General features: G+C 43.2%; 6 protein-coding genes and 1 long non-coding RNA gene across 9 annotated transcripts; 3 read left to right on the top strand and 4 right to left on the bottom strand.

Annotated features, from left to right (window-relative positions):
• Nucleotides 1-9,548: 9,548 nt before the first annotated feature.
• LOC101786898 (starch synthase 3, chloroplastic/amyloplastic) lies at nt 9,549-19,304 on the bottom strand. The gene is made up of 16 exons (XM_022827580.1): nt 19,209-19,304; nt 19,032-19,122; nt 15,867-18,287; nt 15,377-15,591; nt 14,599-14,869; nt 13,916-14,091; nt 13,691-13,798; nt 13,146-13,255; nt 12,060-12,162; nt 11,525-11,695; nt 11,224-11,352; nt 10,723-10,905; nt 10,479-10,610; nt 10,291-10,402; nt 10,059-10,182; nt 9,549-9,979 (listed from the first exon to the last, which is right to left on the bottom strand). Exons 1-16 carry the CDS (start codon nt 19,302-19,304, stop codon nt 9,847-9,849), a joined length of 4,575 nt encoding a protein of 1,524 aa, XP_022683315.1. The 3' UTR covers nt 9,549-9,846.
• A 5,023-nt stretch (nt 19,305-24,327) lies between these two features.
• On the bottom strand, nt 24,328-33,680 carry LOC101752753 (starch synthase 3, chloroplastic/amyloplastic). Of its 2 annotated transcripts, XM_022827356.1 has the most exons (15): nt 33,066-33,680; nt 32,481-32,544; nt 30,288-32,402; nt 29,828-30,045; nt 29,064-29,334; nt 28,379-28,554; nt 28,151-28,258; nt 27,358-27,467; nt 26,376-26,478; nt 25,961-26,131; nt 25,709-25,837; nt 25,275-25,457; nt 25,027-25,158; nt 24,824-24,935; nt 24,328-24,717 (listed from the first exon to the last, which is right to left on the bottom strand). In XM_022827356.1, the coding sequence occupies exons 1-15, from the start codon at nt 33,159-33,161 to the stop codon at nt 24,566-24,568; spliced, it is 4,140 nt and encodes a 1,379-aa protein (XP_022683091.1). In that variant the 5' UTR covers nt 33,162-33,680; the 3' UTR covers nt 24,328-24,565. The 2 variants fall into 2 exon arrangements, with proteins under 2 accessions (XP_022683091.1, XP_022683090.1); XM_022827355.1 differs by having other exon boundaries at nt 30,288-32,544.
• Nucleotides 33,681-40,076: 6,396 nt separating this feature from the next.
• On the top strand, nt 40,077-47,421 carry LOC101753164 (putative aconitate hydratase, cytoplasmic). The gene is made up of 20 exons (XM_022827423.1): nt 40,077-40,408; nt 41,754-41,858; nt 42,347-42,507; nt 42,585-42,677; nt 42,772-42,957; nt 43,047-43,208; nt 43,526-43,670; nt 43,763-43,905; nt 44,270-44,326; nt 44,412-44,491; nt 44,586-44,661; nt 44,749-44,934; nt 45,018-45,085; nt 45,183-45,301; nt 45,392-45,513; nt 45,618-45,716; nt 45,878-46,357; nt 46,436-46,534; nt 46,622-46,864; nt 46,990-47,421. Exons 1-20 carry the CDS (start codon nt 40,150-40,152, stop codon nt 47,056-47,058), a joined length of 2,952 nt encoding a protein of 983 aa, XP_022683158.1. The 5' UTR covers nt 40,077-40,149; the 3' UTR covers nt 47,059-47,421.
• A 1,389-nt stretch (nt 47,422-48,810) lies between these two features.
• On the bottom strand, nt 48,811-52,128 carry LOC111257601. Its single transcript, XR_002678126.1, has 3 exons — nt 51,834-52,128; nt 50,708-51,658; nt 48,811-50,510 (listed from the first exon to the last, which is right to left on the bottom strand). It is a non-coding gene; the product is annotated as an uncharacterized LOC111257601 (long non-coding RNA).
• Nucleotides 52,129-53,014: 886 nt separating this feature from the next.
• On the top strand, nt 53,015-55,272 carry LOC101781391 (cysteine-rich PDZ-binding protein). Its single transcript, XM_004972614.2, has 4 exons — nt 53,015-53,174; nt 53,322-53,439; nt 54,849-54,940; nt 55,031-55,272. Exons 1-4 carry the CDS (start codon nt 53,159-53,161, stop codon nt 55,093-55,095), a joined length of 291 nt encoding a protein of 96 aa, XP_004972671.1. The 5' UTR covers nt 53,015-53,158; the 3' UTR covers nt 55,096-55,272.
• A 175-nt stretch (nt 55,273-55,447) lies between these two features.
• On the bottom strand, nt 55,448-59,011 carry LOC101781793. Of its 2 annotated transcripts, none has more exons than XM_004972615.2 (3): nt 58,613-59,011; nt 57,419-57,544; nt 55,448-57,338 (listed from the first exon to the last, which is right to left on the bottom strand). In XM_004972615.2, the coding sequence occupies exons 1-3, from the start codon at nt 58,940-58,942 to the stop codon at nt 55,782-55,784; spliced, it is 2,013 nt and encodes a 670-aa protein (XP_004972672.1). In that variant the 5' UTR covers nt 58,943-59,011; the 3' UTR covers nt 55,448-55,781. The 2 variants fall into 2 exon arrangements, with proteins under 2 accessions (XP_004972672.1, XP_022683367.1); XM_022827632.1 differs by lacking the exon at nt 58,613-59,011 and adding an exon at nt 57,902-58,032.
• A 5,991-nt stretch (nt 59,012-65,002) lies between these two features.
• LOC101753572 (tryptamine benzoyltransferase 1-like) lies at nt 65,003-68,423 on the top strand. Its single transcript, XM_022827581.1, is given in 9 exon segments — nt 65,003-65,051; nt 66,597-66,658; nt 66,660-66,896; nt 66,992-67,283; nt 67,286-67,315; nt 67,318-67,643; nt 67,645-67,726; nt 67,729-67,919; nt 68,364-68,423. Coding segments are annotated over 9 exon segments (1,329 nt in total).
• The last annotated feature ends 1,219 nt before the right edge of the window (nt 68,424-69,642 follow it).

Below are 69,642 nucleotides of genomic sequence, written 5' to 3' on the forward strand. Positions count from 1 at the left end.
ACAATGCATTTTTTAATAGTTGATCCAGTCTTATCTGTCCCTCCAGATATATGCTAATTTTGGTGGATTTATATGCTATTGATATTATCCCATTGTTTTTTTGATATTGTCAAATATACCAAATATAAATTATAGCCTGGTTTGCTGCTGGTGCAGCTATTGTAAAATAATGGATGGCCAAAGCATCTGGGGTGCAGTGGCAAGGATATGTGTTATTCCATTATTTTGAAAAAGATTATAGCCTGGTCCTTTTCCTTCTTTTAGATCTTGCAATAGAGTTTCATGATTGTGCTTTGAATGCTTGATGACTGGGATTGAAATAACATTGTCAGTTTGGCTTTGGCACCAAAAACCTTAATAATATTGTTTTCTAACTTTTTAATAGTGGGGTTTCTACCCTTTTGCAGTATGCAAATTTGGAACTTGAAAATGAGCGCAGTCTTTTATCCACCAGAAAAGTTGTTAGATATTTGAATCCAAATCTATTTCTTAATAATGTGTGTGTGTGTTTCTAATATGAAGTTACTGCCAGACATGCCAATTAAAGGGGATATTAAGTCATCCTTTGTTGTTTCCAATACAGTTGGATATACTAAATTAAGATCATAATGTGGGTCTGTTTCTGCTTCTTTTGTGTTTTGAGTTAGAGTTATAATTCTTGATGACGATGAATGAAAAAATATTTGCGGTCTGGCACCACAGTGCTCATTATGGCGTTGCAGGTTTCCTATCCTTTAATTTTTCTATTTATTGTGAGCATGTATGGTCCGTTGAATTGTGATGCTGTGACTTGCACTATTTTTTTCCTTAATACTGTTAGTGGCAAATGTGAAGTTTCTATTAATACCAGCCATGCCAATTTTAGGGGATATATCTACTCATGTCATCTTTTGTCATTTTCAATACCATTGGATATACCAAATTTGGACCATAGTGTGCTTTACTTTTCTTGTTATTTTGTATCTCACGTTAGGGTTCTGTAATTGTCCTCAATCTGTGGGTGCTTGTTTGACTGGGACTGAAAAATATAGGCAGTCTGGCACTATGCATCAGTCTGCTCATTATTACCTTGTAGGCTGGCTTAAATTCTTACCGTTCATTTTGGCTGAGGTTGTTCTACGGCAAATGAACACGTTTTTATAATGGTACCCAACAAATCTAGATGTTTGCAGTGTGTACTGGTCAATTACACGTTATCGCGGTGTCATACAGGAAATTTTGCCAAAATACTACCGTGGACCTTCAGGTACGCATCAAAAGTCCGTTAGATTTCGAATCCAAAGCCTAAGTTTGTTCTCAAAAACTCGGTTTGTTCTTAATACTGTAAGCTGCAAACATGACATTTCTATAAATACAATAATGCTGATTTTATGGAATATATATATATATATTGAATTTTCTTTTGTCATTATATTGGTACCATAGGTTTTGAACTAATGACTGTGCTAGAGAATCTCTAATGCAATTCCTCTTAGGATGCTTTGTACGAGATATACTGTGGATGATAGCATGCTCTATATAGATCATAGCAGGGTGGACCAAACATTTAATAGATTACCTTGCTTTTGTGTGCGTAGCAAATGAACAGATACAATTTGTGTGTCAAACACATTCCAAAAGGTTCCAACAAATTAGGGTCACTGGTCCTTATCCTTTTGCTTACTATACATGGGAATAACATGCAAATTCATGAGAGCAACATGTAATTTCTAGTAACATGGTAGCTCGTAATTGCTTACCTCGAACATATCTTCATCCAGTAAATTAGTAATTGTCCTAAACCAATAACAACCTTCAGTGAACCAATCAACCAGATCACCTACTTTCCAGGCTTCATTAACAATTGCTGTGCCATCACTATTTGGGAACTGCGCAGGAACTTCACGTCCATAATATATACCACTGAGGAAAAGGAGACCTTATCATGAGTTGAGTACTCTCTGGTCGGAACTTGTTGGGTTCTTTTCAAAGACCCTAACCCATTCCTTCTCTGCAAAGGAAACGGCAAGGGGAGGGGAACATAAGGTGCTTATAACTAATGACTAATGTTATCCATATTCTCTGTTCAGCAATACATGTGAAGGGGACTAGATAAGATCTTTTCAATAGTAGATGCTTATAATTTGTGTCCCAGACACATTCAGAAAGGTTCCAACAAATTAGGATCACTAATCCTAATATATACTTTTGCTTACTAGTACATCCAAAACCTCCGTTGTAGACTCTTCCATTTTCTCCTTCACCAGTTCTCCATGTCATATCCTTACACCTTCTTTGCGCTTGGACTGGTTGCCTCCACACGAGAGTACAAGGTTTTTCGAATGTTCAACCATCTTGGCTTTCTTCTCGGTACGTGGTTAGGACTTCTTTGAGTTACTTACCATCAAAGCAGTACTGGCCATTCAAGCTGGAGAGCAAAGCCCTATGCCTAATCTCTTTATCGAGACGTGCACTGACAGGGTTTCTGGTCATATGGGATCCAGTAAGCAACAATTTTGCACAAGTGGAAACGAGACTTCTTGATTATGTTACCTCAAAAGAGGTAATATGTGAAAATAGCCATCTAGTCCCCATTCATTTTTTAGTACCATGGCAAACTGTCTAAAGAACTTTCATTTTGGCTCAACACACTAGCTAGTAGTGCCACTAATCAATACACTTTTGCTCACAACATCCAACACCTCTCTATTTTTTTTAGCAAATCGACATATATAAATGTGCTTTGTGTCTGGAACACATTCAGATAGATTCCAACACATTAGGATATTAATCAGTGTACACGGTAAAAAAAAACCCTGGAAGATGTGGCCTATGCCATTCTCTAGCTAGTATTCAAGGTGATGGTCTTGTATTCAGACAACCAATTATAGATCACTTAGAAGTCTGATTTCTCCTTTCAAGATGGTGCAAGGAAGGGCTTGGATTCTATTTTTGCACATTACCATTTGGGAAGTGGGTCTTCAGGGATATTGGGATCTGGAAGTATTAGCGACACGAGGAGGTGTTACTGTTGTTGCTGAACTGGAGGGGGCACAACCATCGTGAGCGTCTTCATGCACAAACTGCTGTGGGGGTTGCACCACTCCACAAAGGAACCGATCCTACATTCAGAAAGTTGATAAAGGTCACAAACTGCTGTGGGGGTTGCACCACTCCACAAAGGAACCGATCCTACATTCAGAAAGTTGATAAAGGTCACAAACTGCTGTCGGACACACCATTATCAACTACTGTCGGACACAAACTGCTGTCAGACACATTCAGATGGGTTTAGAAACACATTCAGATGGGTTCCAACACATTAGCATCATTATTCAGTCTACATTGTAAAATGTCGAAAGATGTTGCAGTGTTGCCTCATGCCATTCTCCTGCACCTGAGGAGAAGAAGTTGATAATCTTGTGCTGAGACATCCAATTGTAGATCACCCAGAACTGCAATATCTTCTTATCGCAAGTTGGTGTGAGAAAAGGCTTAGATTCCATTTGGCACTGGACCTCTTGGGCTCTAGTAGGAATCTGATGAATGTCAGATGGTGGAACCAGCTGCAAACATAAAGTTTCTATAAATACAACTATATATTAATTTTAGGGGGTATGTATCGATGCCATCTTTTGTCATTTTTTATGCCATAGGTTAATTTTGAAGTAATAAATGGTCCTAGAGAATCTCCAATGCAATGCCTCTTTGGAAGCTTTATACTCTGGATACACTAAACTTAGATCGCAGCACAGCTTTATATTTTGTTGATCATAGCAGTGTGCTCCAAACATTTTACAGTTTTTCCTGCCTTTTTTGTGCATAGCAAATTGACATGTATAATTGTGTTTTGTGTCTGAAACACATTTAGATAGGTACCAACACATTTCGGCAATTATACAATCCACCTTCAGAGACTGAAGAGGACACGAACGTGTCGATCTTGTATACAGAAGCCAAATTGTAGATGACTAAGAACTGTGATTTCTCCTCCTCACGAACTGGTGCGAGGAAGGTCTTGGATTCCATTTTGGCACTGATCCGCTTGGGGGTAGGATTTTGCGGATGGGCAGGATCTGGATGCATCAGTGGCACAAGGGGTCGCAGGTCACAAGGTCCAAGAAGGTGATGGTGCAGTCGGTGTTGAGCTAGGAGATGGCACAACCATCGCGGCGAGTCGCAGAGACACACCAGCTACTATCAAGGTTGCACCAAGCCACCAACTACCTTCAGCGTTGGGTTCTTTGGGAAGGAAGGAGAAGGCAAAGTCTGCTGCTTGCGGTGGGGGCAAACGGGTTGGTGCGGTAGAATCCTACATCTCTCATGGACTAGAGAAATCAGAGGACAGATAGAGGGGGTGAACCAGCAGCAGCTGCTGATGATATGGTGGTAATGTGCAGTTGATGGAGGCCCAGACAAAGTCGCCCGATCGCGCCGCGTCGAGGCGGAGGAAGATGTCCTCCATGATCCCATCGGGATGACCGGCACTGCCTCTGTCGAGTCCATTGCATTGTTAGTGGCGCGGTTGTTAAGGGGGAGAAGGACTCACAAGTTGGTAGTGGAGTGGTATAAAACGGTGGGTGTCAAAAGCAAAACCTAGGCGACCCTCAGTCCTACCGTTACCAATGATTGTTAAACAGGATTGGCAAAACATTCTCAATAGTGCAGAGTTTTTTATGCTTTTGTAGTTAATTTTTGTTATTTGTTCTATGTGCATTGTTTGTTTCCTTTTTCGTCGAACAAGGAAATCTCTCTCGCGCAACTTTTTAGAAAAAAATATCCATAGAAACTTTGGGTTGAAACATTTTACATGTCCCTGCCTTTTTGTGCATTGCAAATGGTTAGGTACAAATGTGTTTTGTGTCTGAAACACATTCAGATAGGTTCCAACACATGAGGGCCACTAATAAGTCTACATCGTAATAAGAAGCTAATAGATGTTGCCTTGTGGCATTCTCCTGTGTCCCAAGAGAAGAGGAAGGTGATATGATGATCTTGTAACTATGAAAGTCAATTGTAGATCATTCATAACTACGATTAACCAGTAGATGCTGACACAGTGGTAGCTAGGATTTGCAGGTGACGGAGGCCTTAACGAGTCGTCCGCTTGAGGCGGAGGAAGATGGCGTTAGTGGCATGGTTGTTAAGAGAGGCGAACCCTATTCATTCCAACTTTCCAAGTCGATAGCGGAGTGGTATAAAATACAGTGTGTCAAAAGGCAAGGTCGTCTAGGCAGCTCTTTGTCGAACAGTTACACTTGCTGTTAGACGGGCTTGGCCACATCTTCCCAAGACGGCAATGTTTTATATTTTTTTTATGTAGATCATATCATGCTCTATCTTTATGTAGATCATAGCAGTGGTCCAAACATTTTCAGTTCGCCATGATGTTTGTGGATACCAAGTGGACATGTATGAATGTGTTTTGTGTCTGAATTTCTTGAGACAGGTACCAAGTGCAATGAAAGCTGCTCACAAGCTTGCAAACAAATAGATTTTTCCTTTCCTCTGATAGGCTCGCATTTTTTAAATATTTGAAACAATGTCAACTGATGTAGCGGTGGGAGAGGTAAAGTGTGAACAAGAGAACAACCAAGAAACAATCTTTTGATCAGAAGTTTGAGAAGATGAATGCTGCTTTGCGTATTAGTCGATTAAGGGTTCTCTCTTCAGGGTAGTGCGGAGTTTTTTTTTTCAATGTTTAGACTTTGATTTGTTAATTAGTTACGGTAGCCCCACATGATTTATTGTAATCCCATACTACATCATGTATGCGCATGTGCACATGGCACGTGTGTGCGCCTCACTTGGGAGGGTTTATTACGGTTTTAGCTTCACTTATTTTGCACAAGTCGAAGCACTATAAGGTCTTTCGTGAATTGAGAGAAACGATTTCATTAGTTTTGACTTCATCGATGAAGCCGTGTCAAGAGAAACACTCCTAAATGACACCTTAACAAATACTCCTATGATTGTGTCCGTTCCGTTCTTTTGGATACGTGTGTTTGGGTCATTCACCTCTTTTATAACACAAAGATATGTGCGCACGCACACACACGTGTGTGTTGTGTTTGGGCCATTCTTCCCTCTTATACGAATACAAAGATGTGCTTGTCAGTGTACATGTGTCCTTTCAAGCATGTGTATTTGGCCATTTCTTCTCTCTTATTAATGCAAACATACATATATAACTCTGCATGCTTGAGAAACAAAGTTCTTTAATGATATAGAAAAAGGAAAAAATATCTTTTGCAATCCTTGCACTTAAAGCTGCAATGGCATTTCTCAAATCAATGATGGCGTAGATCACTATAAAAAAGATTTTAGGCGCGAACGACGGGACGAGGATTTCCACCCGTCTAAAAGATATGGCGACACGCAGTCGGTCGACACTTACGGTGGCTAATATTTCTGTCCGCTTTAAGCAGTTCACCCCATGATCCGCACCTAGAAGGCCATTTATAGGTGTAGTTCACAGCCGTACTGCCCCTACAAAAACTGTATAAAACCCCGTCCTTGGCTTCTTCCTCCCAAAGCCGACACAGTATAGTGAAAAAAGGGAGAGGTGCTGCTGCAATTCCCAAAAATATAAAATTGAAGGATGATTTTTTTGCTCTTAATTTCTTTGGAGTTGGTAGCTATAAGAGGTAAGCCCATGCAAATGCTATATCTATTATGATATTTATTCCATATATTTAGGCTCCATGCATTAGGGTACTTTTCTACCATAGCTAGATCCACAGTGCGGCTTAGCCATTTGGATCTCAATATTTGGTCCAGCCTTTTGGATGAAGTAAGATTACTCGAGAAGGAGCATAAGATTCTCCGATCATTTTGGCTCAATTTCAAGTTTTTAGCCTAAATCATGAATGGAAAATTTCCTAGAACCACAGAGGAGAGAGAAGAATATTTGTTTTTTTCTCTCTAGATCTACACGTGCATGTTAAGTTTTTCTATTTACATAATTTTTTTGTCACAATTTTTCTAGTGGAGGGCAGTGTTTCGATGCCTAGATCCACACATGTTAATTTCTTTCCCTACATCTACACATGTCAACTTACATATAATCTATTTTCCCCCCAACGTAACTTTTTGTCCCAATTATTTTGTTTGGAAATAATACTTTTTGTCCCAATTATTGAAGTGAAGGTTTTGATGTATTTAAATTATCTGTTGAGGTTACAAGATGTGCACGAAGGACAATAATGTAGCCGTTTGTATATCATTGCACCCTTGAGCTGGAGATACGACTTTAGTGCTGCTCAACAAGATTAATGGCGTTTGATTCCATTTCTCATATTATAAATTACTCCCCTCATTTCAAATTATTTGGTCGTTTTGCTGTGCGCTTATATATAGGTTATGTCTAGATATATAATAAAATCTATATATCTAGAAAAGACTAAAATGATCTACAATATGGAATGGAGGGAGTATGAGATATTGAAATTGTTTCCTATCTCAACAGTCTAGAGTAATTTAATGATCAAGTAATCTTGGAAATGTTTCTCGCAACATTCTCTTAATAGGTCCCTCAAAGAAAAGCGTTCTTCGTATGCTCCTTAATCCGATGTGAGGTCAGGTGTGATGGAATATGCAAAATTGAGAAATTCTGGAGGAAGATTAGTATTTAGGTAAAATTCATTCTCACGTATCTCGTTCAAAATTGTGGTGCCTGGCACAGTGGCACATAGGAACTTTTTCTAGGAATTTTTCCTCCTAGAGTGACTTAAAGCTTGATATATCTATGAAAAGTGAGACATATTGGAGATGAAGGAAGATGAGCTATGATCAATACCTTTTTTATTATACCTAATTTATCTATTTTTTTAAAAGGACGACAAAAACTTTACCGTGATTTTTATTAGGAGGAGAAAATAAAGTTAAGGATCGATCCAGTTTTTTAAGTGGATCAGACCCAAAACCACACAAATTGGGACAAACCCCACAACTTCGATACCACGCCTGACCAACTACATCTTCCACACAACAACTCGCACCGCAACAAGCCAGCTTGGTCAAACGACCCAACTAAACATCTCACTCTACCTAATTTCCCTATTCAATATCACATTTTTTATCAAATGGAAAACTGGCTGCCCATCTAGCACCTAGTATTTATTTCCTCTATTTTTAAATATATGACATCTAGCTTTTTTTAGAAAATGGAAAAAAATAGCCAATCTCTGCAACCACACATAGCCAAGTTCTTACAAAAGGTTTCTATCTAAGCTGATCATAAATAAAAAGGAAAAATACGCATAGACAAAAGGAAATAATCATAAACAATGTTTATTGTTTTTTGTCCATTCTTAATGACAATCTAATTCTTTTGCTTGCCACACACACGGCATCAGGTCCCTTGTGTCCTCACGCTACAACAACGCAAAGTTGTAGCCAATATGCTCTCCTAGAGGTAACCTCCAAATTTAAGTGACCCCTACATGTAGGAAGATTCAATGTTGCCACTGCCGTCCAGTAGAAACGAGATGAGCTAGTTTTTACTTGGAGGTACCAATGGTCGTCATCACCAGGATTTAGTTTTTCGAATTTCTTCAGTCCCGATGAAAACACCGAATTTCGCAAAATTTTGGCTGAAATTTGGACTAAAAAATGAATCTTTCAACGAAGAGAATGAAATTTCGAGCAAACAGTGATTTTGGTCACCATTGAAAAGACCGAAATTTCATGAAATTCGCAAAATTTCAGATGAAATTTTGAACACTGGTCACCACAAAGACGCCTCCAAGGAATTTTCACTCAGTCAAGCATTAGCTAAACAGAGTGTTAATCTGACAAGCTACACTGCTAACTGATAAGCTTGGCCACCGATTCTGGGTTGGTTCCCATCCATGACATGAAAAGTTTCTTTCTTGAATTCCTGATGCCATGCATATATAAGAAATTAAACATGACTGAGCCTATGACGTCATCAGCAGTTTCTGGGTTCACGATTTGTTGATGCCGAGTCCTGTACGTCTATGTATCACGGATTAGTTCAGGTTTTGGTTCCTCTCGAACCTGGCCCACCTGCTATTGTCCATGACCCCCTGACAATGACATTTTTCACAATTTAGCCAATATTTTACACTCAAGGATACAATGGCGGTACTTCAACCGAGCCAGGCAAAGCCTAAGGCCCAGTTATCGAACCTAGCTACATGCAAGCAAAACTGTGGAACACATACTGCTCATGCCCATGCATACACCTACTCTTGCAGGTGTGGAAGCGACGGAGCGGTCCGCCCCTGCAAGGATATAAAAGTGGGTTATGCAGGTTTGCGGACCAGCCCACCTGACCAACTTATATGTAACTGTAACAAGGAACAGCATGCCTCTCTATCAACCATTAGAACACAAAACACATTGATCTACTTACATAATATAATATGTACATTTGAAAGGCACCATTTGCATACTAATCCTCTAGAATTCATGCAGGAATTACACCTTCCATTGTTATTTTTCATGAATACGCAGGAGAGCTGCGCACATCTTTGTATTAAGAAGGAAAAACGTTTAGAAATATTACAACGCGACAAAGATTGTTATGAGACATGCTTCTGACAGGCTGCCACGCAGGAGGCGTAGGAAGTGGAGTTGCCATGACAATCTATGCTAATTCGCTTGCGGCGGAACTGAAGACTAGAATTCCACAACATAGGAAACAAACATACATGCTCAAAGGATCATTATTCTGAAACAAACTATGCATAACTGAACTTCGAAAATGTCGGCCTCTCTTGGGTGGGTGGGGGTACTTGGGGTTGGTGGGGGCTGGGTTCTGTACAGCAATGCCCAGTCCAGGAGCCTGCAATAAACTTTAATGGTGTTGCACCCGACAACAAGCGCCCATTGGTTAGGTTATCACAATTTGGACGCTGAATGGTAGAGCTCGATGTAGTCCAGGGCAGGCCGGTTCCAGGACCAGTCCTGCTCCATGACTCTCTTGCAGAGGGAGTGGAACCAGCTCCGAGCATCGAACCAAGCAGAGATCGCCCTGAAGATGTAATATTGGGAGGCAAGATGAGTGACAATTTCGGAGTTCAGTGAACCAGGCTCTGTGAGATTGTGCTTACCTGTTAAGGGCATAGTCAACACCACGGCTGTCAGCTCCGTCAAAGCTGAACCCGTTCGGCTCAAGGCCTCGTGCCCAGGCCCGTTCCTTGTCACTATCCACGTCAAAGACAGTGTCGTATAGCCCTGAGAAACACGAAAGATCAGGTCATGTGTTCACTTCAATCCACTGCACAGTGCAGCGCAGTTTGATCGCAACGGAGAATTAACGTTTAAGAGGTTCGGCACATATACCTCCAGTTTTCCGAACAATAGGGATAGCTCCATACCGCATGGCGACCAGCTGAGTTAACCCACAAGGCTCAAATATAGATGGAACCAAAATGAAATCAGAGCCAGCATATATCTGTAGCCACGGAAATTATTAGACATGATTTGAAAGGTGCTCTGATGAGCGGTTTTCATGTGGGTTGTCAGCTCACCAGATGTGAAAGAGGCTCATCGTAGGTTAAACAGAGTCTCACTCGGCCATAGTTTACGCCATGGAGAGTATTCGCAAAGTTGACAAAATCACCTTGGATTCGAGGGTCTGGGGCCGAACCGAGCAAAACTACCTGGAAAGCAAACGTGTCATTTTCAATTTTAAGATGACAGGCAGAAACAATTACAGAAAGAACTGTGTTACAGGAAATGTTCTAAGGTTTATCTGCAATTCAAGGCAGGGACCTGTCCGTTCCATTCAAGTGTTCGTTGAATTGCATGCTTGATGAGGTGGATTCCTTTCTGGGCTGTCAAGCGAGTGACGATTCCAACAATAGGCACATCATTTTGTTGTAACCCAAGCTTCTGCTGCAGGGCCTTCTTTGCAGCACTCTTGCCTTCAACGACATTCTCAGAAGTGTAATGGACCTGAAATTGATTGAAATAAACATTTAAACAGGAAATTGTTTGCCACTGGTATGCATTAGTATTTTTGAACAATCGGTAACAGCCAAAGCATGGAAAGAGATGCAGATTAATAAGAAAATTGTCACATGGACATTACTTTAAATGATTATTCAACTTGAGAGTGTACATAAGTGGCCATATAAGCAAAAATCGGTCATTTGTAAAATAAGCAAATGTGTACTAACAGAGCTCTTGGTTTCAGTTTATTACTAAGTTCAAGCAATAGAGATGGAATAAATAGTTTACAGTAAATGCAAAATGTGTACGGACAAAGTGTACCGGGATAAAGTTGTCATTGTACGGATCCCAGATATCTGGATCAATCCCGTTGAGAATGCCATGGAATTTTCCAAGATGAGGAGCGATGGCACCGTGACCTGACACTTCCCTTGAATATGTATTAGAGACCTGCAAAGAATAGAAACATGTGAATAGATAAACATCAACAGAATATATTTATACAGAAGCACAAGATAATTGACGTCAGTGACACATGTATGTAAAACCCAAAATTAAAACGTACAAGTGTGTATCACTCACGAGTTTAAAAAAATACATTTCAAAGAAGTGTATCACTCACAGTTGTGGCTTTATCACAATATCTCATTGCTTTGCCAATATAATGTGCTCCAAATTCAAGATTATGGATGGTAAATACAACCCGTGCATTTGTCAAACTGGATTGTGCATAGTGTTCCTTGTATAGCCAGGCAACAGGAGCACTTGACCAATCATGGCAATGTAGTATATGCTGTAGAGGAAATGTCAACAGCTTTAATGAGAATTTAAAAGAAGTAAACAAATAAGGCAACTGCTTGAAAGTCAGGATACAGAAAGGTAAAAGATTTTAAAATGAAAGGCCAATGAAAGAGCAAACTATACTGCCGGTCGCTTCAAAAAAATGAAAAAGCAAACTAAGATAGTGAAGGAACAGAAAACAGAGGGACATATACAAGTTTTTGAACGTAATGAACTGCAGTGTGCCAAATAGTTTCTTTTTTAAGAAAGGTGTGCCAAATAGTAAGAAGGTACAAAAATAACAAAGACAAATAGTAGAAGGCAACACATGAGGAAACAATATAGCCCTGCTGTTGTAATTTGTAAATAACACGTACCGGAGAAGATCCACTCTGGAGGAGAAACTCAAGAGCAGAATGACAGAAGAACCCAAATCGAAGGTCATCATTCCTTCCGTACACACATCCAACTCCAAATAACCTGAAAAAATAAATGCCAAATTATTATCTTTTGAAACCTCTCATAAGATAATGTCACCAGACACTGAACCAAATGAGACAATAGATCATTAAACTGATATACACATAAGACAAAAATCACAGTATTTAGATTATAGGACAAAAGTTAAAATATAGAATATAAATTCAAACGTCTCAAAAAAGATAAGGCGCCAGAGGATTACTGAGTTTTGCTTCCAAACATTAGAAGCAAAACTGAAATTAAACAGAACTATCTCAGTGACTTGATCACCTCAAATCGGACACTAAATATCACCAAAGAAAAAACAGAAATGGAGTGGTACCAACTTCTGAAACTCTAACCAACAGACAAGTGAAGAACCTTCCCAGATATCCCAATGCCTCTAACCTATAAATGCTTTTGAATAACAGTAATCACCTTAACATTTTTTAATTATCGAAGCATTTACAATTTAGTATACAAAGTGATTGAGTCATTGTTTGTTGTTTTTCATTTCCTAATTTTGCCGAAAAATTGTCAACCCCAAAGGAGACCATGGAACTGCCAATTTCACATATACTTCCCTACAATCATTTAGCTGTGGCGACCAATAAAATTCCAACCAAGTAGCATATATATACTCTTTTTAATGATATAAGTCGCAAAAATTTACAAAAATAGATTTGTTAATCATTAGAAACTTTTCTACTCCAAAAGAGATTACATCACATATTATTATCGTAACGATCTCACACAGTGTTTATTACTGCACTAGAATTAATTATTAAACACAAAGTGTTTCAAATCCCCATGTTGATGGTAATTAAAGAACAGCTAAATTTAATGAAACACGCTTAGAAATTCTACATTGCTTACAAACAAGAATCAATTAGGCTCCAGCACTAGAATTGTTTGCTGCTTACAAACAAGAATTAATTAGGCTCCAGCACTGAGCTTTGTGAAAGATTGTCACTAAGGTGTTTATAACAGTAGCTGCTACATACCCATTTTGAGGTTCTAAGAAGTAAACACAGAGGTCTTCTACTAGTCCACACCATACTTTTATTTCAGAACCACCAAAAGAAAAACTTTGATGCATATGTAAATTCTTCACCTGCATTGAAATAGATGCATATTAATTGATAAGAGATATAAAACTTATCATATACCTGTTTCTGTCTTCTTAGTTTTTTCCTGTCACATGGTAAGATGTGTGAACTGTTTACCTCCATCATTCTTGCATATAACTCAATACTAAACAAAGGAGTCAAAATGTGTTTGCAGACTAATACAAATAAAAACAAGGAATTCTACTTTACATATTAAGCTGTAAATTGACAATTCCAAGGCACTATGCATAATTAACACAAGCTAGCCAACTATACGAGGAATGAGTGGCTGAACTATGAGGAAGCACATGCATATAGAGTAACACAGTAGACTTAGATGCTTTTAGCATAGAGATGTCAAATTCAGTTCTTGCTACAAAGCCACTACACATGTCACAAGAGAGAAGCAGCAAGGGATGCAGTAGCCAGTTTTAACTTACATTGCTTAGATTCAAGCAATCATGCTTTGGAAGAATAACCTCAACATTGTGTCCTAAATCTTGGACAGCACGTGAAAGACTAGTAACAACATCAGCAAGGCCTCCAACCTATGATAGCATTGGTTAGACAGCACACTATTAATGGAACACAACAATAAAAGCAAAAAAGGTGATGCATCTCATGTGTTGCTAATCACAGGAATTTAACTTAGAAATATGGATTACCTTTGCAATGGGAGCCATCTCAACAGCAATGTGGACTATATGGATAGGAGGTTCCTTTGCAGTCGAACCAAAAACAGGAATATGATAGTCCAACCCATTCCTGTTGTCATAAATTCCACCTTCTTCAAACTCCGAGAAAACAAAATCCATCATATAGGCATCTCGTGGCACGTTAACTGGAGAAGAAGCACTCTACTTCAGAAATAAGAAAAATAAGGGGAAAAGAAAGAGCTTTATGCATCTCTGTGCTACATTAAATAATTACAAGGGAGCTCAAGGAGCACTAATATCCCCCTGCATGGATATGAAAACAATGTTCCAAAAATATGATACACAGAAGCAGACAGGATTCAACATGAATTTGACCTAATCTGGAAGAAAAGTTGCCACATTTTTCGAATTTTTGACTGTGTAGTGTCCTAGGGACAAGTAGCAGTTTGAACTCTTCTTTCCATAAACTCAAGTAAACAGCTTACAAGCCATCCCTTATGGCATTAAATCTCCTAGCTCTAAAAAATTGAGTCATGTCATCGTTTTGTTCAGGATTCATAAGTAAACACAATATGCTATCAATACATGAAACAGAATCTACAGGACAAATATGCTACAAGTACTTAACCTACTTGACCAGTGCTCTAGTAGCTCTGAGCTATACTAATGGCATAAAAATGAGGAGCTCGAACCTGTTGCTTTTAAGTGTGAGCCATTTTCTACTTTTACCATCTTCTGAGGCGTCAACACACCACCTGGATGCATCCAACGGTTAAAGGAACATCGAAACCAAACCTCCAGCTTTCCAGTTAGCACTGTATTAGAAGGATTGTAAAGCACATCAACAGTGGTTCCAGCACGTATTTCAAGTGGTTCAGTATAAACAATGTGTTTTTGAGAAAGCAGAAACATTTTCGTAGTCTTTTTCTTCATCTCATCTTTCATTTTTGCAGTTCTCTCAGCCTGTATTAGAAAAAGGAAGCAAAAGTCAACTAAAAGACTCCTCACTATATCTGTCATTAAAATATCAGGAATTCAGTATATCGTGCAGAAAGGACTGCTCCTTTTCTTTGATAACATAAAGCACTACAATCAAAGCTCTGAAGAAATGCTAGTACTTGGTTGGGCCATCACGAGTTACTGGTTAAACAGTTAGCAATTAACTTGCAAGTTCCAAGTTATGACTATTCAAGTGTGATTTCTTCAAAGACTGGTCAGTAAAGATGAGTTTATTATACCATATATGTGAATGTGTAAAAATAAATAAATAAAGCAGAGATGAAAGCTGTTATCTGCACAAAATGACTGGTTATGGGGCCCTCAAAAAAAAGACTAGTTATGGTAGAGTTCGGTCATTGATGAAGTTGTAACACGATTTTAGATATAGAATTGGTCCAGCTACAGCAAGTGACCAGCAGGAACATGTACTAATCCGAACATGAGAAGCACAAAGGTTATGTTGCAACTGACCTTCCTTTTAATACTATCCTTCCTTTCTCTCCTCTCTTGTTGAAGCCTTCTATAGATCTGCTGTTCTTCTTCCACCCAATATTCTTCCTCGGTCATGTTATTTAAAAGGATAGCATGAAAATCCTGCCATGCATTGTTGTCATAATTCCTTGCATTCCCTGGTGGCCCATCAGCAAAAACCCAGTCCAACACAAATGTTCTTTCAGGTAAGACAACTGTACATGAAACGACAGGTGTTATTATCTTTGTAGTTAAATGAGTTAAATAGAAAACTTAAAGAATCTAAGATAGGCCTTTCATCTCATCACTCATGTACTTTAAGAAACCAACATCAGTAAGTGACTGCAGAACTTATGTGGTTTCAAGTTAGTAAACCATTTTTTCATTAAATACAGCAAGCAATGCTATATTTTTAATATTACCCTGCTAACATTAGAGTATGTTAAGATGTTACAAAATATCAAGTTCAGATAAGTGTGAAATGCCATACCATCTGCATACCACCAATCACCATCTTTGTCATCAAGATGAACAAGTCTTTCAGAAAAAGAGAGTCCATCAATCCAATTGTTGTAGCCCCCATGCATCCAAATCTCAGTACTGTGAACAAGTGGCCTCGAGCTTCTGTTATAATACAATCTGACAGCAGCCCTTTGTCTAGTTACGACAGGCTCTATGTACCACAAATTATCAATAGATGGTCGGGCTAAACCCAGTACATTGTGCAATTTTTTCTTCTTTATCTCAACCTCAACCTTCGTTTGTACCTTGTCAGCTTCATCTGCTTCCCTTTCTTCCTCCCTTCGCCACTGCTCTTCAGCTTGTCTCCTCCTTTCAGCTTCTTCAATGGCCAATCTCTCAAGTTCTCTTTTCTTATCTTCAACCAAGAAATCCTCAAACAAATGTTCATCCATGGTGCTTTTTATTTGTATCATAAAATCCTTATTTCCATTATTTTCATATACTGTGCGGCCGTTAAAGAACACAAAATCTAATCTATATGCCTGCTTGGGAATGTACAGTTTGCAGCACCACCAGTCCCCTCCCTGTTCGCTCATGTGCAATTTTTCAGTGAAAAACCTCCACTTCCACCCATTGAATGCTCCTTTAATGAGTATGTCATGCTCATTGGCTAAAGTTGATAAATCACGATTAAAATAGAGATCAATAGTTGAATCAGCTTTCAATACCTCTGGAAAAACAAAAAGCTTGCTTCCCAGTGAATAATTTTTTATGGTAAGTTCTTGAAGCATCCTCTGTAGTGCTTGTTGGTCCACGTCATGGTGAGGTAACTCCTGGATATCTTGTTCAGCAAACATAGGTATCTCATCAACTTCATACTGTTCTTCATCCTCAGTTATCTCCACTTCATCTTCAACCCATGAACTCTCTTTTTCACAAAGCAGAGGAAGAAAGTCAGCCTCGCTCATTGAGATCCCTTCTTCGGTAACAATCCATTCATCCACTCTTATGCCTTTCTTCTCTTCAATCATGTCAAGACGTTCCTCATCAATTCTCGTGCTAGTTGTCATCTCAGCTGCTTCTTCAGTAAAACCTTCCTTATATTTCTGTAACAAGTTGTCAACATCAAACTTTGCATTAAGCGTATCCCCATCAGTTTTTTGAGATGTGTAGTCTCCATCCTTAGCTTCCACTTTCTTCGTTAGCAATGAATCATGAGTCCGGACAACGGCCAGTTGCTTTGTTTGAGATTCCATGGAGCTGTCAACAATTGACAAATCTTGTATATGGAAACCAACTATGGATTGTTTTTGTTCAGGGATATGAACAATTGAGTGGTGGTGTTTGGGAAAACCAACAATAGATCGATCTGGTGTCCTGTGAGAAATAACGGGTTGGGTTTGTTCGGGCACACCAACAATTGGTTCATCTTGTTTGTGAGGAACAACAACATATTCATCTGATTTATAGTAGCCAACAATGGATTTGAAATTCTCAGGCAAACCAACAGTGTATTTATCTTGTCTATAGGAACCAACAATAGATTGATCTGATTTATGGTAGCCAAAAATGGATCGGATTTGCTCAGGCGCACCGACAATTGATTCATCTTGACTATGAGAACCATCAGCAGATCGGTCTTGTTCATGCGAACTAACAATTGATTGATCTTGTTCATAGGAGCCAACAATTGCTTGTTTTTGCTCCAATAAACCAACATCCTGCTTGGGGGAACCAACAATGGCATGGTTTTGCTCAGAAAATTGAACAATACATAGGTCTTGTTCAGGTAATCCAGAAGTTAATTGCTTTTGTTTATCACCCAGCTGTTCAGCCACCTCAGCCACATCCCCATATGTTCCACTGCTTGAAGCATTGCCTGATGAATACACAACAAATGTATCCTGCATAGCCTCAGCTTCATCTATCACTTCCCCTGCTGCAGCACAATACGGTGCAACTCTTGACAAATCTACTACAAATGTGTCTTCTTTAGCCTTAGCTTCATCCTTTGAATCCAGTGCCCAAACTGCAGCACTGCTCAATGCAATTCCTGAGAAATCCACCTCAAATTTATCCTCCTCGACCTCAGCTTCATCCAGTGCTTCCACTTCAGCTAATGATATATTAATCAATGCATTTCCTGGAAATTCTGCCTTAAACAAGTCCAACCCAACTTCTTCTATCACATCCGTTTCCCTGAATGCTGAACAGCTTGAAGCATTATGAGCCTGATCCTCTTTGGCATTTTCTGCATCTCTACCATTTGTTGACTCTGCCAAATCAGTACTTAACTGTCCATTGTATGTACCAATAGTTTCTTCATTGCAATCATGGTGTTCGCTCTTCTCCGTGCTCGATTGGATGGTAACTTTTGGAGCATAGCCTCTAAAAGCATTGACTTTTATCTTAGGATACACCAGCCTCCTTGATTTCCTATTAGAGCAATCTGCATATGCAGTACAAGAAAACATGAGGTCGGTAAAACATCCGACAGAAAAATAAGCTTTCAACAATATAGTTCCCACACCTGAACTTGCTACTGTGCATCGAATAATCCTGCTTCTGGTACATCTACTTGTCCTCAACAAAGACTGAAAATTCAAAACAACAGCGAAAATAAGTTCTGCAGCTTAACATGTTTCTCAAGATATAAAAGAATACTCTTTTCAGCTAACACTTAAGCAAGATACAAATGCAGTTACAAACAGAACATTACGGCAACTTGTCAGATTCCCTATACATACTAAATAAGTTTATCTCCACAAATCATACTGTGATTCTTAATTTCATAAATTCACAATTGGGTTATTTATGCTGTTGGATACTACATACATATTTTCCCACAAATCCATTGTGCCGCTGCATACTATGTATTCGCATTTAACAAATTCAGTTCAAGGATTTAAGTAATCTAAGTGCAGTCTTTCCTGAATCAAACTAATCATAAAGACAAAAATAAATGAACCAGAAAAACAACAACAAATGGAGCTTTTCTTATTTCATAAGCACTTTCGAAAAGGGGAATAGTTTTTTTATTGAACAAGCATAAAAGCTGTGTATCTTTGTATTAAAAAGAAAGTAAAGGGGAATAGTAAATCATATTGCTTTCACACAGCATTAATATGCATTGCTAGAAGGAGAAACAATGCCCCAAATGGAGCCAATCAAACCCTTCCATGAACCACAGGACCTGCCATCAAACAACCCCATGATGCCATATCCACCTTGATCCCAAAACCAAATGGTCCCCAAAATGAAAGAATCAAAACTGGAAGCAAATGCTACCAAATCAATAAACAGAGATATCAAGGAATCAAATAGCAAAACAGGCACACAATCCTTTTTTTAACGTGCATTAAAGCCATACCTGAACAGGGCCGCCGCCTTCAAAGGCTGGCTGGATAACGAGTGGTTGGTGGCTCCGGGAGCAAAGGAGGCTCTGGGGCCGGAGGGCAATCTCCATTGCTTAAAAGGATCTCCAAATCCCCACAAGAACCACTGCCCAGTGGCGTGCCTCTCTTGGCTTCTTAGTCTCGCTCCCCTCTCTCTCAATCTCTAACACAGTAGGAACTGAAAATGATTTGGAAACTGCAGATGAACACCACAACGCAGCTCTGAAGAGAACGCACCCTCACATTTTTATCGAACTGAATTTGATCCTTTCTTCTCACCTTGTAGCTGTGAAATGTGGTTGTATATGAAACCAAAGATGTCATCTTGCGGGTCCAAAGGTTAGTAAGGTAAATAATTTGCAAAACAAATCCACTTGGTATATATATCTCTCTCTGAGTGTCTTAAGTTTGTAAGAGAAATTTTAGTATACAGATCCTTAAATATATTTGTGCCAGTTTTCTTTACTGCAAGTTTACAATGTAAATCCTAAACTGACTTTTTGAACTAACTGAATTAAGATATTCATTGGAATCAAGTTTCAAGTAATTGATATTTTATATGTTTAATTTCACCATGCTTGAGTGCAGAAACCTATTTGTTAACTTCTAAAATTACTTTGGATTCTGCATTTGTTGGTATCCGTGTCATAGAGGTACAAATTAATGGCCAAGGATGCTACCTAAAGGCTCTGGTGATGCACGACCACCCCTAGCACTCCATCCACCACTTCCCTCAGCACCCACTCTTTCTCCCGATTCAGCAACCTCACGATGGCGATAAGGAGCTGTGAGCCCTCCTCTCTTTAGGTCTTCTAGTAGTTGTAGGTTTCGTCTAAATAAATCTTTAAGCTTTTGCCTAGGAGAAGGTATCCTGAAGTATGGTTTGACTCCACTTCTGTGGCTGTTGATCCTATTTGCACAATATCGTTGCAATCCTTGGTGGTCCTCCCATTGGCAACATTCACCCCATCAAGGGGGATCGATCTGCCCTTGGAGTTTCTCATGCCATGGCCTCTTCAGTCATCATGGCCACACCTAGATATACTTTGAGCAATCTTTGGTAAGTTCCAATAAATTCCCTCTTCCATATAGGAGATATGCTCCTTCTGTTTGTGAATGGAGGGGAGTTGTTGGTCATCCCTGTTGGGGGTTTCAATGCCGAGTTGTTTGCTTGGCTGCTTATGGTATTACCAGATCTACTAAATTGGGCGTTCCGAAGAAGGAGATGCTGGAGTTGATATTTTTGTGCTGCAATCAGCAAGGCAAATGCCAAAGCTTCTTTTTTTACGACCGTGCCTTCGCACGTTTTTCTTAGAGGAAGGTCAATGCTCGATTTTATAATGGAGTTCAATTATCTTGCGCTGTTTCCAAATTTTGGGGTTACTCGATGGTTCTAGTAAGAGGATTCTTGTGTGGCTGTGGCATTCTGTGTTGTCCCATCTACCGAGGTAACATGTATAGCAATACAGGTCACCTAAGATGAAAAAATGCATATTTTGAGAATTCTTTCCCATGTGTTGGCATTTATTTTTAGGGCTCTTTTAAAGTACTCCCTCTTTTAAGGTAAGACCAACAATAGATCCTAACCTATGATTGATAATGGCATTCCTATTATAAAAAAAAAGCACTCGTTCATTCCAGATTTATCCTTCAAAAAAATAAGCATGCACATTCTAAATATTGGACGAGAGAACACATGAAAAACCTAGGCCATTAGTTTTATTTCTTAAGGGGGAGAATAATGTTAAAGGTCAACAAAGTTCCAGGCTCTTTCCAGTTTTTTATACAAGTATTACATTGTTGACACCCTTCAAAAATATCAAGTTAATTAATACATTTATGACTTAATTTTTGTTATGTGTATTGAGTTTTTAGTAGTGTGTTGCTGATACACATGTTAACGCTGCTCTCTCTTCTCAGTGACAGCAGTTTAAAGTGGATATCTGAAGCACAAAAGAAAAACCTAATGTGTATTGAGTTTTCGTCATTACGATTACGACCGGCCTTGGAAACATTTGCCACTTGATTTCGCTCAGGACACTGTACTCCATCAGATGTTTCAAGCATCGATTCAGATACAGCTAAGCGACGGCAACCTGGCGTTGTTTTGGCAAGACAATTGGCTTGGCCAGTCTTCACCTTGTTTCCTGGCACCGGATCTTTGCAAGTTAATCATGTCACATATAAGGAAAACGAGAACTGTTGCCCAGGCGCTTCACCAGAAACAGTGGATTCTTGATTTTGCCGGACGGGCTACAGTCCCCACCCTCACCCAATACGTCCTCCTGTGGCATGCTATCGCCAATGTCCAATTACATCCTGGGGTAGAGGACAGGGTATCATGGAAATGGAACGCTTCAGGCATTTACTCCGCAAGATCGGCCTACCGTGCATTCTTCTTCGGCGCCACAAAGTTTGCTTCAGCCAAGCTGATATGGCGTTCTTAGGCGCCACTGAAAGTCAAGTTCTATATGTGACTGGCAATCAAGGAAAGATTGTGGATGACAGAGAGGAGGCACCGTCATGGTTTGCAAGGGAACACAGAGTGCACTTTCTGTGATCAGGAGCTAGAAACACCAGCTCATTTGCTTGCATTATGCCCATACGCACAGGAGGTTTGGCACATCGTTACATCAATGTTGCACATCCAGAATGCTGTGCTCCAAAATGAAACCTCCCTGATGGAATGCTGGCTGAACAAACGATGAGCCTTGCCCGGATCAAGGAGGAAAGGGATGGATTCAACGTTCCTGTTGATCTCCTGGAGGCTATGGAAGCAACGAAACGACAGAGTCTTTGCTAGAGCTCCTAGTAGAACTCCAGCGCAGCTAGCTGAAGACATCAGAGACGAGGCTGTTGTTTGGTGTGCGGCAGGTGCCAAGTATTTAGTTTTGCTTCATTGGCCGCAGCCGCAACTGGGCTCTCGGCAGCAGCAGCAGGAGCACCTCTAGTTTGCTGCCCACTATCTTAGTTGGTTGTTTTATGGTTGTTTTCGGTTGTTGTCTTACTGCCGCAGCCGCAACTGGGCTCTCGGCAGCAGCAGCAGCACCTCTAGTTTGCTGCCCACTATCTTAGTCGGTTGTTTTATGGTTGTTTACTGGTTGTTGTCTTACTGTAATGTAATCCTCAGTTTGTTGATAAAACCATGTGCATGCGCTCGGTAGACCCGTGTTGTAACTTTATTAATCTTCTTCATAATACAAAGGTGCGCAGCTCTCCTGCGTATTCTTGAAAAAAGATTACGACATTACCAAATGCCAAGTGCTTGTGTTATTAACAGAGTGGTGAAGGACTCCAGAGGACACCCGTGGTTGGAGTGGCTTTGTCGTTTGAGCTTCATGCACGGCAAGCAGAGGCAGAGCTAGGATTATTTGGGCATCAGGAACTAGGGGCAAGGTGTGGCATTCCATATGCAATCATGGATGCAACCTAGGCGCTAAGTGACATCATCAGTTAGACTTTAGAACGATTTATCCAACGTAGCTTGGATAATAGATTTCAGGATTATCATCCGCGCTCTTTCATTTCCACAGCCATGTTTTCTGGAAAGAAAAAAGAAGAGCGATGTGTGCCACGGATCAAGGTTTCTAATCATGGCTTTCTCAGAGATCACGATCGTTCATTAGTATTTTGATTAGAAGGTTTGCAAATCCGTTGAATTATTGTTTGGATTGTTAGCATTACCTAATTCATTCATTTTGGGTACGCGATTAACCTCTACTGAATCTGGAAACGAGATAGGATCTTTGGGAAATATACATATGTCATCGTAAAAAATCAATCAACTACTTGCCACAACATCTAAATACTTGCAGCTAGATGAGATATTAGGATGAGAGAGACGATTGAGTCCTGGGGGATCGGAGTACCTTGATCTGCTGGTCATTCGTGGCTCCGCGGCCGCCGGCAGCACGCAGCTCGAGCATCGCCGGCTCGCGCGGGAATGGCAGTTACTGGCGTGCGGCGGCGCGCCGTCGAGGAAGAACGACGAGGCTAGACGAGGGCGACAAACTAAACGACGCAGGATACGGCCAACGTGTGGGCTGATGGGCTCCCATTGGCCTCAAACTAGCCCAGGTTAGATTGGCAGCCCAACACTAACTTCCGAGAAAACTAACGGATACGGCCCAGCTTTGTGTGGACGATGGGTGATTGTGTATTTAGATCGTGTCCTCTCAAAAAAAAAAAAAGATGTGGTCCCCCACCCGACTGCCCCGCCCGATGATGGCGGGCGACCCCGCGGCGGCTGCGCGAGGAGGCGGGCGGCGGCGGAGGCGGAGGCGAGCCGGGCGCCGCCGCGGTGGTGCGCGTGTACGCGGAGGCGCTCCAGGAGCTCACCTTCAACTGCAAGCCGGTCATCACCGAGCTCACCATCATCGCCGACGCCGTCTGCGCCCGCGTCGCCGAGGTGCCACCTGACCAGATATTACCATCTTTGCATCTGCTAGACTAGATAGATAGTATTGTGAAGAGCATTTTTCTGCAAGGTTGCAGAAGGTATATATTTGTCGATGCATACTGTAGAGTTCATCATTCTTCTTCAGTAATTTAGACAAGGCCAAAGTGCCTATGTTTCTAAAATCCCTGGAGATGCAGAAACGGGGAAGAGTGCCCTCTCATTTGTTGTTTGGCACGACACATGAGAAGGGTCAATACTGAAAAATACACCAATAAGGAAGTTAACATTGACAAGGTAGTAAGCTGCTAAGGAATACTCCTGCAGTCGCAACATTTAGTTTTTCACCGCACACAATTGAACATCATTTCAAACCCACAATTTGAAAATTCAAATTCAGACATAAATTATGATCGAAATGCATAAAACATGGAGCATCCCACACTGCCACTGCCGCCCATCCTTGACGCTATAATTTGCGCACGCAGTGGCTCCACATACACTCTATGTGTTCTTATGACCATGATCAAGCATTCTTGCTCCGTCTTCTTCGCTTGTGCTTCCTCTCCAAAGACTATCAACTTCTCCTCTTCAATCGCCACCTTGCGTTCCTTATTTTCCACCTTGCGGTCGTCTATTGCCTTGACCTCCACCCACCTTGATTCCTTCTCGTGTTTCCTCTCAGCTACCATCTCCTTCTTTGTTGCGATCACAGATTGGCCATAAGGTTGGGTTCTCAGTTCTCACAGTTTGGATGCCGAACGGTAGAGCTCAATGTAGTCCAGGGCGGGCCGGTTCCATGACCAGTCCTGCTCCATGACCCTCTTGCAGAGGGAGTGGAACCAGTCCCGGGCGTCGAACCAAGAAGTGATCGCCCTGAAAATGGAACACCCGGAAGAAAGAGCGATAGGTAAGAATTTCCAGAGTTCACTGAAACTAGGCACTGCAGTGAGATTGTGCTTGCCTGTTCAGGGCATAGTCGACACCATTGCTGTCAGCTCCGTCGAAGCTGAACCCGTTTGGCTCAAGGCCTCGAGCCCGGGCTCGGTCCTTGTCATTGTCCACATCAAAGACAGTGTCGTAGAGCCCTGAGAAACAAGAGAGATCAGGTCTTGTGCTCACTTCAACCCACTGTGTGCATGGTGCAGCGAAGTTTGATGGCAATGGGGAATGGTTAAGAGTTGCAGAACATACCTCCAGTTTTCCGGACAATAGGGATGGCTCCATACCGCATGGCGACCAGCTGAGTTAAGCCACAAGGCTCAAATATGGATGGAACCAGAATGAAGTCAGAGCCAGCGTATATCTGCAGAGCATGACCATGGAATTATCTTAGACAGGATTTAAAAGATGCTTTGATGAGGCGTTTTCATGTCGGCCGTCGCTCGTCGGCTCACCAGATGTGAAAGAGGCTCGTCGTAGGTTAAACACAGCCTCGCTCGACCATGGTTTTGGTTCTGGAGATCATGTGCCAAGTTGGTAAAATCACCTTGGATTCGAGGGTCTGGGGCTGAACCAAGCAAAACCACCTGGAAAGCAATCGTATCATCAGTTTCAGTCCTAAGAGATGACAGGCAGAAACAACTATAGAAACAATTGTGTTGCAAGAAATGTTCAATCTGATATGCAAAGGGGCCAGGTGGACCTGTCCATTCCGTTCAAGTGTTCGTTGAATCGCATGCTTGATGAGGTGGATTCCCTTCTGGGCTGTCAGGCGACTGATGATTCCAACAATGGGCACATCGTTTTGCTGTAACCCAAACTTCTGCTGCAAGGCCCTCTTTGCAGCACGCTTGCCTTCAACAACATTCTCGGAAGTGTATTGGACCTGAAATTGATTGAAATAAACAATTAAGCAGGAAGCATATATCCACCACACTGGTATGTGTTAGCATTTTTTTTAACAATAATCAATAACAGCCAAAGCATGGAACGGATGCAGATTAACAAAAGTTTTCACATGCACATTACTTAAAATGCGAATGAATTAAGCTCTTTGTTTCAGTTTACTAAGTTCAAGAAGAAACGGAATAAATAGTTTACAATAAAAAAAGTAAAATGTATATGGATTAAGTGTACCGGAATAAAGCTGTCACTGTATGGATCCCAGATATCTTGATCAATTCCATTGAGGATGCCATAGAATTTTCCAAGATGAGGAGCGATGGCGCCATGACCTGACACTTCCCTTGAATATGTATTAGAGACCTGCAAAGAATGGAAAATGAGACTAGATAATCATATCAAAAGAACATAATTCTACAGTACACGATAAGACATTTTGTGTAGAGTTAAACACAATATTGAAATCTGTAAGACTGTATCACTCACAGTGGTGGCTTTATCACAATATTTCATTGCTTTGCCTATATGATGTGCTCCAAATTCAAGATTGTGGATCGTAAATACAACCCGTGCATTTGCCAAACTGGATTGCACATAGTTTTCCTTGTATAGCCAGGCAGTAGGAGCACTTGACCAATCATGGCAATGTATTATATTCTGAAAGGAGAATAAAATGTCAGTGGTTTTACATGAGAAATTAAAAGAAATAGATAAAAAAAAGTCAGCTTCTCTGAAAGTCAGAATATACAGGAAGTTAAAGATTTTAGAAGGGAAATCTTTATGAAACAAATTAAGGAACATAAAATTGAATGACTATACAAACTTTTTGAACACAATGAACTGCAAGTGTGCCTAACTCATGAAAAAACACTATAACCCAAAATGTGTAAATCACACTTACTGGAGAAGATCCCCTCTGGTGGAGAAATTCAAGAGCAGAATGACAGAAGAAGCCAAATCGACGGTCATCATTCCTTCCATATACACATCCGACTCCAAACATCCTAAAAAGTAAGTGGCAATTATTGTATTTTTAGCCTCTTACAAGAAAATCCCGGCGAACAGCAAAGCAAATGAGATAAATAAATCATTAAAGTGGTATACACATGTGACAAAAATCACACTATTTAGATTATAAAAAAATAAAAAGAAGCTTGGAACACAACTTCAAACATCTTAGAACAGGTAGCCCAGAAGATTACTGAGTCTTGCTTCCAAACATGAAAGATCATGGAACTGCCAATTTAGTATACAAAATGAATGATCGATTTTATTCTTTTGTTTTTACTAGTTTACCGATGATTTTGTCTACCCCAAAAGAGATCATGGAACTCCAATGTAACATAATCCCTCCAACTCAAGAAAAGTGCAATTCTGGCTATGAACCTAGACAAGTACATAGCTAGAATTGCATTCTTCTTGCAATGGAGGGAGTATCACTGTTGCAACTAGCTCCCAACTAGCATTTCCCTGTGATGACCAATGACTCCAATTTCCAACTAAGTAGTCTATCTACTCTTGCTGAAATAATATATATTACATAGTAAAAAAAATGGATTTGCTGATCAAAACATAGCAAAAGTTACTACTCCAAAAACATATTACAGAGCCACCAATCTCACATATTATTACCGTAACCAAATCCCAGCCAATCTACAGTAAAAAAATATGATCCATCACCTACTAGGATTGATGATTTAACTGAAGTGTCTCGATTCTCCATGTTGTAATTATATGAACAGCTAGATTAGATTTATCAAAAGCACCTTACCAATTCTACGTCACCATTTACAAACCAGTATAAGGCTCCAGCACACTGAGCTTTGTGGAAAAAAAAGTGACACTAAGGCTTTTATCGCTGTGAAGAATAAGCTGCTACATACCCATTTTGAGGTTCCAAGAAGTAAACACAGAGGTCTTCAACAAGTCCACGCCATACTTTTATTTCAGAACCATCCCAAGAAAAATTTTGATGTATATGTAAATTCTTCACCTGCGGGCATTAAAATAGATGCATGTCAATTGTTAAGAGAACTTTATGTATGCCTGATTTATGTCTCTTAGGTTTTTCTTATCACTAGGTAAGTTGTTTGCCTCCATCATTTTTTCATATAATTCAGTAGTCTACCACGGAATTAAAATGGATTTGCAAACTAACAAGGAATTATACTGATTTATTAAGCTGCATACTGATGATTCCAAGGCACTCCGCATAAATAAAAGCGAGACAACAACACGAGGAATGAGTGATTGAACTACGAGTAAGCACATACGTATAGAAAAGCACAGTAGGCTTAGATGTGCTTAACATAGAGATGCCAACTTCAGTTCTAGCTATAAAGTCACTACACTTTTTTTTTAATCGAACACGCAGGAGAGCTGCGCATCTTTGTATTAAGAGAGGAAAAAATGACCCAAATTACAAAGCAACATCACCCCACTTTGGGCCAGGGCAGGGTTTAACCAGACACCCTACCCATGTCTAACACTGAGAGCCCTTTGGCTCCAGCCATCTGCCATAGGTGGGACTCGTCCTTGAAGGCCTGCAGGGCTCCCTGGACATTAGGAGCAGGTCCTTCAAACACACAAGCGTTGCGATGTTTTCATAGGGTCCATGCACCCAAGAAATCACTACACTTATCACAACACATAAGCAATAAAGCACTTCTAACTTACATTGCTTAGATTCAAGCAATCATGCTTTGGAAGAATAACCTCAACATTGTGTCCTAAATCTTGAACAGCACGTGAAAGACTCGTAACAACATCACCAAGACCTCCAACCTACAATAGCATTGGTTAGACAGCATACTGTTAATGTAATGCAACACTAAGAAGAGAAAAAGGAGATGACATCTCATTTTCTGCTAATCGTAGGAATTTAACTTAAGAAATATGTATTACCTTTGCAATGGGAGCCATCTCAACAGCAATGTGGACAATATGCATAGGAGGTTCCTTTGCAATGGAACCAAAAACAGGAATATGATAGTCCAACCCATTCCTGTTGTCAAAAATTCCACCTTCTTCTGACTCCGAGAAAACAAAGTCCATTATATAGGCGTCGTGCGGAACGTTAACTGGAAAAGGAGCACTCTACTTCAGAAATAAGAAAAGTAAGGGGCAAAGAAAGAGCTTTACGTATCTATGTGCTACATTAAATAATTACAAGGGAACTCAAGGAGAAGTAATATCCCACTGCATGAATATCAAAACAGTGTTATAAAAACAGGATACACAGCAGCAGACACGAGTCAACATGAGTTTGACCTAGTCTGGTTGAAAGGTTGCCACATTTTTCCAAGGCTTGACTAGCTGTCCTATGGACAAGCAACGCTAACTCTTCTGGCTGCATTCTCTAAGTTACAGCCTTTTTCAAAACCCCTGTAAAAAAATTTATAGCACATCTTCTAAAATAATGGCATATCCGGAGTTGCCTAATATACTCTAACAACAAATACAGTAGGAGTACTTGACCTACTTGACAAGTGCTCTAGCAGACTAGCAGTAGCTGACAAAACTAATGGCATAAAAATTAACCACTGGAAGAGGTACTGATGCTAGGATCAATTATGTAGGAAGCTCGAACCTGTTGCTTTTAAGTGTGAACCATGTTCCGCTTTTACCATCTTTTGGGGTGGCAACACACCACCTGGATGCATCCAACGGTTAAAAGAACATCGAAACCACACCTCTGGTTTTCCCTTTAACACTGTATTAGAAGGATTGTAAAGCACATCAACAGTTGTTCCAGCACGTATTTCAAGTGGTTCGGTATAAACAATGTGTTTTTGAGAAACCAGAAACATTCTCATAGTCTTTTCCCTCATCTCAGCTTTCATTTTTGCCCTTCTCTCAGCCTGTGCAAGTAAAAGGAAGCAAGAGTCAACTAAATGATTCATCAGCATATATGTCACGAATATCAGGAATTCAGACTATCATGCAGAAATAACTGCTCCTTTTTTATAACAGTCAAAGCTCTGAAGAAATGCTGCTACTTGGTTAGACAATCGTGGGTTACTGGCTAAACCAGTTAACAACTACGTTAACTACATTTCAAGTTCGAAATGATTAATGTTCAAATCCTCGGGTTAACTACGTTTTCTTCAAAAGACTAGTCACTATGGATGAATTGTTTAAAAAACATAAATTAGCATGTGAAAAACACTCAAGCAGAGATGAAAGTTTTTAACTGCGCAAACATGACTCGTTATGGGCAAGTTCAGTCATTGATGAACCTGTAACTCGATTTAAGATTTAGAGTGGGTCAAGCTACAGCAAGTGACCATCAGCAGGAATATCTATTGGTTCAAACAGAAACACCAGAAGAGCAAAAGGTATGTTGCAACTGACCTTCATTTTAATAGCCTCCTCCCTTTCTCTCCTCTCGCGTTGAATCCTTGTATAAATCCTCTGTTCTTCTTCCACCCAATATCCTTCCTCAGTCATGATGCTATTGGGAAGGATAGCATGAAAATCTTGTCTGCCATTGTTATCATAATTCCTTGCATTCCCTGGTGGCCCATCAGCAAAAACGCAGTCCAACACGTATGCTCTTTGAGGTAAGGCAACTGTACGAGAAATACCAGGTGTTATCTTTGTGGTTAATGGAGTATTTAAACAATCTTAAAGAACCAACATCAGTAAGTGACTGCAAAGCTTATGTGGCTTCAAGTTGGTAGGCTTTTCTTTTTCTTCATGGGACTATTAAAATACAGAAAGCCATGTTTTATTTAAAAGAGTATCCTTCTAACATTAGAGTATGTTAAGATGGTCTAAAATACCAAGTTCAGATAACTATGAGATGCCATACCATCTGCATACCACCAATCACCATCTTTGTCATCAATATGAACAAGTCTTTCAGAAAAAGAGAGTCCATCAATCCAATTGTTGTAGCCCCCATGCATCCAAATTTCAGTACTGTGAACAAGTGGTCTCGAGTGTCTGTTGTAATACAATCTGACAGTAGCCCCTTGCATAGTTGTGATAGGTTCTATGTACCACAAATTATCAACAGAAGCTTTGGCTGAATCCAATACATTCTGCAATTTAATCTTCTGTGTCTGTACCTCAGCCTTCGCTTGTGCCCTGTCAGCTTCATTTGCAGCCCTTTCTTCCTCTAATCGCTGCTGCTCTTCAGTCTGGCTCTTCCTTTGAGCTTCTCTCTCAAGTTCTCTTTGCTTTTCTTCAACCAAGAAATCGGCAAACGAATGTTCATCCATGGTGCTTTCTATTGGTATCACAAAATCTTTTCTGCCATTATTTTCATACATTGTACGACCATTAAAGAACACAAAATCTAATCTGTATGCCTCCTTGGGAATGTACAGTTTGCAGGACCACCAGTCCCCTCCCAGTTCGCTCTTGTGCAATTTTTCAGTGAAAAACTTCCACCTCCACCCATTGAATGCTCCTTTGATGAGTACGTCAGGCTCATTGGCTAAAGATGATAGATCACGATTGAAATAGAGATCAATAGTTGAATCAGCTTTCAGTACCTCTGGAAAAACAAAAAGTTTGTTTCCCAGCGAATAATTTTTTTCAGCAAGTTCTTGAAGCATCCTCTGTAGTGCTTGTGGATCCAGGTAATCCTGTGGTGATTCTTGGGTATCTTGTTCGGCAGACACAAAAGACGACTCCTCAACTTCATACTGTTCTTCATCCTCAGTTGTCTCCACTTCATCTTCAGCCCATGAACTCTCTTCTTCAGAAAGTTGATGCAGAAACCTGTCCTCGCCCGTTTCCATCTCATCCTCAACCTCTGGAATGCCTTCCTCAGTAACAATGCATTGTTCTTCCTCCATGCTTGTATTTATCTGCTCTTCAATGCTAGTTATCGTCTCCGATTCTTCTTCAGAGAAATCCTTCTTGTGTTTCTGTAACAAGTCATCAACATCAGACTTTGCATGAAGCATATCCCCATCAGGTTTTTGAGGTGTGTAATCTCCCTCCTTAGCTTCTACTCCCTCCGTACGAAATGCATGGTGACTCCCAGGAAAATCAAGTTTCTTTGTTTGAGACTCTTTGGTGGTGCCAACAATTGATAGGTCCTGTTTAGGAAAGCCAACTACGGATTGTTCTTCTTTAGGGATATGAACAACTGATTGTTCTACTTTACTGTAACCAACAATGGATTTGATTTGATCAGGCACGCCAACGATAGATTGATCTGGTTTACTATAACCAACAACGGATTGTATTTGCTCGGGCACAACAGCAATCGATTCATCTTTTCTGTGAGAAGCAACAATAGATTGATCTGGTTTTCTGTAAACAACAATGGATTGGATTTGCTCAGGCACACCAACAATTGATTTGCCTTGTTCCTGGACCCTGACAAGTGGCATGGACTGAGGCTTCAAACTTCCATGTGTTTCATTATTGGCCTTGTCCTCTATGGATGTTGATGGCAGTGCTGGATATTGCCATTGCTCATTCTCTACATCAGAGGTTTCATCTGAAGACTCCACTGCCATAAATATGTCTTCTTTAGCTTTAGCTTCATCCTTTGGATCAAGTTCGCAAACTGCAGCAATGCTCAATTCAATTCCTGAGAGATCTACCGCAAATTTATCTTCTTCGACCGCAGCTTCATCTACTGCTTCCACTTCCCCTAATGACATATTAGTCAATGCATTTCTTGACAATTCGACCTCAACCATGTCCAGTGCAGCTTCTTCTGCCACATCCACTTCCCCATATGCTGAACTGCTCGAAGCATTTTCTGGCAAATCCACTTCAGCAGTTTCTAAACCTTCTATATCTGTACTTAACAGCCTATTGTATATACCATCACCTTCATCACTATCATGGTGTTCACTCTTCTCGGTGCTCGATTCAGCAGGGAGTCTTGGAACATACCCGCTAAAAGCAGTGAGTTTTACCTTAGGATACACCATCTTCCTTGATTTCCTATTAGGACAATCTGCATAAGGTAATGTAAGAAAACATGATGTCAGCAGAACAACAAACAAACCAACCAAATAAGAACTATTCGCCGGACCTGAACTTGCTACTGTGCACCAAATAATCCTGCTTCTGGCAAATCCGCTAGTCCTCAAGAAAGGCTGCAAATACCATAAGAGTGACAAAAAATCAGCATCAGATTATTTGTACCATTGCATACCAAATATTTACCGTTACGAAAGATAGCACGTGGTAGTGAAATTCCCCCACAAAACTCGCTTAAAAGTAGGCTGGTCTTTCCTCAATAAAACTAGTATGTGCCACCCCATATGCCCAAAGTAACAAACATTTCCTTGGTCATACGGTCCAAAACAAATAAATTCAGAAACAACAAATAGACCATTTTTCGTTTATAATTGTTCCTTACACTAAATGAAAATGGTAAATCACATCATCTTCACACACAAACTTGATTTAACATCACCAAAAGGAGCAAAATTTCCCAAACAGGACCAATCCACCTTGATTCCCGAAGCGAATGACCCCAAAGCAACGAAATCAAAATCCACAAGAAATCCGGCCCAATCAATAAACATAGAGATCGAGGGATCAAACAGCAAAACAGCAATGCATCACGCATGTAGAATCAAGAGATTTAGACGGTGTAGGTGTGAATCCATACCTGAGCGGAGCCACCGTCCAAGGTGGTTGGCCGGACCACTGGCGCTGACCTTCCTCGAGAGCAGAGAGGGCTCCGGGGTAGGAGAGCCATCTCCATTACCGAAACAAAGCCTCCAAAACCCCGCAAGAACCACCACCAAGGGACGCGCCTCCCTCAACCCCCTCCTCTTCTCTCTCTCGTATCTCTCTCTCACGGGGTAGCAACTAAAATCAATTTGTAGTCTCACCCTTTAAATCAAACTGAATTTGTTCCTTTCTTCCCACATTGTTCTAGCTGTGGAAGCGCTGTCCTGCATGAAAACTAGGGGCCGGTGTCATCTTGTGGGTTTAAAGGTACGGTTTTGTTGCGCAGCTGTGGGCCACCTTGCTCGCCTAGTTCATGACTCATGAGACGTGCACACCGTCGTGTGTAGGGTGGGCCATAGAGCACCAATGTTGCTTTGTGGTCGGTATATTCCCGAATAATGGTCCACATATCATATGCCGTGCGGGCACGTTTTGCTTTGATGTGCATGGGTTCGTTCCTCGTGGGGCGCCTTTTGCCTGCCCTCATTTGTTGCTTCGTCGAAAGAAAAGGACTTTACTTACGTGTGACATGCATGCCGGCTCTTGAAGTGATCAGGCATGTTGTGCAGGCTACGTTGATGGCAGCTTTCGAAACCACGTTGAACACGTTGGTGACCAGGCATGCAGCTGGAGCAAAATTGAATTGCTATAGTAAGGTACGGCAATGTGGCAAGAGTACCAGTGTTGCTTGTTTATGCAGGTTGATATGTTCTACAAGGTTGGCATGTGCTTGCATTGGGTTGGTTTCATGCATGTCGATCATGTGTGACATTTTACCTCTTGACGTGGCCTCTGGTGAGTTCATGTCTGCCAGCTTGCCTCTTTGCCGTGGCCTGATGAGTTCGTACATTCTAGATGACCCTCGCCAAAAAAAAAAGAAATGAGGAAGTCGAGGGTTGGTGGATGCGAAGTCTTTCGCCACTTTTGCAGCGTAAAAAATGGGCGAAAGTGGCATTAATGATGTATACGACATGGAATATTTGGAAGGAAAAAAAACGTCAGGTTGATTTTGGTGGGGAAGAATCTGAAGCCAATACAGGTTTTTAACTTCATTGGAGAGGGGTTGAATTTGCGTAGGGTGGCTAGTGGCACCCCAGCCCTGAATTAATGGGTTTGAGTTCATGAGTGAGTGTTCTGTTTCATGTAATCAGAACATGATTAATGTAAATCTTTGTTGCTTTCTCCTTAAATAAATCAGCAGAGCTCCTGCATTATGTTAAAAAGGAAAAATAGCTCCGTTGGCTTGCCAAGTTAAGTAGGCATTATATGTTACAACGCCACTATGAGTAACGTTGCCGTTGGGTATCCTTACCCGTTCCCCAAATCCACAGCCGGTGGAATGGATCGGGGATGGGCACGAAACATTTCACCTGTTTCGTAGGAGGGTAGGGTACGGATATACACGTCAGATACAGGCTACGGGGAGGATATCCCTGTCTCTGCCTGTTTGTCCATCCCCTTCAACGCTCGTCGTTCCTGGGCGAGTCTCACCCATCTCCGTCGCCTCTTCCGTGCTCGTCTACATCGTTTGGACACCTAGCCAGCACGCAAGACTCTGTAACAGCACAGACGTCAAGCAAGCTAGGTGCCTAGGTCGATCGGCTCTATAGGCGTGACTCTGCGCCGGCAAAACCTTAGGTTCGTTGGAAGAAGGATGAGAGAAGAAACCAGCGAGAGGCACTAAAGTAATCAACCGGTGAGGAGCTCTCGCTCACGGCTACTCAGCAACTGCATCGAACCATCAACATAGGCGGACCCATGTTATGCTGAGTGAGGGTACGTGACCTCACTCAAAATTTTCAATCTAAGATAAATAGCAAAATTCCACCATTTACAAACTTCACAAATCTAACTTCTCTTGAGGCATGCCCCACCTCAATTCCTGGGCTGGGTCCGCCCCTGGCCATCAAGGGGCTCTTCGATTTGGTACTGATCCGTCAGATTCAAGGTTCTTCAATTTTATTTCCTTTTTTGCCCAGGGGTGTCGTTCCTATCTGTTTCCCATTGGATTGTGCCACCGTTCTTCTGAGTCCTCTTGAGCTGTGCATATTTGGCTCATAATCGATCTCAGTCTCACTTCTTCTCCAAATGATTTGGCACATCCTCTACGGCAAATTCACAAAAGTGGAAGGATGTGTTACGGCAGGCTTTAGTTTTACCCTATCGATTATCCATTATCCAATGGGTATGAGTGAATGGGCATGGACAATTTTGGAGAGGGTACAGAATGGGCAATTGAATCCTGGATATGGATGTTGATAAGTGCAGGTTTCCCGGTAACCCTCCCCAACGGCAACGTTAACAATGAGCAGATCGGAGGTGGAGCAACAGAGCACATATACCGAATTACTATTCATTTTAGCTTTTATAGATATATAGTTTTTGCTACACATCTACAGATAACATATATCTAAATGCAGAATAAAATTTATGTACGTAAAAAATACAAAATGAATAGTAATTTGAAACGGAGGAAGTATCTGACATGCTGGAGAGGAAAGGGATATTGGGCTTCTAGTAACGAGAACGACGAGTAGATCCGGCGTTTTTCTTGTTACGAACCGGTCCGGGAGAATCACCTGCTGTTGGCTTTGTGGGAATGCTGCTTTGGGCCGTGGAAGAGAGAGAGAGAGAGACCCTAAATTTTGAGCCAGGAGGTACTTGGGTTATATTTTATAGTTGGGCTTTGTTTTTTATGCATTTGCAGCCCAGAGATTCGGCCCTTTGTTTTATGCCGGCGTCTGGCGCCCAGTAACAACAGGAAATGCATGGCTACTTAACTTGATTTTGTTGGCTAGCGAAGCCTGGCACGGTGGAATGCTTAAACGGCAGCAAGAATATTATCGTGCTGGGAATTCTGTAGTGCGTCGAGAAAGAGGACTAAAAGACCTGTTTTTATGGTCCTTGAGGATCCTACAAATCCCAGATTCCAGACCCAAATATGCAAATCAACGACGCATTGATGATTAAAATAAAAGGAGAGAGGGCACTTGTATCAAGGTTTTTTCTTCTTCTTTTTTTTGGCGGCCCTTGGTTGCGGTACGGCAACATACGGAGGGCTCATAGCGCACATGCATCTCTCTCTCACCCTTGCGTCGCAGGCTCTTACGAGGTCATCATGTCGCGACTCCCCCTCACATGTCCACACACCCAAGAGTTTGTTTGGCACGTAGAGGTGCGATTGGTGGGAAATCGGGCACGTAGAGGTGCGATTGGTGGGAAATCGAAAGAGAACCTACGGGTATGTTCGCTTCAGCTTATAAGCCGGCTAAAAAGCTGAAACGATTAATTTATTGTAAGAGGAAAATATTGTTTAGCGGCTGATAAGCCGCCTGAATAAGCTGAAGCAAACAGGCTGTATAACTCCAAACATTTTCATAAGAAAATATGGCCCAAATTTCTGTTGCCAGAGACGTTGGAGGGCACGCGCTCGGTGCGAGGGCCGGTTCTATATCTAAGGACCCACGAGCGAACTAGATGTTATATAGACCCTTTAAACTAAATATTTTTAACTTGTAATATGATAAAAGGAGATACTAGTACTAATGATATATATTTAATTCTTGATGAACAATGTTAATGGTACAAAATAAAAGATCGACAAAATAAAACTGGTTGCTGCTTTACAGGCCACACGAGGAGTTCAGGATGAAGGTGACGATTTGCGGCCCGTTCGGCTGGACTTATAAGCTGGCTGAAAAGTTGAAACGGCTGACTTGTTGTGAGAAAAAAATATTATTTGGTGGCTGATAAGTCGATTGATAAGCTGAAACAAACAGATCTTTTTTAGGCTCTTTCCTGCATCCAACATCCAGAGTCCCGACGTCTCCTCGATCGCCTCACGCTGCGGCGGCGGCGTCCTCCGTCCGATGCACGCGCAGGACAGGACTGCAGCGTCTGTGGAGGCTTTCTGCAGACATCGGCTCCGTTGCATGGTCCGGAAGCCGGCCTCGCTGCGCTGAGGTACAATGGACAGTGAATATCGGAATATCCAATTATCCGTCCATCCCTGGGATTACCAAAAACAGACGTCAGAAAGGTACCCCCGGACCTCACCAACGTGACCTGGACCTTCCAGTGCGTAAAGGAGCAAATGATACCGTTGGCAATTTGGCATCGCGCACGTTCCCACTGCACCCGCACAGGCCGCCGATAAAAAGGCGAGCCCAAGCCAACAACCGGAGGCAGCTGCCAAACGCCAAGCAGGCCGCATCGCAGCTCACTCCCCACCCCACCTGCCGCCGCCGATCCGCTCGCGCACGCACCTGCTGCTCCCTTTTCCGTTGGGCGCCCCCCACGCGGCCACGCCCGCGCCCACGCCCAGTCCGAGCCATCCAGCCAGCGGGTTTCTTCCACGGCAGAACCGCCCCCGGCCGTCGCGTTGCGTCGCGCGCCCGCGTCACCGCATGGGCAGGCGGTAGCAGTGCGCCGCACCCGCACGGCTCCGGCTGTTGTTTTGTTCCGTTCCGACCCCCGCCCCGCCCGCGCGCGCCGCCGTCAATCCGGGTTGCGGATCATGCGTCTAGAACCTACTGCCCCATCAGCTAGCGATCGACCTTTATCCGCAACGTGACGGTCGCGATCCCGGTGCCCGACTCGATCGATCACACGCGGGAGGAGTCTACGTGGTGGCGTAACGGAACTGTGCGCGTGCGAACCTTCTTCTGGCCGTGCGCTGGCTTGTTGACATGCCCTCCCGTCTTTATCTCAATCAAAAAAGGACATGCCCGTGGCACTAGGTTTTATTTTTTTAAAACGAAGCAGGAACTAGGAGAGCTGCCGATTATATTATAAAAGAAAATTAAGTTTAGATTGGGCAAACAAAAAGAAACAACACCGGCCGGTTGTATTCAGACATCAACCCGCGCCGTAGCACACCAACGCACAACTCACGGTACTAGGTTTTACGTGTAGCTCTTCTTCTGTTCTCTTGGCTCAAGTAATATAAGTATTTAAAGTAGTAATATAAGTACTCTCCATCACCTCCAATAACTAACTAGTGCCACTAAGCAGAGCTAGCAGCCGACGACCCGACGCGACATGCTTCACAAACCTACCTAACCATAGGGTTTGATTGTTTGACACCGCTCAATACATCTTTCCTCTTTTCTTTTCCTCTGGCAAAATGGATTTGACCAAGTGTCCTACGCATCATTCAAAGTATATGCTTCCTTTCTCTATCAACATCTCCTTCTCTATCAACATCTCCCCTAAATCCTTGCTTCCACCATATGTATCTCTTCTACATATCCTCCTTATCTGCACCATCGTACATTTCGCAAAATTTCGCCACCCTTTCGATGGCCTGCCAAATCTTATCCCACATCGACCCACAATGCTATTTGATTCATCTGTGGCTCGCATCCAAGCAAGTGCAGCAGTAGTTCCTTATTACCACCCCGGTCCATTTTGGATTGCGGTGAGACCGAATATTTGCAAATAAAAAAAGCAGGCTTTGTTTAGTTTTCACACCCTAGATTATATAATCTAGATTTTTTGTGAATCGCACCGTACAGATGCTCACACGCTAATTCTAGTCTTTTGGAGGTGCCCATAGAGGTACGTTATAAGCTAGATTATAAATTTTAGTTCTTGCACCACCAAATATTATGTTGCCACTTTCTTTATCATTGTTGCTCTTGCAATGCCTACTGCCACAACCCCATTGGTCCTTCCTTCTCCTCCTCCACCTCCTTGCAAAGCTCCTTGTGTGGTCTCTATGTATATTGCACCTTAAGATGCTCGGTAGCAATTCAAATTACTAGCCGCGCTACAAGCACCATACTTATCTTTTCCATCCTCGATATCTTGAATCAGTGATGGAGACAGATATCCAGTAGGAGGTTGGTGGGGGGCCATGGCCCCCTCATGGCCTCCTTTTCCAAAAAGGTATTTTATAGTTGCCAATTGCTAAAGGCTAAGAGTGAAACATTTTATGGATTCTCTCTTTCTTCATTTGCTTTGCACATTGATGATGGATTTGTGCACCATCTAGTATGTTGTCATTTCCTCAGTGCAGTGTCCTATCGTACTGGTACGATCGAATCCATTAATCTACTATTTTACCTCGCCACAGATCTCACGCGTGATTTGCTATGTTACTGCCTTGAGGTGCTCCCTGGCTAGTGGCTACTAAACGAATTACTTCAAGACAACTGTTTTCCCATTTCATGCTTTTTACAAATAAGTGATTGTTTGGTTAAATAAATTGACATTTTTTGCGAGTAGGCATTGGTAAAAGAGTAAGTATAATGATTTCCACTAACAACCGAGCGAACACGTAAATAATTAATTTCCTACCACATTCCAACCGTAGAGATGAAAGAGCAAAGCACTCATGCCAAGTCGGAAAGAGAACTAACCAACTAATGTGTGAGCATATGGACACATACAAAATCATTCCATATCAACAAAATATATCCCCTTCGTTTAGATGCTCTTTGATTCACACCATGTGCCAGTGTCATGTAATAAGCAATAACGCACACCACAGTATTCAGGATCAGCTCAAGGCGGTGCTGAGACCCTTGCACTTAAGCTAAGTTCATGTTTTGTGTGAAAAAAACAGGATTAAAAGTCTCATCTTACGTGGACATACAAGGGCTGAGGGGTGCTGCAGCACCCCCTGCAGCTCCGCCCATGACAGTCGAGCTGGCCTTTCCATCTCGGCACGGCCGGAGCCGGCGGCGGCGCCAACCCCCAACCGCGCGGCCGCAGCGCAGCGAAACCCCCGCCGGACCCACCTGCCAGCGACCCACCCCGCCGGCCGCGTGGCCGCCACGCCGCTCGCCCCCGGCGGCCGTGCGCCGCAACCCCAGATTCAAAATAACTAACCAGGGTTATGCCCCCAACCGGACCCCGTGGTTAGTTCGTGTCCTGCGATATTCCCAGCCCAGACGGCACAAGATAATCCCGTCGCCTCCGGTCGCCACCCCCGACACCAACCCCCGCGCAGCTCGGGCTCCGCCTCCGGGTTTATTGATCTCACCTCACCTAGCCCACCACCCACTTGCGCCTCCATGTATAAAGCCGCCTCCGCCCGCCTCCTCCTCAGATCCCTCTCCTCCTCCGCACCCGTGCCCGGCAAGTCCCGCCTCGCCGCCGCCCGCCTCGCCCTCCCGCGTCCCCGCGTCGCCGGGCCCGCGCGCAGCACCGCCGCCGCCGCCGCCGCCGCCTGGAGGTGGTCCGGGACCGGGGCGCGCTTCGCCGGCGCCAGGGCGCAGATCGGGGCCGCCGTGCCCGCCGTCGAGCGGCTCCAGCGCAGGATGGCCACCCAAGGTGCGTGGGGTCTCTGCCCGTCTGGTTGCGGGTCGTGTGCTTGTCACGGGTGGGGGTGCGATCTGGGTGACGCTGACGCGGCGCGGCCTTCCCTCGTGGCGCCCGCCGCTTACTTCTTGTTCCATGTGTGCTCGCGCGTTTGAAAAGGGTTTTGGGCTGGAATTTTTCGTCGATCGAGGCTGCGTGTCACCCAGGAGCTCTGAATTCGAGTTCGGAGATGCGGTGCTCGCGTTTGGTCGTGGCTGATGGATGATTCGCTCGGAGTTTCGATGTCCAATCGAGTGAAGCGATGTGATGGGTAGATGCGTTGGAGGGAATGGATAGCGGATCCGGTGGCCACCAGCTGGCTCATTTCCGCTGTTGCCGCGCGGATTCGCTCGCTATTTGTTTGCAGGTAGTTATCCGAGATGGACTCCGCAGAGATCGTGTCGGGGTTGTTTCGGAGCGAATAGACGCGTCCTGGATTCGGGTTGTGGGCTAGGGGTTTAGGGACCGGGGGCGAATAGATTCTAGTACTTCGCTCCTTTCACTTTTGTTTCACTTAGAGATTCGAGATGGATATTATGCTACTTTTTTTGTTGTTGTTTTCACTTGCTTTTTCTGTGCCATATCATCTGACCGTCTGCACTCAGCTTAGATTGCATCTCTGTCATACTGCAAAGCTGGAACAGAGCTCGAGCTCAGGGGGTGATGGTTTGTAATTCGTTAGTGTGATTTTTCTGGGCTACAACTAGTTCGTTTGGTGGATACTGATTTAAGTGATCAGATGAGGAGCTGGTAGTTGGGCTGTGATGTCATGCTTGTTTTGTTTCCCTTGTGGTTGTGGCTTGATTGCTTCCTTCTGGAAGACCTTATATGAATCAATTGACACCTTCAGTGGTGTTTCCTAGGATTGGTTGGTACTATAAGGATGGGATATCATTCATGTGACTGTCTGTTGGTTGGGATTTGTATAACATGATGGCCATTTTTCTGAATTGATGTTAGTATTGTAGTAGTCTGTTGTGGACTTTAGTATATGTCCAATAGTTAAAAGTCTTGTTTGTGGATTATGATCATGTGCCTTTTATTATCTGGTTGCCCCTAGTCTCATTTGCATATGTTAAGAATGTCTATAAAACTGCCTAATATTTAATGAACCACCAACTTGATGACTCATTCAGTTGACTTTGAATCTTTTTTTTTATACATACTGTATCTCACTTCACTGTTAAGTGCATTAGGAGAAATGCACTCTAGAGAAATGCAACTTTAATAATTTATGTCATGAGTAATTTATCACGGAACAGGCATTATTAGCAATTTGTTTATGCACTATTAATCATATTTCTTTACTTTGCTTCAGCAACTGAGCATGCCTTCAAGAATATTCTGACCAGCCTCCCTAAGCCTGGAGGTGGTGAATATGGAAAGTTCTACAGCCTTCCTGCGCTAAATGATCCAAGGATTGGTAATTTTTCTGCTTGCATTTCGATACATGTACCTTCCCTTTGCTTTGGTCACTGCCAATTTACCATGTACATGCTTAATTGTGCTGTGTATGTTGAGTGTGATTTTAGCATCCTAAACCGTGGAAAGGTATAGTACATGCTTAATATTACTTCAGTCCCTCACTTCCAGTCAACCTGAGGGTTTATTTGTCAGTTTCTTTTTCTTTCAATTACTCAATGATCCAGATTATTAGAAATGAAATAGCGACACGATTCTGTGCTACTCCTTGAGAAAATTATGTTTCCACATTAAATTTGAGCTTGCCAACATTTTACATGAGAACAAATCAAATTGGCGCCTCCCTAGTCATATCGTTTATGTTTCTATCAATGCTGTGGTTTGAAACTGTACTATTATATTCTATATATCTTCTATTGCTGTTATTGAATGCATATCATGTCTTTTATTTTTCTTTACTGAATAAAAGTTCCTTTTGTGATCTATCAGAGAAACTGCCCTACTCCATCCGTATTCTTCTTGAGTCGGCTATCCGCAACTGTGATAACTTCCAAGTTACCACGAATGATGTTGAGAAAATCATTGATTGGGAAAACACATCTCCAAAGCTGGCTGAGATACCATTTAAGCCAGCACGTGTTCTTCTTCAGGTTTTCATTGGCAACATCACAAATGATCTCCTCTATATCTAACTGCCCTTTGCTCACCATTCACATAATTTCCTTAGGACTTCACTGGAGTTCCAGCTGTTGTTGATCTTGCAGCTATGCGTGATGCAATGGCCAAGTTGGGAAGTGATGCCAACAAGATCAACCCATTGGTATGTAAATTTTCTCTCATTGCTATCTAAAAACTGAATGACATCATCTTAACATTGTATTTTTCTGATGTGGGCATTTTCATTTGGAATGCAGGTCCCAGTGGATCTTGTTATTGATCACTCAGTGCAGGTGGATGTAGCAAGGTCGCCGAATGCTGTGCAATTAAACATGGAACTGGAGTTTAGCCGCAACAAAGAAAGATTCAGTTTCCTTAAATGGGGCTCTACTGCTTTCCAAAATATGCTGGTTGTCCCCCCTGGTTCTGGTATCGTGCACCAGGTAAATGCTCTGGACTTGTGGAAAATTTCTGCATTGCTACTATGTCTTCTGAGTAACTGCAACCTTTTTTATTCGGACGCAAATATCAGGTCAATCTTGAGTACCTTGGCCGAGTCGTTTTCAACACAGATGGCATTCTCTATCCTGACAGCGTAGTTGGTACTGATTCACACACCACTATGATTGATGGTTTGGGTGTTGCTGGATGGGGGGTTGGGGGTATTGAAGCTGAGGCTACAATGCTTGGTCAGGTAAATCTCAAGTGGGCCCTGTTCTCCTTTAATGATAGATTGATAATTGTTAGCATTTGTGCTTGAGGGGAAAAGGCCCTTTTGGCATCTTTCCCCCTCACCCCAAATTATATTGACATTTCATTAAATCAGTTCACTTTGTAAGATGCTCGTTCTGGAACTTATCTTGGAATGGTTTAATTGCTTTTGTCCTTTTTTTGTATGTTGATTGTACTTGTGATTAGTTAAGAATCTGAATCTCATAAATGTTGAGTATATATTATTTTAGTAGGTTTTGATCTAACTCCAGTTGACCTGTTTGTTATTTCCTGACACAGCCAATGAGCATGGTTTTGCCTGGTGTGGTTGGCTTCAAGTTGACTGGAAAGTTACGTAGTGGTGTCACGGCTACAGACCTTGTTCTTACAGTGACACAAATGCTAAGGAAGCATGGTGTTGTTGGCAAGTTTGTTGAATTCTATGGTAAGTACTTCATGTTATTAGATGGAATGTGCTGACCTGATGCAATTTAATTATACATTATTGATACATTTTGCTTTCTCTTTTCTGTCCAGGTGAAGGTATGGGGAAGCTATCTTTAGCTGACAGGGCCACAATTGCAAACATGTCACCGGAATATGGAGCTACCATGGGCTTCTTTCCTGTAGATCACGTGACATTGGATTACCTTAAACTGACAGGCCGTAGCGATGAAACTGTATGTTCGCTATCCACACACTCTTTTATTTGTTACCTTCGCTTTGGTATTTTAATGTCAAATATAATCATGAACTATTTGGCAATGCATAAGGCATTTTCCTCATTTGGCGTGGCATAGTTTCTTTCTTAATCCCCATGGGGATGTGGATCCAAGCTTCTCTAGTTGGTTCTGTCAGTAGGAACTTTTCCAATAAACTTCAACCGATAGGCAGTTGCTTCCCCCAAAACATTATGTCATGTTGCCATCCATACTGTCGTTTCTTTTCAGTGGCCTCTCAGTTTCGTTTGTAAAAATTATCGCTTTGCCTGATGAATTCTGCATGCACTCCATTTTGTAATTTAAATCTTCCATGTTCATGTAGGTGTCGATGATTGAAGCATATCTGCGAGCCAATAAGATGTTTGTGGACTACAATGAGGTAGCCCTCTTTTCTCACAGCAACACTTGAGTCTCAGCTATTATTTGTTGTGCAAAATATAAACATATTTGCATTATGATGGCAGCCTCAACCAGAACGAATTTACTCGTCTTATCTTGAGCTGGACCTTGATGAGGTGGAGCCTAGCATATCTGGCCCAAAGAGGTATGGTCTTGACTCTGTCCTGATTGGACAACAGTACTGCAGCTCTGCTTGTTAGGAAGTAATACTGGGTCTTACTGTATTTATCAACTTGTAGGCCTCATGACCGTGTCCCGTTGAAGGATATGAAATCAGATTGGCATGCTTGCCTAGACAACAAAGTTGGGTTCAAGGTAACTTCTTGGTTTTCTACCATATATTATGCATAACAGTGCTTTATCTGAATTACTAATCAAACAAATATACCTACAAAATTCCAGGGTTTTGCAGTGCCTAAGGAGCAGCAGGGTAAAGTTGTCAAATTTGACTTCCATGGGCAGCCAGCGGAACTTAAGCATGGTAGTGTTGTTATAGCAGCAATAACTAGCTGCACAAACACCTCAAATCCTAGCGTTATGCTTGGTGCTGGCCTTGTAGCTAAGAAAGCCTGCGAGTTGGGTCTCGAGGTTTGTTCTTTTGTAACCTAATCACATGCTGTTATACTTGATGCTTCGCTTCACTCTGCTGATGTGAAATGACTCTTTCTTAGGTGAAACCATGGGTGAAGACTAGCCTTGCCCCTGGATCAGGAGTTGTCACGAAGTACTTGCTTCAGAGGTATCTTATCATCGTTTAATAAAGAATAGTGAAACATAGAATTTTGGTGCATATCAAATTGCATCTTTGAGTGGAATCTTGTGATTTCTTCTTACAGTGGTCTTCAAGAATACTTGAACCAGCAAGGATTCCATATCGTTGGTTATGGATGTACCACTTGCATTGGAAACTCTGGTGATCTTGATGAGTCTGTATCAGCTGCTATTTCAGAAAATGGTAATTTAAAGTTTGTGAACATTCCCTATTTAGTTGCGGTGAATTTCAGAGGGATCTGTCTGATTGACTTATGCTTATCTTTTTGGATAGATGTTGTCGCTGCTGCTGTTTTGTCGGGCAACCGGAACTTCGAGGGTCGTGTGCACCCTCTGACTCGGGCTAACTACCTTGCTTCGCCACCTCTTGTTGTTGCTTATGCACTTGCTGGCACTGTAAGTCCTTGTTTTTTTTTCGTATTAATGGTTACCATCACATGACCTATATCTGTGCTTTTAGTTGCAGGGAATTGATTAACATTGTAAGTTGTATTTTTCAGGTTGACATTGATTTTGAGAAAGAGCCCATTGGAATTGGAAAAGATGGCAAGGAGGTCTACTTCAGGGATATATGGCCCTCAACTGAAGAAGTTGCACAGGTATATGCTGTACTGAATTCAGAATTTCAGAGTAGTTGGCTTTGGCTTCAGTTATTTGTACAGAGTTGTTGCTATTGTATCTGTAGTTCTATACTTATGTTGGAGATATTTCTGACCACTTATTTTGTGGCAATAATTGTTATTAAAATGATACCCAACAGGTCGTCCAATCCAGTGTGCTGCCTGACATGTTCAAGGGCACCTACGAGGCTATCACGAAAGGGAACCCAATGTGGAACCAGCTTACTGTCCCAGAAGCATCACTCTATTCATGGGATCCGAAATCCACTTACATTCATGATCCCCCGTACTTTAAGGACATGACCATGTCCCCACCTGGTCCCCATGCAGTGAAGGACGCCTACTGCTTACTGAACTTCGGGGACAGCATTACAACAGATCACATTTCACCTGCCGGAAGCATACACAAAGACAGTCCTGCTGCCAAGTATTTGATGGAGCGTGGTGTGGACAGGAAGGACTTCAACTCATATGGTAGCCGTCGTGGTAACGATGAAGTAATGGCGAGAGGAACATTTGCAAACATTAGGATTGTGAACAAGTTTTTGAACGGAGAAGTTGGACCCAAGACCATTCACGTTCCTACTGGGGAAAAGCTTTCTGTTTTTGATGCAGCCATGGTATGATGAAACTACTGTGAAGTCTATCTCTTCATTTCTCTCCATATTATCTCCTGATGCCCGTGGCCCCTTTTGCAGAGATACAAATCTGAGGGCCATGCCACCATAATTCTTGCTGGCGCCGAGTACGGAAGTGGCAGTTCTCGTGATTGGGCTGCCAAGGGACCGATGCTCCTGGCGAGTTCCTCTACTCAGATTTTTTTTGTCCTCATTTGAATTATGTCTGGGAAACCATAGTATTGACAGATCTGGTATTTGTTTCAGGGAGTTAAAGCTGTGATTTCCAAGAGCTTTGAGCGTATCCACAGAAGCAATTTGGTGGGGATGGGAATCATTCCTCTCTGCTTCAAAGCTGGTGAGGATGCTGATTCTCTTGGGCTTACTGGACACGAGCGGTACAGCATCGACCTCCCTACCAACCTCAGCGAGATCCGCCCTGGCCAGGACGTGACTGTCAGAACCGACAACGGGAAATCCTTCACTTGCACCCTTCGCTTTGACACTGAGGTACATGCAATTCAGAAGATATCTTTTTATCTTCCCATCAGGCATGCTATTTTGTATCGTGTCATAGCTTAGTGCTTCTCAATTGGTTTGCATGGTACTCAATCGCATTCTTGGTCGTGTTGCAGGTGGAACTGGCATACTTCAACCATGGAGGCATCCTCCCCTACGTCATCCGCAACTTGGCACAGAACTAAGGCAGATCACACCGTTTCACCCGCGACAATGGGCGGCAGGCTTGTCTTCCCCAGGGTGTACAGCCTAGCTCGATGTAGAGAGTTTGCGATGGATCTCAGGGCCTTTGTCGATTCAGTCATACAAATAAACTGTGAAATAAAATCCGCAGGGGGCGGGAACCACCAGCTGGTGTGAGCGCTGGTTGAGGAACAGTTTTGCCTGCTGTTTGGTTATGATGAAACGTGCTGTGGAATAGACTGTTCTAATATTCGTGTTTCATAGACGTGTAGGGCGCGGTGTAAATGATTTCGGTGCTAATACTTCGGTTGCGCTACATTGATTATGCTCTATAGTCTATACCGCAAATGTTCCATGGTTTCTTTGGATCTTGTTTTTACTGTTGGTCCAGGTAGTCTTTTTGGACAATTGCGGTTTCGTCTGGCTTGACGAGGGGGCTGAGAATTTGACTGGATTCCGAGCCAGGACTACACTAACCAAGTCTACAGACGGACTCTGTCACCTCTAGCAGGTGCTCACACGTATGCACTGCACTAATCCTGTATACATGAGTGAGAGACCGGAGTAGGCCAGAATAATGAGATACAAGGCGTCATGGTGGATCTCTCTGACCATCCGAGATATTGCTTGCTGCTTGTTTCCTCATCTTGACTATGTGAGACACATTAGATCCAAATGCTCCTTGAACAGTTCCATGCAGGTCATCATCTTCGTACTTTGATTTAGCTTTCACTCACCTATCCTAGCTTATCACAATAGTTTGCCGAGATCGTGCCGAGCGATGTGAAGGAAGATACTATCTCGGTCAAAGGCCATACGCGTCTTGCGCTATCCATTTCATTATACTAGAGCCTGTGGCGCGCCTCCGGCTCCCCACTCCTCCGTTCCAGTTTTGAGCAAATAGACATACTGAACTTTGATCCTCTGTAGTATTTCATTGCATGACAATTAACTTTAAGTCACAAGGACTGAAGCTGATTTCTAAAGCCGGTCTCTATAGGAGTTTCATAGAGAGTTTCATCAGCATTAATTTCTATATCACATTAGCAATTTTGCTGACTTGCAAGGTCTTTACGAGGAGAGATGATGGAGTTTCATGAAATGAGAGATGGGTTTCATCCCCATTAAACCTAGCAAGGTACAGTTACAAGTTTGCAGTTTTAATAACAGTGCAATGAAACTGTGCATTGAGACTGGCCTAATCTCTAAATCTAATGGCACAAATAGCAAGATGGAGTATTAAATAGTGAAACCTAATGTACCTTCAATTTATTTTAGTAAAGCAAAATCTTGTGAAAAGAACAAAAAACTCCATATATGTATTTCACAGCTAAAATGGGACTCACAGCAGTTAACATTACCCACTTTAAGTTTCAATCATCAAAAAGCACACGGGCATGAGTATAATTCAAAATCATTGGTAGTTTGATGCAAAACAAGAGTAAATTTCCTTATCCACTTCAGTCAAATCGATCTAACGTGAGTACTCCCTCCGTAACACTCTATCTTGTATAAGTTTTGTATCTAGAAAAGCTAAAATGAATAATAATTTGGAATGGAGGGAGTATAAAATTACTGAGACAAGCAAACAAATGAAACTGTGGTTACAATTGACCTACAATTAATGGCAACGAAGTTCAGAATTATTTACCTAAGCATCAGTGTAGTAACAGAGTTACACTTATTTTACCTAAAAAGGAACCAATAATAGATATTGTTGTGGACAACAAAAAAACATGTCTAAATTTACCAGAATCCGTCTAATCATCTGAATGTATGGCTGTTTCTTTTTGACAAATCAGCAAACAAATGCATGTACATAACATCATTGGTGTAAGAACCAAATTACATTCGTTAATCTAAAATATAGTGCCAATTTTATGACAATGACCAAAGCTTTGTCTCCACTAACAACAGCTGCCAAAGCCACTGGACAGGCAATGCATTTCTCACCGCAGGATCAACACACCCAAAAGGCAGTTCACTCGACCTCTCTCCATACAGCTTAATGAATGCCTTCTACGTTACCATCAGCTACACATTTCCAGCCAAGGGGTAAAAGAATGTTTTGCGAAGGCTACGAGGATCACGAGCACCTCTTTAAGGATTACGTCATGCGAGGGGCATTTGGTCAGCAACTGGGTACGTGCAGGTTCAACAGCTCGGACAGCTCGGCGACATCTGGGATGTCAGTTTCTTCGATGCTAATCTACATGCTCCTCAGCTCAGAACCCTGATCGTCGCCTTCTTAACTTCTTATAGAACATTTGGAAGGACATAAATGACATGGTCTTTAATGCCGCTCACAGGTCACCAGCGCAGGTGTTACACTCCATCGACATATGGGCAGATCGCATCCGCAAGCCAGTAGCTAGAACTTTTTCTCATTCTTGTAGTGCAGGACTACGGGATGTAGCATATAGCTAGCTGTGTATACTCTACTCTCCACCCTAACCTCACAATGCACTGAACGCTTTACCTGCGTTCTACATCCGTTCAATGAAAGTTCAGGCGAGCAATTGCTTGTCGTATAAAAACAGAATGTTCAGCTGCAGCTCACTTGAACCAACAGCCATTTAAGTGAATGAGTTCGAAGCCTCAGAAAGCCGACACACAACAAATGATCTATTCGGTATTCCTTTTTCTGTATCAACGAAAGCAATACCATCAGTGAACAATGAAGCATAGCACACATAAAAACAAAGTTTCAGAAACTCTGCAGTGTACGCGTGCCTAATCATAGCAGTCCAAGGCACGTCATCTCGCCTCGGCATTGCATCAAACAGCATACACGTGGTGCCGATGTCGCCAACCCCGGCATCCCTAACAGGGTGCCTTTTGTTCTTTACAACCAACTGACAGAAAAATTTCTGCATATATAGCTAAGACTAAGGGTTCTTTAAAACCTCAATTTCCCTTCCAACAATCACATGCATTAGTGTTGCAAAAGGGATGGGAGTCTTGCATCAGAATGTGCAAATAGACTCTTAAAAACTCCTGGAATACCAGTAAAATTGTTAAACAGATAAATTCTCCAGTTCACACGGATCAAACATGGTGGAGCAAACATAAATATATAGTTGTAATGCTGGGTATCCCCAAAAAATGATTGGAGAAATATAATTGCTCCGGTAGTATTGACAACTAACTTACCACCTGGCCTCCATCATTTATAGACATAGCCTTGACACGGTAGTGACAACAACAAGAAGCTAACAATATCAAATCAACACAGTTCAATTTTCATAGGTGCTTGCTTTAGCATGGACATTAAGTGTAAATATATTTCTATATGCTGTATATCATAAACTAAAAGACATGTTGTTACCTCCCTGACAGAGAAAGCCAGGCATCATAAGGTATACCTCTACGGTATGCCATTGTATTTCACGGTGTAGCTGAAAATTGGTATTCCCATTGTGAGTTGTTTCTTTAGTAGTCACTAAAATGAGGCCTGCAAAAATGGAAGATTGTTACTCGCCAGGGGAAGATCATATTGGTTAGGACCTACGAAGAATGTCTTCACAAAGAACAAAAGATACTCCACATATATGAATCATGGGCCTCCGTAACATGTATTGAAATGTCACTTAATTTGACATCAAAGCTGCATGCACTTCCAAATTTTAGTTTGAAATAGTTCTTGTGTACCTAAAGTCAGTTGATTTGGGTCTCATCCTTGTGAACCCATGCATCTTCCACTGTTCGAAGTTCTTGGTCAGGGTATGTCACATGCCGAAGAGCTTTTGGGCCTTCCTGTCATCATTATTATTCTTGGTACTCATGAGGATTCAGTAGACTGAGATGGTAGAACAAAGGTAGGCATAATAACCTAGGTGTAGGAACTACTGCTAAATTGTGAGCTTGGGCATAAACATTTTGCTAAAATGCGAGTTAGACATTGGACGATTGCATGACATAATCATAATGGTATACTGAGTATTTAACATTAAATATTTTGCAAATGTTTAGTAGTTGCTAGTTGCCACCATACATGCATGATTGAATGGTTCACTACCACATAATTATGGTAGCAAGTACATACACTGATTTCTATCTAATGATCTCAGTTCTTAGAAGTATTTCAAACTAAAAATTGATCCATAGAGACTTCAAATAGTGGTGCTAGCAGTTGTCCAGAAAAGCACATTATATGAGCACTAAGGAACTATAAGTAACCTGGGTAAGTGAGAGAACTCATTGTGCCATGTCTAATTAAAATTCCCAGTGGCGCCGAAAAGGTAAATAATTATACTTATACTAAACCAAGAAAATAATATAATTCTTGTGGGAGCAATTGTTCTATGTAGTTCGGTACCTCCTACTTATTATATTGAAAAGGGCGAGTACAAAGCTAACTGATTGAACAAAACATTTACCATACTTCTGGTTGAAATTTGACCTGGGGATCTCGGTCTGGATGGATCAATCTCTGAAGATTTTTTTCCTTCACATTTACCAGCAATTGAAATAGAATAACAACTGGTTTCAGTCTTGTTAATCAACTTGTCGATTATACTTGTCAGATTGAATATGTTGCCCCAATATGCAATATGGATACAGAAACACCAAAGCACATGCTCTGTGTAGTAAAATTGTTGCCTAAAAAAGGTAGTGTTAGCGCATGCTTTGCTGAATAGAACTGGGCAGGAAACATCAACATCATTTAACCTTGAATAACACAGCAAAAATAATACAATCCCCTTTCAGACATTTCATTGAGCATATTGTGAGCAGCAGGCCAGCAGCCGTTGGAGGGAGAGAATGCAGAACTTACAGCTTGCACATGCCTTGGCAGCCTGGAGATGAGAAAAGCAACAGCCATGATCTGTTGCCGTGGAAGGGGTGCAGCTTGCCGCTGCGCGACAGACGCAGCAACGGAAGAAACGGAGCTGGGCTGGTCACCAGGCGAGAGTCGCACTGGGATAAAGTGTTGGGTGGAGGTGGTGGTGCCCAGACGTCAAAGAGAAAGAGGTGAGCATGTGGGGGACGGGCGGAAGCAGGGCGGCTGAGGCGCCCGAGGATGCGCGGGGAGCCGGTGGGCGGCGCTCCTGTTCCGACGAGGGGAGCGGTCAGACTTTTTCGTTTTTTAACTCTTTTTGCGAAAGATTCTCACACAAATAGGCTCCTGGCGGAACCAATTCCAAAAATGGACCCTTAGCTTGGCGCCATCCACGCTGGCGCCAAGCTACAACGTCTCGGCGCCAGCCATCCTGGCGCCAAGGTCTTTGCGCAGCTGCTGACGCGGATGCCGACGTGGCGGGGGCTTGGCGCCAGCCATGATGGCGCCAAGCCTTGGCGTCATGGATCTTGGCGCCGAGCTATCTACGCCGTACCTCTTCGCGTTTCGAACTAAAGAAGTATAATTATTCCAACATTGGGGTTTGAACTCGGGTATCTAGGATAAGGAACCCACCTCCTAACCAGTTGAACCACAGCTTAGTTTGTTGCACACTCCTCGGAATAATTATACTTCTTTAGTTCGAAACGTGAAGAGGTACGGCGTAGATAGCTCGGCGCCAAGATCTACGGCGCCAAGCTTGGCGCCAAGATCTATGGCGCCAAGGCTTGGCGCCAAGCCCCCGTCACGTCGGCATCCGCGTCAGCAGCTGCGCAAAGACCTTGGCGCCAGGATGGCTGGCGCCGAGATGTTGTAGCTTGGCGCCAGTGTGGATGGCGCCAAGCTAAGGGTCCATTTTTGAAATTGGTTCCGCCAGGAGCCTATTTGTGAGAATCTTTCGTAAAAGGGCTAAAAAAACAAAAAAAAGTCGCGGGGAGCGGTCCCCGCTGTGGAAGCCGATTCGGTCAGTTTTTGAGTTGGGCCCAATTCACGCCAACATTTTCATATGAATTGGGCCCTAAGTGCAGGGCAGGAGGTGTTTTGTTGTTGTATGTAGGCCGGCCGAGCCTCGTGTTTTGGGCCTGGCCCAATAAGTCAGGGTTCCAGTTCGCCAGCCCGACGACCTTGGACCCGACACATCCGAGCGAGACCCACCGCCACCGCCTTCTCCTCTCTCTTTCTCCTACCTCTCGCCCCCGTCTTGTCCCCGAGTCCCAAGCGCAAGAACAGCCAAGGAATCGGCGGCGGCGGCGGCGGCGGCGATGGTGTGCGCCAAGTGTAAGATCCCCCTCCCTCCTCGCGGCCCTAGATGTTTCTCCTACCGAATTTGGCCGATTCGTCTTTACCCTTGAGGTTCCGTGCTGGGATCTGTTTTCTTTTTCCTCTGTTCTACCCTAAGAAGGGTTGGTGGGATTTGGGTTGCAGGCGAGAAGAAGCTCGGGAAGGTGATCGTGCCGGACAAGTGGAAGGAGGGCGCCAGCAATACCAACGAGAGCGGCGGCCGCAAGATCAACGAGAACAAGCTCCTCTCCAAGAAGAACAGGTCAACCTCCATCCCTTCCTACCCCAATCCCCCACCGAGCCATCTCTCTACTACTAGTTCTTTGCGGTCAAGGTTGAGCTGATGCTGTTTCCTGGGCTCCCAATTTCGTTTAATGGGGTATCTCGAGCGGATCAGGTAGGGCAGTGGTTTCGTTAAGAAAAGAGGCAAATCACCAGAGTTAATTGCTCCACTAGTCACATCACAGGAGGGTATACAGTAATCAATCAATCAAACAAATTGTTTGTTGGTTGGGCTTAATGGACATGCTGGTAGAATTGATTACTTGAGCTTTGAGGCACCTAACAGATTTGATTTTAGAAAATTGGCGCACACCTCATTTCCTCCTAAACTGAATTAGACTGTAAATTGATGATATGTCAGCAGTACAAGCTATTATTATTCACAGTTTGGGACAAGCGTCCTGCTGCATGATGAGCTATTGACCTACAATGTTGGTACCACAGTAGCCTAATGCCCCCAAAAGTGCATGCCTCTTATTCTCTTCATTGCAGGCCCTTAGTACAAGATGGCCTTTCTTAACTGAATAGATAGTGAAGTATTTGTTCAAAGTGTCACAGATCTGGATGACAACTTGATACATATACCATACATAATTCTATAAATGATAAACTATTTTATTGGTTATATGGTGTTATCAGAGAAACGGTTACACTGAGGGTTATTTGGGTGAGCATAGAAACATGAAGACATCAGCTGTCAAATTAGTGAACCTTTCATCACTAGTTGTGGGAATTGACGGGGGAAGAGTAGAAAAGGCGAGGGGAAGGAATATGAGTTTTGATTCTGTAAGGGACGAAAAGTTGAAAACAGTTGCTAATTATGGTTTCTCATATGGATATGGGACAGTATGGCACCGAGATTCAGGGGCGGAGGAAAGGGTAGGGCCACTAGGGCCATGGCCCTAGGCGTCAGCCCAGTTTTTCCATTATGCAGTGCACTGTAGCCTGAAGGCCCAGCCCAGCAAGCGCAGTTGGCCCATGGAGTGGCCCTAGGCGTTGAGCTCCACCCCTGCTGAGATTTAAGATTTTCAGTTTTTATTTGGGCATCTATAACTCAAAATTCATGTTATGGTTTGATCCTTACCTTCAAGGAAGGTGCTATTAAATTTCCATGGAAATATTCTATGTCGCCATTGGTTGGTCTATATTCTATGTGTTTGCTCAGGAGTCAAGATATGTTGCTTCTAAATCTGCAGCTTAAAGTCCTAACTGAGTTTTCTGTATCCATGGATTCTTTAATCTCTTTAGATAGTTTTCTGAACAAGCCATCTGTCTTTCTTGTCTCTATTGAAATTGCATCATGTTCTTTTTTCTAAGTTATAAATGTTCAAATCATATCCGATGAAGGTATTATTTTGTGATTGTCGTCTAACTGTATGAATCACACAGGTGGACTCCCTATGGAAACACCAAATGTATAATATGCAAGCAGCAGGTGCACCAGGATGCAAAATACTGCCACACCTGTGCTTATTCGAAAGGTAAGAACTCCATTAGAGTATGACTTCACGAGATGCTATCTGAAATAAGTTAATTCCTGATTCTGATCATAATGCGGACTTTTCTTTCAGGAGTGTGTGCAATGTGCGGGAAGCAAGTGCTGGACACGAAGCTCTACAAGCAAAGCAACGTGTGATCCTAGATGTACTAAACTGCTAATAACTTGTATGAAATCTTGTACTTGCAATCTAGCTGTTGAAAAATAGTGATGTGTGCTATAACAGAAAAAAGTATGTACTTGACTAACAATTCTGGAACATGAAACGTTTCCAAAATTAAAGCTCCAGCAACTCGAGCTTGTGTCACCTTACAAGTCTGTTGTGGCTGGTTGCAAGCGAAAGCAATCTGTGCTGTGGTTTTGGTTTCGCAATTGGAACTAGCATGCATTTTTCCTTATATTAAAATCTACATGACCTCCATGGCAGGAGTGTCTGCAAAGGTTTCCGTTCTCAATATCCTGCATTTTAAAATGAAAACGCATTCTCAGAGGTGCTACAATTTTTCACTGCCAATGGTACAGTTTGTCTGAACAATGCTTGTTTTCTGCTACATTACTGGTACAGTTTGTCTGAACAATGCTTCTTGTTTACCGCTACGGCGCTACATTACGCATAAAGACGACACTATAACCTGTCAAATGTACTGCCACAATTAGACAGATGCATCAACTATGGCCAGGTCAGCCTACAAGGCTACAGCTAGCTATATAGTTCTATGAAAAAGAAGCACAGGAGACTAAGTTACATTCTACAATGCACAAAATAAATGAAGTAAAATCCAATGCTTGGAATTTTATTTCTGGACTCAGACTGCGGTTCTAACTTAGGTTTTCTGGTTGAGCACATGACGGAGCTGAATCTTCTGGCTTTCCATCCGGGCTTCTAGAAGCTTCGCCTTGAGGCTTTGTCTCTGAACCAGCTCCATGCAACCTCTGAAATCGCGGTTAAGCTGGCTGTTCATCGAGTCTGGTGAGCTCCACTGCGCTGTACTTGGGGTGCTGTCTCCCATATCCAAATTCAAGCCTTTGGCAGTTGAGAACACACCATTGGGAAGACTTGCACTCGATGATCTCCCATTTGTCATCTCTGCAGCATCTTTCGTGCGGAATTCACAATGTTTCAGAGGGGATGACTTCCAGAGCTTCGATATGGCGGACTCTTTCTTCTTGGGCTGTTTCATGTCCGTCAGGTACATGTTGCTCAAGTCATCACACAGCCTGTTGGTCTGCCCACCCTCGGAATCGTTTCCACTCGTCCATGAAATTCTGTCAAAGATCTTGTTGACTGAAGGTTCGCTTCCATACGGCGAGTGGCTTGAGCCCTGCATCTCTTCATGGCTCATGGTCTCCCAGCTGCTGCCATCTTCTGTCTCGCTCTCATCAGAATGGCTTCCATCTGGGAACAATTTGGCTCGATTTTCCAGAAATATATCAGCTGTCGGGGTAGCTTCTTGGATTTCTGATTCACAAATAGCAAAGCTTTGCTTTGGGCAAGGTTCAGTCTCCTTTGTCTCTGTTTCGCCACTTGGGCGCAGCTCTTCAAAGATGGACAATATATCTTCTGATGCTCGCGGTGGCTCATATGTGAATTCAACCTCTTCGTTTCTCACTGCTCCAATGGCCTGTACGATATTGCATGCCGTTTCAACAACTGTGCTGTCTTCTTTGGAAGAGCTGAAAGTGGAAATGAAAGCCTCTACATCCTCTTGCAGTTTGCTCAACTGGTCGTATTTGGCCTCCAGAGTGAGTTTGGCATCGACAAGTTTCATCTGCACTCGCTCCTCACGCCACACCTCAGCCATCTGTAGCAATTTCCTGTCCTCATCCAGCTCACCCCGCAGTTTGACAGAATCCTGCTTCAAGGCTTCAATCTCTGACTTGTGTTCCTCTATCTCCCTCACCAGCTTGTTGCACACCTCCTCTGTGAGTTCCCGTGTCTTCTGCTCGTTGTCATACTCCTGCAGTAGCTGCTTCGCTGCCATTTTGACCTCTTTCAACTCATCAACAAGTTTGAAGTTAATAGTCTCCAACTGCCTCCGGTTCTTTTTCTCATGCTCAAGGTCTGCCTTCATATCTTCAAGAATGGCTCGAACCTTCTTGTGCTCTCTGTTCCGCCAAGCTGCTTTCTCCTCAGCGAGTTTCTTGAACAAGTGATCAAGTTGCTTCTTTGCTGAAACCCGCTCGGCTTCTAGCTTGCTCACCCTATCCCTTGCCTGCTGAAGCTCCATCTCAAGGTTAGCAACATAACTTCCCCCGTGCTGTTCCTCAACGAGATTTAGTTGGCTGGCAATCACATAAGCACCATCTGGTTCAATGCTCTTTATGCTTATAGGCTCCCATTTAGTTGCATCCTCCATGCCAGAGGCAAGCCGAAGATGTACCTGCACAGTTAAATCCACTGAATTAGCTCACAGCATAGAGCGGAAACAGCAATTTAGGTGCAAGTGATTTCTAGCTTTACCTTGTGGAGCTCTCCACTATGTGGCTCCAGAACCGAGTTGGGACTTGAAATGTCATCCTTAAGATGACAGTGGTGACCGAGAGGATCCTTCCTCAGAAGCTGAGCTTGTAGATGTCTCGGTATATGCTGTCATAAAAGTAAGTGAAACCAGCAAGTGAATAAGTAAGAGCAACTGATTGTCACAAAAGCAGAGGAAAAATAAGCATCGATCATTTCCATCTCTTCCCAGCAGCAAGAAATTACTAAATGGCTAAAAATTCAGACAGCTCCCCCAGATTTAGCACCCATTCTAGAAGTTACAGCCTATAGTTACTTCTACATAATAACGAGGCAAATATCTGAAAGCCAAAGGGGAGATGAAGAACGAAGATGAATCATCTGCGTGAGTGCCTACAAATCTGGGGCGATTCTGCTCAGTAGATCATTCAGATCCCATCACCAGATATGACAAATGACAGCGAAGAGTTCAGTGAAATAGCATACCATCCTCCGAAACCAGGATTTATTGCTCATGGAATGAACGACAGCCGTATCTCAATCAGCAAGGTTAACTCACTCAAGTGGAAACAAAACTGAACACCAAGTTTACACCGAGCATTACTTGGTAAATTTTCGCAGCAGTGCCTCCAGTAAATAGCCACCCACACACCACAAGCAGGCAGAGGTAGCCGGAGGAGACAAGCTGGTTGCTCCGACATCAAGAACCCTAGCAAGGTACAGCCGTGCTCTGCGTAATTGCACGGCACGCCGACGATTGAATGAGCCCGGAGTAGATCACATGAGGAGGATTGAGTTGTGGGTGCGTCACAAGGAACGCGCCCATGGCCTGACACATAAATGCCGCCTGGCGACACTGAAATGGACGCGCTTGTTTTATATAAAAGAAAAGGGAACTCTGAGAGGGACGCCGCCATTAATGGGGATCTGGGCTTCGATCCGGCATCGCCGTGCGACGCCGCAACGGCTAGTAACTGCTTGCCGCCACGAGCTGGAACGGGGGGCGGTAGAGGTGGTACGAAGGGTAGGCGAGTACGGCGGGGAGGGTGCCGCCGTCCGGCCGTCCTGGATTCGCCTCCCCGTACGCTGAATCCGGCAGCGTTCGAGCGGAAGCAGCTGATTCGAGCTAAAAATTCGAACTGATTTTTTTCCCCTTCAAACGGTGGAGCGCGGGTCGGGGCTGGGGAGGATGTTTACCTCGAGCCCGACACGGGTGGCGGCGGCGTTGTCTCGCTGGCCGGCGGCGGGTGCCTCCTCGGGTGGCCGCAGCCGCCACACCGCGGCGGCGAGCCGCCTGACAGAGGAGGGCGGGTCCCCGCGGGGCTTCTCCCCGCCGGCATTGCCCTCCCCGCCCCGCGCGGCCCACCGGTGCTGCGGGGTCGCGGGCCCGGCGCCGCGGCGGGCAGCGGCACCGGCGGAGGCGGGTTGCGTGGCCTTGAGCGGGCGGCGTCGGCGGAGGCGGCGGGGTGCGCGGGGCAGCGGGGGCGGAGCTGAGGGGGCGGCGGCGGGGCGGGAGGCGGGCGGCATTGGCGGTGGTAGGGTTCCAGCGGCTGGAAGGGAGGGGCGGGGTGGAGGCCGGAGGGGAGGGGGCGGGGAGTGAAGAGACGTTGGAGCGGAGAGCAAGAAGAGGGGTTGGAAGCGACAAGGGGAGAGAATTAAGGGGCGTGGAAGGAAAGAGTCGTTTTTTTAGGGGGCCTGTAAGGAAGTTGGCATTAATGAGCAGCACGTGTCGTGGTAAATGATGTTGATTGCAAGTACAAATGTTTGGAGTAACTGTTTCAACCAGGTTAAAATAGGCCAATTGTAGTATTCTGATATGTGTTTAGAAAATATGCATTGTGAGATGAAAAAAAGTTATCAATTGGATAGAAAATATGCATTATGAGATGAAAAAAAGTTATCAATTGGATAGAAAATATGCATTATGAGATGAAAAAAAGTTATCAATTGGATTATATCTCTCCTTCATCTTCGGCTATGGCTATAACTCATACACTTCTTAAGGATCCATACCGCTAGTGGGATCCTCGTATTACCCTATTTCTCCTATGTCACCCTAACCCATTCATCAGCTAGCACATACATACCTTTCCAATGGCGTCGTTGCTGCCCCTCGACTCGCCACTACCATCGGAGCTACCGCCTCTCATTGGTGAAGATCTCCACCCAACCTAAGGCTGAAGCAAGCTAGCTCGTTGGAGTTGGGAGGGAAGAATAGGTCCATTAATCGCGTGGGCAATGAGCTCAGCGGCTTGAAAACACCTTACATCACTAAGTGCATCCCTAGGGGCGAAGCTAGCCCAGAAGAACACCCACCAGGGTCTTATGTAGAAGAGGACGATGTCATTTTGAACAATTAACTAGTATATACAGTTATTTGCCACTGTTTTCTGCAAAATTCGTCGAAGATCAGCTTACCCCGGTAAGAAACCTGAGCTTTGCCCCAGTGCATCCCCACTTTCCTTGATTTATGACGTGTCCTTTTAAGAGCTTTTTAAAACATACCAATTAGGATTAGCCTTAGTCCACCACTGATGATATGTCTGTAGGGTATTGAATTATATGCCTCCTTCAAAGTTTTACAGATTCCTTTAATTTACGAGTAATACGAGTTAATTAGCCTTAGACCTTTTTAATTTCCATCTCAGATTATATATTTCAACTTATAATCTATAATATGGGGAATGCCAGTTTATTACCTTATAATATAATAATCTGTTACGTAGATTATTATGATATGAGGCCTATTTGTTTCGGATTTGTAATCCGGATTATGTAATTTGGAGAGGGAAACAAAAACGACCATAATTGTTGCAAAATCACTAGAAGTCAGTTCAGCTGCACCATCACGGCCACACACTAATTTGTTGCTTATTTGTACTTCCTTTTTAAACTTGGAAAGTATCGCACGTACCGCCATTGATGTGTATTATTCCCGTACACCCAAGCCTCTTTTAACTTTTAACCCTCCGATTGCTAGTTTTCACCACTTGAAAGCATAGTTACAGCAGTAGTGGTCCCTTAATATTTTTGTTCGCGTGCACAAGTTGATATATGAACTGATATAAATTTGCACCACACAAAATTGATTTATTCCCCTTCTGCTTGTTTACACATGCAGATAAGTATTGATATTGACAGACCACATCAAGCTTGAGGTTTGGAGCATCTGAAAAACTTGAGAGATCAGTTCATATGCACCTAGGGGTATTACTGAACAATTGGAACTTGGGACAGACCACATCAAGCTTGAGGTTTGGAGCATCTGAAAAACTTGAGAGATCAGTTCATATGCACCTAGGGGTATTACTGAACAATTGGAACTTGGAACATGCAGGAATACACTGAAAGATGCCAGTGGCTCAGGTGGTTGTTCAGACATCATTGCCATCTACAGTCCATCCAGGGAGGGCCAGGGACATCCCATGTTGCAAGAGGGAACATTGGTCCAAGGAGTCTAACTGTAGTTTCATCCTTATTTTGGGGCTCCAATGTAATTTTGGAAGCTTCTGCAGTATAAGGGGTTTGGTTCTTTAGTTCGGATTAAAATTAATGTCACATCGAATATTTGGATATTAATTAGGAGGACTAAACATGAGCTAATTATAAAATTAATTACATAGATGGAGGCTAATTCACGAGATGAATCTATTAAGCCTAATTAATCCATCATTAGCACATGTTTACTGTAGCACCATATTGTCAAATCATGAACTAATTAGGCTTAATAGATTTGTCTCGCAAATTAGTCTCCATCTGTACAATTGGTTTTATAATTAGTCTATGTTTAATACTCCTGATTAGTATCTAAACATTTGATGTGACAAAAATTTTAGGAGGTTCTAAATAACCAAACACCCCCTAACTATACCCCATCATGATGTAAAGTAGGGGCTAGGCCCCTTCCAGGGCCATATTTCTTTGACACAAAGGCACTTGTGCAGAACAACTTGTGACTAGAATGTCACTTCATATTAACAAAAAAAGAATGCTACCTCCTTTCAAGAAGATAAGATTCAGCATTCAGCATTATGTACCAGGATGGAATCTTGTTGAAGATTACACACAGTATACTATGGCCCTGATGTTCCTGAATTATTGATCCATTGTGGTTTTGCGCATACAGCTCTGACTGGGGGGCTGGAGCACATCTGGTCTGCATAAAGAACAGCGTCAGCAGCTCAGGGCCTGCACCACTGATCCTGAAGATTCTATAGAATCGTGACTGGAGAGCAGATAGCCAAGCACATGGAGATGAAAGCCTTGGAGACTAGCAGAAATGTTTCGGGCAATGGGTTCCTGAAAAGAAGGGGAGCGCTGTTACCAAGCAGACCTCGTAGTATGGCGTGTCATCTTGAAACGAATTGCAACTGTGCGTTGTATACGAAGTAGAAATTCTTAATCCAGATGATTGGAAAATAAGGCGTGCAAGTGCAACCATAAAGATGGCTGTAAAATTTTCCAAAATACGTCTTGTGAAAAATTAAAGAAAAGACTTTGCACAAGGACCTTGAATCATTTTTTTTTGAAGGAACCGGTAGGGGAGGCCCTTACCCCTAGTTTTTTTTATATATAAAAGGAATATATTTACATGATACAAAGCCCAAGGCTCAAGGAGAAGAAGGAGAGAAAACTAAAAAAAGACTACTCAACCAAAGATTTATCTTATCCCTACCGATGGTTTTGTCCTAAGGACAACCATCTTTAATTCCTCCAAAAAGCAGGATCTCCATCTGGCAAAAGAGAGGAATCCACCATAAAAAATAATAATGTTCCTAGACACCACTAAGTCCAACACGCAACAATAACAACTTCCCTAAAAATGCAAGAACCAAAATCTCCCAAGCTTGGATGATCATATCAACCGATTGAAGGCTAAGATCCCAGTGAATGTCCAAATAGATCCAGCAGGCCTAACTGAACGGACAGTCAAATAACAAGTGAAGGATCGTCTCTTCCACGTTTTCTACACAAAGAACACAATTATGGCTGTCAAGATGCATGTGTTTTCTTCTGAGCAAGTTCCTGGTATTAAGTCTATCCCTGAGCAACAACCAAAAGAAAAACTTATGCTTATTTTAAGCTCTTAATTTCCACATCCATTTGATGAGTGGAGAGGCTGGAAGGGATCCTCTGAGGCATTTGTAAGCATTCTTGCTGGTGATGTTACTCGATCCCCAAATATATTTATCATTCAGCATTATGTAACTGGATGGAATCTTGTTGAAGATTACACAGTATTCTATGGCCCTGATGTTCCTGCATTACTTATCCATTGTGGTTTTGCGCATACAGCTCTGACTGGGGCACGTCTGGCCTGGATAAAGAACAGCGTCAGCAGCCCAGGGCAGGGACTGCACCACTGATCCTGAAGATTCTACAGCCTTGGCGACAGACTGGTTTCGAGTGGTCATTAAGATCAAATTGCCTTTCCCTTGCTGGTAAGATCCCAATAGAGCTACAAAGCCTGCTCCATTCGTTGCTGTCCATGATGTCCCATGTATCATCTAAAACTAGCGAGACTCTGCAGCCCTTCAGCTCATCTTTAAGCATCTCCTGAAGAAGAGTCATATCTGCACTGCCTCCTTGGTCCATTCCTGTTATGTACTCTAATATCTGTCTGGTAATTCTCACAATATCATATTTCAGGGAGACACATACCCATATCATAGTATCAAAACAGGCCTTAACTCTGGGATCGCTGTGCATGTATTGTGCCAGTGCAGTCTTTGTTTTTGTACCTGTAAACTGTGGGGGAGTTCCCCACAGCATTTCATTGCTTAAATAAAAGAGAGTTTTTATGTACAAGAGTATTTACAATTACTGAAAACTATCTAGCCATTGTCTAACTATTGGTCGTAGGTCGTCCTTCACACGATGCAGCTGCAGGACGATCTGGTCTTTGAACCTCACGGTCCAGAGACGTTAGTTTTGTTGAATAACTTGTTGCACACATGCATATTTCCCTTTGGTTCAGTAGTGCATTTTCACGTTGTTTAGGTGAATTGCATAATTAGCTAGGTGTTTAGAGGTCACGAGTTAGCCTGAGGCGTGCTTGGTTCACGTCGTGGCCGAGTCTTCCTTTTCTTTCGGATCGCCACAGCATCTGCGGCATGCACGTAGCGGGCGTCGCGGGCAACAACACGCGTCGCGCACCGTTGGTGGTGTGGCGTGGGATTCGGTCGTTAAGGCCATGTAATCCGGTGCATAAAAACAAGTTTGTTTGGCATCGAGGCTGCAACGTTCTGCAGCGAAATACTTCCTACTCTCTCTCACGTTGTGTTGGTGTTCATCGTGTTCCTCGAGTTCTAGACGCGTTCGCGTTCCTGTGTGCGTGATCCGAGCTGCAAACTGAGTTCAGCTCCAACAAGTTTACACTTTCCCCTTCAAAGATCTTGCCATTTCTAAGGTTCCATAATTCCCATGCCGCTACGATAAAGATCTCCATGAAGTAGGGTACATGTGCCTCGAAGGGATTCCACTAGTCTCGATCTACCGGGCAGCATCCAACACGAGGCTGGTGTTTCTCAGCTTCTCCTCAAGTGTGGTGACATAGGGCTTGATTGTTTGAGCTCAAACGTACTTAACAATCTAGGGGAACGTGTGAGGCGTGAAATTTCAATGGCGAGTAAAAGGAAGTAATTAACTAGTATTTGATAGTATAGGAGAAATTACTGTAAGAATATCCTCTCTTGTGTGCCGTATAAATGTATGATAACTGCGACGCAACCTGGGTAAGGTTCTGATGTTGTCTCCTTGAAAATTCAAAAGGCCAAACATTGCATGTAGGTCATCTTTTATGTACCGTTTGTATTTTTTTTTACTTTGTACAATAATCTATCAACGACAAGGATGGACTAATTCTAAACCTAACCGTGCTAACTACTCCCTCCATTTCAAATTATAGGTCGTTTTGATTTTTCTAGGTGTATAGATATTATTATGCATCTAGACTATGCACTTAGAAAAGTCAAAACGACCTACAATTTCGAACGGAGGGAGTATTTGTCTATTTAGCTACATTATCTCTTACAAATGACCACCCCAACTTGAGCAAGAATAAAGCACGCATACGTATAACTGAGATTTGCAAAGCATCATTATCTAGCAAAGAAAATGACCCTTGATTCCTTGGTATCCGTACAAGTCTTACTGTTATTTACAGAAGGCATCTAAATATTGCAAAGAAAAATTAATACCTTTGCTTGCCTGTCAAACGGTAATAGTGATTGCCTGAGTGAGATTTTACCCAGCCTTGCAGACAAATTCGAAGGCTTTACTGCTTCTAAGTCTTACGAGGTCTTTATAAAAAATCACACTATACTATTGTGCTTACTTGCTTATTGACTAATTCATGCCCTTCCCATATGTTTCGGGAAATGTCCAAATCACACATGACCATAATCATTGGATATTACTGTGATTTGCAAACGCATATATCTAATTGAAAAAGAACCGTATGTAATTGCTCGCTGTTCGCCAAATTAACGTGTGTAATAACAAAGTTGCTTCTCACTGGAGATCGAGGAGATTACAATCGAGAGGTAGAAGTGTAGAACGGAGGCCGCGACCTCCACAACGATGACGATGCTGAAGCCAGCCTACTCCACCCCTCACCCACTCGCCCTGCGAGAAGGTCCCGCTTGTGAGGAAAATGGTCCTAGACCATAATAATTTTGATGATTAATGATAACATAATCATTAGGAGTAATGTGTTTATAAGATATACATTTGTATGTGTTTATATACGTTCCAAGGATAAATTACAAAAGTATCAAATGAGAAGAAAAAAATACTTAGAAAAATTCTATGGCATCCAAATGATAGTACAAATCCAGATATAGTTTTATTTTAAGGTTTACAAATGATGGTAACGAAGTCGGGACAAAGACACGTGAAGCCTTGAAGTGAATCCTGCTGGAAATGTGCACCGACACATTCCACCGACTCATTTGGTGGCAACAGTAACCATTACCGATTCAGTTGGTGACCAGAGGTAGGGCCAAGGTAGGCACGTGCATTGCACTGTTACCACCGACTCATTCGATGGGAATAGTAATCATCACCAATTCAGTCGGTGATCACAGGCAGGATCAAGGTAGGCGTGTGCACTGTTACCATCGACTCATTCGATGGGAACAATGGCCATCACCGAATCAGTCCGTGATCGTCGGCTCGGCTCAGCATCAGCTCAAAATCGGCTTTGGAAGTTTTGGAGTATAATTTGAGCCCCATGATTCATGCGGTGGTAACAGTGATCAGGCAGCGTATGAGTCAGTGATACGCAGAAAGTTACAACGGATATGTAACAGCTAGTTTCTTAGTTTGAGGCTATAAATACCCCTTTGCCCGGCCACTTCATGCGTATTAGAACTTGGAGAAGCCATAGACTTGGTTACACACAAGTGCTCTATCCACCAAAATACTAAAGAGAGGATTAAGACAATTAGCATAAGGTTTAGGTTTTGATTAGTGCTAGTTTAGAACTTTTTAGCGCATTGCTTTAGGGATTAGCCTAGAGTTAGGTGAGGTTTGCACACCTCCTTTGTATCGGTACTTGCGTGCACCAAGAGTTGTAAATTCAGGATTTGTAAGTCTTGCGACACCATCCAACCGTGTTTGTGGAGTGCTCGTCGGTGCTTGTGATAGGGAGGAGAGATCCTAGGTGTTTTGCCGAAGCTCTACCAAGTGAAGAGCGGTAAGGAGCATCCGGGAGAGGCTAGGTGGCGACCCACTTGTGCGTGGGCAAGGCCTGTCAGGTATCTTACGGAGTTACTTGACCGAGAAGTTTATGCCTTTGCGCGAGCATTTTCTTTGAGAGGGGCTCCAACAACGAGGACTAGTGGAAAGCTATGCTTTTTTGTATCTCTATAAAAATTGCCGTGTCACCATGGCAGGAGTTTGCCTTTTCTTGCTCATTTACCTTAACTTCTGCATTTCTATTCCACTTACATTCCACATTTACCTTTTCTAGAATTGCAATGTGTAGTTTATAGGATTGGAACCCAATGCTCTTTTGCGGTAGAGGTTTAAAAAAAACTATTTTAGGTAGAAATAGCAACACATTAAAAAAACCTAGTGCACATCAAAATAAAAATTGAAATAAGTTTTTATATATGTTTGGAACCTTAGTATCCCAAAACACCCAATTCACCCTCCCTTCACCGCTGACTGTCTTCTTCACCGCTGACTGTCTTCGACCGCGCGGCCTTCGACACCTTCGTGCCCACCGTGCTCGCGTACCCGCGCCGGCGCCGCCCGACAACCAGCGCTCAAGGCGGGCCTCCTCAGGGCCGTCGCCGCGCCACCTCACCTCGCCGGCCGCCTGGCCAACGACGACCAGGGCCGGCTGTTCGTCCACGTCAACAATGAAGGCGTCCTTGTGGTGGAGGCAGCTGTGTCCGGCGACATGGCCGTCGTTCTCGCCGCCGGCGTGGCTGCTCACGACCACTTCAGCGAGCTGTACCCACCTATCCCAGAGGTAATTAACTGCTTGATTATTTTACATGGTATCCTAACCATGTTCATGCACGTATGTGATGTTGATGTGCTATACGTACTGCCACGTGGCCACAGGAGAAGATTGGGGCGGCGGTGCTGCAAGTAAAGCTCAACCGCTTCAAGTGCGGCGGCTTCCTCATCGGCATCATCTGCCACCACCACGTCGCCGACGGCCAATCCATGAGCGCCTTCCTGACCATGTGGGTGGCGGCGGTACGAGCGGATCACAACGGTGACGACTTTGCCGCCGCCCGTTCGCCATTCCTCGACCGTGCGGCAACCGCCGTGCCCTGTAGCCCACCAATGCCGGCATACCGCTCCGTCGAGTTCAAGGGTGGCAGCGGCGCCTCCAGGTCCTACGCCGTCGTCATAGGGACGAGATCAAGAACCTAAAGGTATCTTCACGTTCCAGTGCCTCCTCGCGCACGTGTGGAAGAGGATCACGGCGGCGCGGGGCTTGAACCCGGAGACCTTCTCGCAGGTGAGGGTGGCGGTGAACTGCCGGGGCAGGGCCGACCCTCCAGTGCCGGCGGACTTCTTCGGCAACATGGTGCTATGGGCGTTCCCGAGGCTCCGGGTCGGGGACCTCCTGGGCTCGAGCTACGGCGGCGTGGTCGGCGCGATCCGCGACGCCGTGGCGCGCGTCGACGGCGGGTACATCCAGTCCTTCGTTGACTTCGGGGCGGCGGCGGACGCCGGCGGGGAGCGGGTCGCGGCGACGACGGCGCCGCCGGGGCACGATGCTGTGCCCGGACCTGGAGGTGGACAGCTGGCTGGGGTTCCAGTTCCACCAGACGGACCTCGGCACCGGCCGCCGTGTGCGTTCGTGGCGCCGGACCTGCCCGTGGACGGGTTGATGGTCTTCATGCCGTCGGCCACGGCGAAGGGCGGCGTCGACCTGTTCATCGGCCTCGTCGAGGGTCACGTCGAGGAGTTCCACAGAATCTGCTACTCTGGATTGATCGGTGCAGGGCCCAATCTTATATTCCGTTACTGGGCTGGTGTATGTTTTTTATTTATAGCTTCCTTTTATGTTGGTCGGTGCATCTTATAATCATCATCCAAATGTCCATATATTGTTCTTTCTTCCTACCGTTCTTCCTGTTACGAAAATCAATTTGCAAACACTTGTAAATCTTCTTTCATTTTTTCATTGTTTTCTTCTTCCTTCTTTCTCAAAAATAGAGGTGGAAGTTCGTGCTCCATTATTCATGGGGAGGTAGGAGGGTTTGAGGCCCTCGCACCATCTTATCCGCTATTAGTTGTAAACCCCTTGACTCAAAATTGGAGAGAGATGTATCAACACACCTCCAAAACTGTAATTGTACTGAGGTTAGAAGTTGATATGTTACCTAAATGCTAAACAATTAGTCACCTACCGTTTAGCTCTTTATTCGAACTAAATAACCAATTAAACGGGTTAAACGGACATTAACATGCTAAACAGGTGATTAAATGGACACGGCTAGGTACTGTGCAGCGTGTAAACAAGCTAATAGTCATGTAGGCGAACACCAGCACGAACTGTGCATGCCCAACGGGCTGAACTACCTAGCTATTCTACTCTAGCTATCGCATGCCCAACGGGCTGAACTGTGCATGCAACCCTGGTGGGATCCGGCGTCCTAAACTTCGGGACATGTCACATCGGATGTTTAGATATTAATTAGAAGTATTAAATATAATCTAATTATAAAACTAATTGTACAGATGGAGTCTAATTCACGAGACGAATCTATTAAGCCTAATTAGTCCATGATTTGACAATGCGGTGCTACAGTAACCATTTGCTAATGATGGATTAATTAGATTTAATAGATTCATCTCGCGAATTAGTATAGAGGTTCTGCAGTTAGTTTTATAATTAGCTCATGTTTAATCCTCCTAATTGGCGTCCGAACGATAGTACCCTGTTGTGGCGGATCCACTTCGGATCTACTGGGTTAGACATGCTTTAGTCGCCTGATATGCGACGCTCATGCCTAAGCCGAGTAAATACGAAGTGCCGTCGGATTTTTCTCCGATTTAACCACTTTGAACAGGACCGGTTTAGCAAACTCACACGAAGGTGAGCGGTTCCAGAGAGTACAACAAGTCCACCAAGTTAACGAATTAACAACTGAATTAATTAGTTTCGAAAAGAACATCAGAGTTTTACAAGCTTTCTGAAAGCAACAGAAGGTGAAACACTAGCGGAAGCAAAGCGTCGGGGTCGGATGTCCGGGTGAGGCCAACAGGGACATCACTGATCCCTCTCCTCGCCGTCCGAGGAGGGATCCCACTCGACCGTCCAGCCTGGCGGAAGCTGGGGCGGCCAAGCGTCAGCAAGAGAGGGGTCGGGAGCAGCAGCTTCACCTGAAAAACAGGAGCCACAACAAGGCTGAGCTACTAAGCTCAACAAGACTTAACCGATAGGAGTAAAACTACTCCACACTTCTAGACATGCAGGGCTTTCTTGGCTGAGGGGTTTGGTTGCCAAAAGCACTAAGTAAAAACCCTATTTTCAAGTTTTAGCTCCGGTTCTAGGTTCATTTACCAGTCTAGGTTTTTCAACCTATTCTAAGCAATCATGGAACCAAACAAGATGTGTAGATAAATCAACAAACATGTCATCATAAGATTTCTTATTTACTCAGGGTGACATAGCGATCAAGCAATCTCAAACTGTGAGAGGTAGATGAATCGATTCGAGTTCTTTAACCATGCATGGTGAACCTAGCCTCACG

This window comes from Setaria italica, chromosome VI (assembly GCF_000263155.2).
Source record: "Setaria italica strain Yugu1 chromosome VI, Setaria_italica_v2.0, whole genome shotgun sequence".
NCBI lineage: Eukaryota > Viridiplantae > Streptophyta > Magnoliopsida > Poales > Poaceae > Setaria > Setaria italica.

Excerpts from the sequence above, each read along its gene's own strand:
- LOC101786898 (XM_022827580.1), bottom strand. The coding sequence starts at position 19,304 with ATGGAGATTGCCCTCCGGCCCCAGAGCCTCCTTTGCTCCCGGAGCCAC. Across the intron at positions 18,288-19,031 it reads ATGGGGTTGTTTGATGGCAG|ATTGCTCTAATAGGAAATCA; the intron begins GTCCTGTGGTTC and ends CTGCATATGCAG. Across the intron at positions 10,403-10,478 it reads ATGAGCCTCTTTCACATCTG|ATATATGCTGGCTCTGATTT; the intron begins GTGAGCTGACAA and ends CCGTGGCTACAG.
- LOC101752753 (XM_022827355.1), bottom strand. The coding sequence starts at position 33,161 with ATGGAGATGGCTCTCCTACCCCGGAGCCCTCTCTGCTCTCGAGGAAGG. Across the intron at positions 30,046-30,287 it reads TGATTGGTGGTATGCAGATG|TTGCCTTACCTCAAAGAGCA; the intron begins GTATGGCATCTC and ends TTTCTCGTACAG. Across the intron at positions 24,718-24,823 it reads TATTGTCCGGAAAACTGGAG|GGCTCTACGACACTGTCTTT; the intron begins GTATGTTCTGCA and ends CTTGTTTCTCAG.
- LOC101753164 (XM_022827423.1), top strand. The coding sequence starts at position 40,150 with ATGTATAAAGCCGCCTCCGCCCGCCTCCTCCTCAGATCCCTCTCCTCC. Across the intron at positions 45,302-45,391 it reads AGCTGCTATTTCAGAAAATG|ATGTTGTCGCTGCTGCTGTT; the intron begins GTAATTTAAAGT and ends CTTTTTGGATAG. Across the intron at positions 45,514-45,617 it reads CTTATGCACTTGCTGGCACT|GTTGACATTGATTTTGAGAA; the intron begins GTAAGTCCTTGT and ends TGTATTTTTCAG.
- LOC101781391 (XM_004972614.2), top strand. Across the intron at positions 53,440-54,848 it reads CTCCTCTCCAAGAAGAACAG|GTGGACTCCCTATGGAAACA; the intron begins GTCAACCTCCAT and ends TGAATCACACAG. Across the intron at positions 54,941-55,030 it reads CACCTGTGCTTATTCGAAAG|GAGTGTGTGCAATGTGCGGG; the intron begins GTAAGAACTCCA and ends CTTTTCTTTCAG.
- LOC101781793 (XM_004972615.2), bottom strand. The coding sequence starts at position 58,942 with ATGCCGCCCGCCTCCCGCCCCGCCGCCGCCCCCTCAGCTCCGCCCCCG. Across the intron at positions 57,545-58,612 it reads CCACCCGTGTCGGGCTCGAG|CATATACCGAGACATCTACA; the intron begins GTAAACATCCTC and ends CTTTTATGACAG. Across the intron at positions 57,339-57,418 it reads ATAGTGGAGAGCTCCACAAG|GTACATCTTCGGCTTGCCTC; the intron begins GTAAAGCTAGAA and ends TTAACTGTGCAG.